Genomic DNA, 72,089 nt, shown 5'->3' with positions numbered 1-72,089 from the left:
AAAGCCAAAAATGAGACATCTGTTTCCCTTAGGAGATTGTATGGACTCCTTCTGCTGCATCATTCAATTGGGTGAAACCTAATGTAGCTTCACAGTTAACTGTTTCAGATTCAGAAACATTTACAACAGATTGCAAAAGTGTTGGTTTCCATGAGTTGTTCTTTCCTCCTGAGTGAATTGGGGAATGACATACAACTTTTGCTCAGTAGCAATTTGATGCAAAAGAGAAGGAACTAATATTTAAGGGTCAGTTTTTTGTTTGCTGAGAGCTTGTCTTTATTGTTTATTTGACATTTAAGCACTCATTTTGATCAACATTTTCTGAAGAACATTCTTAAGAATATAGGCATTTTTAGCAACAGTTAATATGACAACAAGAAAACTAAAAACAAAGGAAAATCTTGAGCATCAAGGCAGGGCTAACGCTTTGTTATCCATCTTATTCCTCTTGAGAAGATAGAAAAGGGCTTTCTTCTTGGCCTACTGCAGTCCTTGAGATGGTGGTGCTCCCAAAGTGCTTTATCCCAGGACTTTAGCCCAATAATAATGAAGAAACCATGACTATATGTCCAACGCAGAATGATGTCAGAGCTGGATGGAAACTTACAGGTAATGGTGCTCTGTATCACTTGCATCCTTTGATTTTCCAGATAGAGGTCACTGGTTTGGAAGGTCCTCCTGGCAAATGACTCCTGGTGAATTGCAGCAGTACTTTCTGTAAATGGTCTGCGCTTCTGACATGGTGGCCCGGTGGTGCCACAATCTCCAGCCAGAAGGGTTGAGTAGATGATTCATTTAAGCCTCCTCTAGAGATCATCAACATCACAATTGTCAGTCTCCAGTGAATTCACTCCATTCAGAGTCACAGAGTCATACAGCACAGAAACAGACTCTTTGGTCCAACTAACCCAAGCTGATCATAACCCCAAATGAAACTTACCCTAACTGCCAGTATTTGACCTATATTTCCTCAAACATGTCTTAAACATGGTAACTGTATCCATATCCACCACATCCTCTGGAAGTGCATTCCACACATGAACAACTCTGTATAAAAATGTTGCCCCTCATGTCTTTTTAAAATGTTTCTCCTCTCACCTTAAAAATATGCCCCTTAGTCTTGAAATCCTCTACCCCAGGGAAAAGACACCTGCCAATCACATTGTCTATGCCCTTCATGATTTTATAAATCTATAAGGTCACCCCTCATCCTCCTATGCTCCAGTGTAAAAAATCCCAGCCTATCCAACCTCTCCTTATAATTCAGACCCTCCATTCCTGGCAACATCCTTGTAAATCTCCTCTAAACGCTCTCCCGCTTAATAATATCCTTCTTATAACAGAGCTGCACACAATATTCCAGAAGAGGCCTCACCAACATCCTGTACAACCTGAACACGATATCCCACCTCCTATACTTTAAGGTCTAAGCAATGAAGGCAAATGTGCTAAATGCCCACTTAACTATCCTATCTATATGTGATGCAAACTTCAAAGAATTACGTGACTGAGCTCCTAGGTCTCTGTTACATCAGAAAATGGCTGGATACTGCAGTATTGAGTACTGACACATTCTGACAATATTGCTGAAGACATGTGCTCCAGAACTTGCTGCAGTCCAAGCCAAGGTGTTCCAATACAGTTGCAACATTGGCATCTACCCACCATGGCAAAAATAAATTGCCACAAATGTCCTGTACACAAAAAGTGGTCAAATCCAAATTGGTTCATTATATACTTAGAAACGTAGAAGATGGGAGCAGGAGGAGGCCATTCGGCCCTTCGAGCCTGCTCCGCCATTCTTCATGATCATGACTGATCATCCAACTCAACAGCCTAATCCTGCTTTCTCCCCATAAACTTTGATCCCATTCATCACAACTGCTGTATCTTGTCTCCTTTTGAATACATTCAATGTTTTGGTATCAACTGCTTCCTGGGGTGATGAATTCCACAGGCTCATCACTCTTTGGGTGAAGAAATGTCTCCTCATTTCCATCCTAAATCCTCCACCCTGAATCCTCATACGGTAAACCCTGGTTCTGGACACATCCACCATCGGGAACATCCTCCCTGTATCTATCCTGTCTAGTCCTGTTAGAATTTTATAAGTCTCTATAAGACTCCCCCTAATTCATCTGATCATCCTCTACTGTCAATCAGTCTTTCAAAGAGTTGGAAGAATTCATCAACAATACTATCAAACAGCACCTTCTCAGCACCAACCTGCTCACTGATGCTCATTTTAGGTTCTGTCATGATCACTCAGTTCCTGATCCCATTGCAGCTTTGCTTCAAACATGGTCAGAGGAGCTGTATTCTGGGATGAGGTGATGAGAGAATCACTTCCCTTGACTTCAAAGCTGATTTGACCAAATATGGCACCAAGTAGCCCCAGCAAAAATGGAATTGAAACAAAGTGAGGGAAAACTGCAGGCCGGTATCATACCTGGCACAAATGTAGCTGGTTAAAGTTGTTGGAGGTCAGTTATCTTAGCTCCAGAACATCTCTGCAGGACTTCCTCAGGGTAGTGGCCTAGGCCCAACTATCTTCAAAGCTTCATCAATGACCTTCTCTCCATCACAAAGTCTGAAGTGGGGATGATTGCTGATGATTGGGCACTATTCCACACCATTCTTAATTCCTTAGATACTGAAGCAATCCATGCCAAAATGCAGCAAGACCAAGTCAATACCCAGTTTTGGGCTGACCAGAGCCAAGTAACAGTCACAGCACATGAAAGTCAAGCAATGACAATCTTCAACAAGAGAGAAAATAGCCATCACCTCTTGACATTCAGTGGTTGTACCATCACTGAATCTGCCACAATCAACATGCTGGGGGTTACCACTGATGAAAAACTGAACTGGACTAGCCATGTCAATACTGTGGCTTCAAGGGCAGATTAAAGGCTAGGAATACTGTAACGAGTAACTCACTCCCTGACTCCCCAAACCATGTCCAGTAACCACAAGGCACAAGTCAGGACTGTGATGGAATACTCACCACTTATCTGGATGGTTGCAGCTCCAACAGCACTCAAGAAAGTTGACACCATCCAATACAAAGCAGCCTGTTTGATTGCACCATGTCCACAAATATTCATTCCCTCCAACAACGATGCTCAGTTGAAGCAAGGGACACTGCAGAAATTTTGCATGGTCCCTTAGGCAGCACCTTCCAAACTCACAACTACTTCCGTCTAGAAGGACAAGAGCAGCAGATACATGGGAACACAATCGCCAGCAAGTTCTCCTCCAAGTCACACAGTATCCTGACTGGAAAATATATCACTGTTCCTTCAATGTTTCTGGGTCAAAATCCTGAAATTCCCTCCCTTAGGGCAATGTTAAAGAGTGGCAAATGTGCTTTTTGTTAAAGTCCTCAGCATATGAGACAATGTGGTGAATTAATGGTAAGAGTTCATCTTTCTGTACACGTTATGTTGACTTAAAATACAAACTTTATTGGTGTCCACAAAATGTCATATGAACAGCAGAGATAGGCTTCTGTGATAGGCATTCAGCAAATAAAAAAATTAGAGATAACAAGGTGTAGAGCTGGATGAACACAGCAGGGCAAGCAGCATCAGAGGAGCAGGAAAGCTAACGTTTCAGGCCTAGACCCTTCTTCAGAAATGGGGGAGGGGATAGGCCCAAAACGTCAGCCTTCCTGGTCCTCTGATGCTGCTTGGCTAGCTGTGTTCATCCAGCTCTATACCTTGTTATCTCAGATTCTCCAGCATCGGCAGTTCCTACTATCTCAAATTTTTAAAATTAGTTCCGTTCCTTTTACATCACTTTCATTGAATTACTCCCAAGCTCACATCTCTACTGACTTCAGACTGATAGCTGTATTTACATAGCAGTTGCTAAGATAGCCTTGTGACTACATTACTAGCAACCCAGATCAAATTGCGTCACAGTGATTGGTGGAAATGAAATTGGGAAATAACCTTATCTGTGGGCTGACGTCTGAAAATATTGTCTGAAAACAGCTTACTCACCAATGCCTCGAAGAGAGAACCTGATGGATCCATCCATATGGTGTTCCACCTGACTTCTGCTTTCCAACTGCTGAACATGCAGGTATTGTAAAACTGTCCCACCAAGGGTTTGATCTACTGATTTCATGCAAATGCTGTGAATGGATGCGAGCCCCCAAGTAAGAACAATTGATCTATTACTACCAAGGCGTTTGGCAGACCAAACTGTAATTGAGCTTTTCTGCAATTAACAGTAATGATCAGCAGTAATCCTATTCAGCCCCCACTGGCGCTCTAACCAAAAGCAACTCCATACTGGCTCAGCCAAGTGGTCTTAGACATTGTGTTTAGGTTGCAGTGGTCTCTTGGAATTAATGATTTGGATGCTAATTCTGATAGATCCTTTTTGTTGGCGTTCCTATGTGGATTAGTTATTGTCGAATTAAATGGGCCAGCAAGCTCAAGGAGAAAAGTGGTCTTATGTTGCCCCCAAATGGTTCAGCTTTGTTTAAATATCATTTACCCTTTGGTGAAAAGTCAATAAAGAGTTATGCTTTCTGCCTCGGAGATGACACCAGTTTCTATATCTGAACAGCAGCTTTATTTCTGGTACTTTTAAAGGGTTCACTCTTGGGCTTCCAGCTTCTTTCTTCCAATTAGTTGTTCTTTCCCTCCATAACCACTCTCAGACCTGACTAGCAGCACGCAGAACAGCGAAGTGTCAATGGACACAAACATCAAACAGTTGAATGCTACATTAAAAAAAAATTGTACAGGATCATCTGCCAGGTAATTGCAAAGTTACAAAATTCCTTCAGTACGTACTGCCACGTCTCTATGACTTCTCCCGAACTTGACTGTTTGCAATGGGCTGAAATGACTATTCCTTTTCATAGAGCCTGTACAGTTCAGGTAGAGGCCAGTTGGCCCATTGAGTCTGCACTGACCCTCTGAAGTGCACCCTGCCATCTCCATAACCCTGGATTTCTCATGGCTGACCCACCTAGCCTGCACACCATGGGGCAATGTAGCATGGCTAATCCATGCAACCTGCACATCTTTAGATTGTGGGAGGAAACTGGAGCACCCAGAGGAAATCCCCACAGGCACGGACAGAGTGTACAAACTCCACATAGACAGTCACCCGAGGGTGGGATCGAACCCAAGCCCTATGAGGCAGCAGTGGCCATGCTGCCCTTCCTTTCCTCCCCTCTATTCTTGTTGTCAAGCTGGCAAGGGCTTCAGCAGGCATCGCTCAAATGATTATGTGACCAATAAGCAGAAAGCTCATCAACCATAGTGTGCATCACCTGATTACAAGTCTGCCCTTAATCAGTGCATGCACACACGCCTTTCAGCTGGTGTGCCTGGTTTTTAAACTCTGGGCTCTGGGTATTAATATCTTTTCTTACTGTCGTCTGTGGCCAAGTAGTAAAACTTGCTAAGCACGAAGCTTTAGCATGAGCTGAGAACTTCTGCAGTAATCTCAAACAATAAGAAGCTGGCTGGAACTGTTATCATCACTCAGTGCTCATTACTCAGTGGTTACAATTTGTGCTGAATGTCCTTGGAGATTATGAGACGTCCCTGTAAATAAATTTGACATTGTTTAACTTTTATCTGAGGGGGGCAGTTTCATGTTTCATGTTGGTCTGTGAACTCAGGGCAAATTGTTGGTCTACGGCTCCAACCTTCTGATATCTCAGTGAGTTTTTCATGAATGTCTGTATATTGCTGACCTTAACCTGTACTAGACAGAACGTAAAGATTGACTCCTGATCACTAATAGAAAGAGCATGGTTTTGGTAAGTCAAAACCAACAAATCAAACGTGTCTAAATTAGACAGTCAGTGTTAGGATGATACATCAACAACATTTTCCTCCTTCCTTCCCAAATCATCAGTCTATTCTGCTTTTGCCATTCACTCCTCTTCTAAACCCAGCATTTGTTTCTGTACCTGAATCACCACCATCCCCTCCTACCTTGCACCATAATCCCATCTTTCATATAATTTCTTCTGCCTTCCACTCTATCACTGACCTTTCAGTTTGGCCTTCTTCCAGGGTGGCACGGTGGCTCAGTGGTTAGCACTGCAGCCTCACAGCGCCAGGGACCCGGGTTTGATTCCAGCCTCGGGCGACTGTGAATGTGGAGTTTGCACATTCTCCCCGTGTCTGCATGGATTTCCTCCGGGTGCTGCAGTTTCCTCCCACAGTCCAAAGAGGTGCAGATTATTTGGACTGGCTGTGCTAGGATGCCCATAGTGTGTAGAATGTGCAGGCTGGAAGGGTTAGTCATGGGAAATATTGGAGTGGGGTGGGGCTCTTCAGAGGGTTGGTGTAGGTTGAATAGCCTCTATGTCCACTGTAGGCTTCTATGATTCTACCTCAGCTCAACATCCCTTTATACTTTCCTACAACCTGCTACATGTCAAACTCTTTCTAGTGCAGGTGAAAAGACAACCACCTTGTTGGCGCTCTTTCTCTCTCTCCCCATCGACGCCACCCAACCCTGCTGAATTTTAAGCGCTTTTTATTTTTATTTCTGATAAACAGGTCTTTGCTTTTATAAAGAAAAACATTTCCAGGTCAGGCTGATCAGAGCATCCAGATCATCACTAGCTGAAAAGAACTTTGTAACTTTGAAACCTATTGCAATGTCTTCCAGAACTGCTATTCTTTATTTACACAACAATGTGTTCAAACTGCATTCTCCCACAACAGTTTCCGTTCCCATTTGCCACACCAACTTTTCTGTGACTGGAGATTATTTCCTGAGGTTTTTGGTTTTTGGCCCAAGTGGAGAAGTGACATTGTATAAACGTAGTGATGTTTGAGCTCAGAAAAGCAATTTTTTCCTCTCATGTTGACTCTGCACCTTTCAGAATTCTGTGCAATACATATGATTAATGTAGAGTTGATAGGCAATGTGTGAGATTAGGACATAAGCACTTTTGGTTGGATGTGGAAATAGTTTATGATCATGTGAGCTATGTGTTGGTTCAGAGAATGTACATTGCCTATCTGTTGGTATGTTAGCTGTACATGAGGTTAGAATGTAAGTGTGTTCATTATATTTGAGTTAGTTGAGGAGTGTCAAAAATAGAGGTTCTGAGGAAGGATCACCAGACCCGAAACATTAACTCTGATTTTTTTCTTCACAGATGCTGCCAGACCTGCTGAGCTTTTCCAGCAACTTCTGTTTTTGTTCCTGAGTTACAGCATCTGCAGTTCTTTTGGCTTTTATTTAATTGGGAAGTATATTGGCTGTCCTCAAGTTTAGCATGTGTGTGCTCTCTGTGTGCACAGACAACATGTTAATATGTTACTCAAAGACTTTCTATGTCTGCATTATCTGGACTTAGATTGAGTGCATGAGTCTGTCTCCATTCCACAGACTGCACTGACACCAGCCCTGTATCTGACACATTGCAACCTATGTTTATTGTTCTCTGGCTGCTTCATCATCTTGAACAGTCAAGCTGGCTTTGTAAGTCTGCATTTTCACATCAAATCTGATATCTTTCACGTTCAAACTTTTCCTTATCTCCAATGTGACTACGAATTTGTTCTTGTGCTTGTCAAACACCATTCCTTAGTTTCACAGTATTTGCTATGGGAGCTGGAATTGAATCTATTTGTCTCAATCATTATTATATTCCTCCTCTACCATTGTCTCTTACTGCTGTAGAGGTCATAGGTGTGGTACCAGATGAATACTTTGCACTTGTCTAGATGGCACGGTGGCTCAGTGGTTAGCACTGCTGCCTTACAGCACCAGGGACCTGGTTTTGATTCCAGTCTCGGGTGACTGTCTGGACGGAATTTGTACAGTTGCTCAGTGTCTGTTTGGGTTTGCTCCAGTTTCCTCGCACAGTCCAAAGACACGCAGGTTAGGTGGATTGGCCATGCTAATTACCCATAGTGTCCAGGGATGTACATGGTTGTGGGAAAATGCGGGGTTACAAGGATAGGGTGGGGGGTTGGGTCTGGGTGGGATACTCTTCAGAGAGGCTGGCATGGGCTTGATGGGCCAAATAGCCTGCTTCCACACGATAGGGGCTCTATGAGAGTGAATGGAGAAGGTTGAGTAGAATGGACAAGATCGAACAAAGAGAATTATATTTAAGAGGTTGGCCATTCTCAACATTGTAATGTCACCTATCTCAGTTAGGTGAGCGCTTGACCAGTGATGAATGTAAGGGTGGAAAGTCGGGGTTTTCTCCAACGACGCATTTGGGTCTGGTATCATGTGCCCTGCTGGGTGTGACTTGGTCTGACGCAGAGACGTGTGATGTATGTCACACAAGTTTGGTGGCCAACCCACCCACCCCCAGCTCACTACTGTTGGCTATAGCTGGATGCCACCACTGTCAAACACCAATGCTTCACCAAATACAAATAAATAATTAAGGGTCAATTGAGTTTGTGAAAAGCACCATAAAGGATTGATGAGGGTAATCAGATAGGAATGGGCAGCATATATTTTTATTCAATCTCTTTAAAATGGCAGGAAGGAAGGAGGGTACTATCCTTAGGCCATCCCACTTCCTCATTGGGACAACTCCTCTTCCTTCCTGTCCACCATGGTACAAAACCACCCACTCCTTTCACCATGCACCACCTCCCGCCACGACAGGTACTGAACTACCTACTCCTGCCCAAAGCCCTGGTTCATAACAGCCTTTGGAATCTCTGTTGCCCGAGTCTCTGGACCTGGAGTCCTCACTCTGGTGGGGCAGTTGGTGCTGCTAGTCCATCTAGTTTGCTGGCAGCTCTGAGAGTGGCACAGAGTGATACTTTGCACTTGTCTAGATGGCACGGTGGCTCAGCGGTTAGCACTGCTGCCTCACAGCACCAGGGACCTGGGTTTGATTCCAGTCTCGGGTGACTGTCTGGATGGAGTTTGTACAGTTGCTCAGTGTCTGTTTGGGTTTGCTCCAGTTTCCTCGCACAGTCCAAAGACACGCAGGTTAGGTGGATTGGCCATGCTAATTACCCCACATTATTGGGTGGTGGTCCCATTAGGGGCTTGTTCAGCAGCTTCTAGATGGGCTCTTCCAACCGGTTTCTTCAGGGATAGTGGGTGAGCCATCTGCATCTTCCCCCCCAGGACCCTATAATTTCCAAGGGTGGAGGATGACAGCGTCATCGCAGCCTCCAGGATATATTGTGTAGACATTCCTGGTGATTACATGCTAAACATTTATGGAATGGAATTGAGAAATACTCCTGGTTGACCCCAAATCCCATGGATTGTCACATGCCAGCAGTCCACATTGCCCTGTACCTGTGGCAATCCAATCATTGCACCCAAATCTCTGTTGCAATGGGGACTCATCCATGTCCAAACACATGTGATTTGTGATCTTGACCAACGTGATCTCTGTATCCCAGGGAGGGGAGGGGTTGCTGGTGTGAGGTACACCTGTTCATAGTAGTTTGTCAAATTCTGCCAATGCCACCAACAGATGACAGGATGCATTGGGAGTCAACAAAATTTAGGGCTATGTTGACCCTTGACGGCCATCTGTAGTGAATGGCCATCGGGTCCATTGGGCACGAGGCTGGGTTCCAAAAGCTTCAGATGCCAGGAACAATCCCGTGTGAAGAAAAACCCCTGAGCCTCTTCTGGGACACATATCAAAGAAAGCGATCTTCTGTCCTCAGACCATTTGCTTCAGTCACCTCCACAATGAATCTGTAGCACTGCATCTATCCCCTCTGCCCCTCAAAGTGAAGAGTGGCTGAGAAGAAGGCAGCTCCTACAACTGTAGCTGTTTTTTTTTGATATTGACTCTTGTCTGTGCCCAACCATTAGGTTTAGGATGGAGCTGCTGAAAATGGCCCCTATGCCGGGGTGAAGGTTAACCAGCATGGGGCGTGCAGGTCTACAGCATGATGACCAGGGTCTCAGAAATGACTTTCAAACTGCTGCACAGCAGGCAAAGAACACTGACGGGCCGGTTGAGGGAGGAAAGGCCTGTCACTGATCAGCAGTTGTGCAGTGTCTGACTCAGTTTCACAACTCCATCAACCCCTATTGTCAAGAAGGAGTTGTATATAATTGTAAGGATTGAAGGATGTGGGCAGAAAGCAGGAACAGGGGACTGATCAGCCATGATCCTATTGAATGGCAGAGCAGGATGAAGGGCCAAATGGCCTACTCCTGCTCCTATTTTCTATATTTCTACACTGGGCTTGTATCCTACACACCCCAGTGCATTTCATAGACAACAGGAAAATGTCCATTGGCTGTGAAAGCCAAAATATGAGTTGAATTTTGAGTGACTTGCCTCAGTACGTATTTATATATTACACACATCCCTATTGGGGTTTCTGCATGTTACTGTTTATGGCCAGGTGAAGTTGCAATTGTTTGGATTTGTTCCATGTTTTTGGGAGATTTAGCCCACCCGTCTGCAACCAAGCCTGCTCTCTCATTATCCAATTAGAATTCTTGTCCAGGCAAGGAAGTTTCGTCAAATTATTAAAAGGAGTTTGAGTTTGGTCCCAGCTGGAATCTGATCACCAGATTCCAGGGAAAATGGCAAAGCCTTGGAAAAAATGCTGAGGTGATCTACTACATTGGTATCAGGGGTGATGAACTCCAGTAACAGGGAAACATTCATGAAGTTTGAGGCTGTTCCTTTAAGAGCACAGAACGTGCTGAGTGTCAATGTTGTCTTATTGGAGGTGTTCAAAATCATTAAAGGTTTGGGTAGGTGACTGAGGTGAAAGGACATCTAGTGGCAGAAGAGGACACAGACTTAAGGCAATGAGCAAAAGATGAGTTTGACAGATGTTGATATTTTGGTTATGGGATCAGATTTGGTCTTTATGTGCCAAACATTTGAGATACCAGCCATTGGTTTATAAAGTGTGAAGAAGGGCTTTAAGAGTGATGAGCCAAACTTTGATTTGACAAAGGCACAAATTGGAGCTTTTGTCAATATCGGGCAAGAGGTAAAGAGAGACAAATGGACAATAATGGAGAAATCAGACATCAATTTTAAGTTGTTTATATTGATAAACACACCTCTGCATTTCCTTGCCCAGTATAGCTTGTGCTGGTAACTGCATATATTGTTGCTTTAACTTTTGTGTAGAAAGTGGAAGATCAATTTTGTAATGAAAGAACAAACAGTAAATTGCACAATGCTAAGAATTTGTGTATTCACTTTGCTTTGGTGACCTCCCATGTACTTGAACTGATTGTGTAAGTTCAGGGACATGTACCCAGCTCACTGACTGGACCTGGCTGCCTGTCTGGGCTCTTAGGTCACTGTCAAAATGCTCTCACCCAGATCCTACTTGGATGCTCATAGCACCCCTGCCTTGCCTTTTTGTGCTTTTCCTCATCAGCCAGAGACTGCAGGCTCATATTGCCACCATCTTGCCTTGCCACAGGCAGGAAGCTCACCACTGTTAGCAGCAGGCCTCGGTCCTACTAAGGGGAATAGTCTTTGCCCTGGGGTTCCCAATGCAAGAACTGAAAGGCAAACTCCAATACCAGGCTTTGCAGGATTATTAGTATTTGGAGTTGGGATGGTGAGGATGATTGCAGACATCAGTGATAGTGGTAGAGCGTTGACCACCTTCCAACAGTGCTGGGCATTCCTACGGATGGCTGAGACTGCTGTAACTTGGGGGAAAACCTTGGACCAGGCTGGAATGGTTTGTTGTCACTGCCACCACTAGTCCCAGTGGGAGAAGGAAGTCCTGCCTATGCACTAGCCATAAAATCATAAGTAGGTCATTTAGCCCATCTGCCCCACCATTTAATGAAATCATGATTGATCTGATAATCCTCAACCCTACTTCCCTACCTTATCCCAATAACCCATGATTCCTTTACTGATTAAAAATCTGCGCATCTCAGCTTTGAATTCACCAAATGACCCAATCTTGACCCTCTGTGGTAAAGGATTCCACTGGTTTATCACTGTCTGACAGAAGAAATTCCTCCTTGTCACTATGCATGACCCCTTAATTCTGAGATTGTGTTCTCTGGTCCTAGACTCTCCCACAACCTTTCTGCATCTACTTTATTGAGCCCCCTAAATATCGTGTACATTTCATTACGGTTAGCCCTATTTCTTCTAAAGCCCAGCAGAACCATACCCTCAAAGTGTGATGCTTGGGGGCAAATAGCAGGATTTGTCTGTGGCATCTCCAGACTGACAGAGCTTGGCTCGGTGCACAGTAGCATTCTAAATGTGGCACTGGTGGCAGTCAATTCCAGGATCTACGATGGGTGGTGAGTTGCGTCGGGAATGGCATGTGGCAATATGGGGTGGAAATCAGATGGGATTGTCACTGGGAGGATTCAAACTACGAATTAACGCAGCAGGTTCAGTAACATAAAATGAGAAAACTCGCTCTGCATCGTGGCGTGTATCACTCCAGAAAATTGACCCAGCTCCTGCTTAGCCAGAAAAATGTCAAGGCTCACTGTATGGATTTGCTGTGCATTTACAATCCAATTCGCAAAGGTTAAGTGACGTATAACTGCTACATGATAAAAGAGGAAAATAAAGAATTTACTTGTTGTGACTGATAGAAACTTAAAAATTGAGGGAAGCTGTGACTCTTTAGAGGTTTATTAAATCATGAGGGACACGGATAGGATGAATAGTCAAGGTCGTTTTCCTAGGGTAGGGGAGTCCAAAACTAGAGGTTTAAAGTGAGAGGGGAAAGATTTAAATGGGTCCTAAGGGGCAATCTTTGGTGCGTGTATGGCATGAGCTGCCAGAGGAAGCGGTGGAGGCTGGTACAATTACAGCATTTAAAAGCATCTGGATGGGTACATGAACAAGAAGGGTTTAGACAGATACAGACCAAATGCTGACAAATGGGATTAGATTAATTTAAGATCTCTTATTTCACAGAAAAGTTTTGTTTTTTTTAAAAAATCCTCTACTGGATGATTAGAAGATCATTACATTTAATATTACTATTGACATCTCTTACAATGTTTGCCATCCCTATTCCCCTTACCTGTCCAAGCTCAATGGATACCAAGCTCACGACAACTATTTCCACCATTTCTTTCAGCTGTTTCATGGATGCTTCGGTTTAAGCATCTTTAAAATGGAGACCAATTAATGACAGAATCCTTACAGTGTGGAAGCTAGCCATTCCGCCCATTGAGTTGACACCAAGCATCCAAAGGGCATCCCAACCAGATCTCCGCCAACCACCCCACCCCACACACACACCACCGCTCTATTCTTGTAAACCTGCATTTTCTCATGGCAAATCCATCTAGACTGCACATCCCTGGACACTATGGGCAATTTAGCCATAGCCAATCCAACTGGCCTGCACATCTTTGGACTCTGAGAGGAAACCGGAGCACTCGGAGGAAACCCACACAGTAACAGAGAGAACGTGTAAACTCCGCACAGACAGTCACGCAAAACATGGAATCAAACCCAGGTCACTGGCTCTGTGAGGCAGCAGTGCTGACAACTGAGCCACCATACCACCCAGAAAAAAAAATGATTTCAGAATTTAAAAAAAAATTTAACAAATTAGTAACAATGCAAAGGTAAAGTACTTTGAATAACCAACCCAAAGTAGTTATCAGAGGCCATCAGTCATCTGTCTTGGATGAGAGTATGGCCCTTTGGGGCCAAGACAACTTCTGCTTTTCATGGTCATCATCCAACTTTCTCCATTCTGGCTGGCAAATGGCAGGAGCTAATAGTGACTGGACTCTGCCCTAAGTGCTGCTATAAAGGGTGAGATGTGCCTGCAAAGTTGTTAAGTATCAAAAGTAGATCTTGCCACTTAAATGATCTGCCAACTTGCATTTCGAGTGGCTATGTATAATAACTTGCCAGGATTCAATTGACAGAAAACATCCAAATGAGGTTGCCCTGAGGCAACATATAGAAATACTGTGACCTAGAATATGTCAAATAGTTAAGGATTCAGGACAAGCATCAGTTAGCTTTGTGAAGCTGAACAATGCAATGTTGGTCCATGATCTACAATGTTGAGTAAAAACATTCAAAGACAACAGTCTGCATTCAACCAAGTACCTGAGTCAAGTGGCTTGCAAACACTGGGTGAATTTGTGGGGCACTTTAAAACATGCCACATTTTCTATGGCTAGTAAAGCCATTCGTGGTACATGGGGAGCTGATGACTAGCTGAGCACCAGTTTTGAACTACTGACAAAGGGAAGATCCCAAATTCGAGACTGGTACTAGTTTTTTTTTTAACATGTGTTTGTCACAGCCACAATAATTCATTGAGAAAAATCACAGTGAAAAGTACTTGATCTCTTAAACAACTTTATTCCCTCCTTAGACATTTATTTAAAAGCACAGTTAGTTGACAATTTAATATAAATCTAGGAAAATTCTTTTCAAAAATCATGGTTCTTAGATTTTAATTAAAAACAATCTTTTGCTTTCTTAAAATGTTTGACTTAAAAATTGGCAATACTCTGACTTTCTCTTTACACATGGTAATGAAGTTCTTTCTCAAGCATTTGATTCTTTGTCTGGGTCACTGTTGGCTGTTTTGACTGTGAGGTCTCCATTATCAGACTTTTGGTCCTTGTCCTGTTCAGGTATCATTTCAGTACCACACTTAGTCTCTGGGTTCGGGATCTTAGCCAGAAAATGTTTTTTCAATTGCATTAAGATAATAAAAAACACCAGCATGCCAACTCCACGCATTGACACTTGTAAGCCCAGAAAGATATGCCTGTATAGAATGGAACAATACGAAACAAGGCATTAAATCACTTAGGGACAGAATCTTAACCCACACGGGGAGGTGGGTTTGGGTGTGAGCAGGGTGCTAAATCTCCAGAAAGTGAAATTGGTTAATATCTAATATCATCCATCATTACCAGTATCTATAACATGCAGAGAAATGTCTTTTGGTTGTGTCAAGCCATAAGAGGGTTTGAGCGAGATGAAGAGTCAAAATAGGATGGGGCATTGTTTTCCCTGGAGTGTCAGAGGCTGAGGGGTCACCTTATAGAGGTTTATAAAATATGAGGGGCATGGATATGGTGAATAACGAAGGTCTTTTTTCCAGGGAAGGGGTGTCCAAAACTGGAGGAAATAAGTTCAAGGTGAGAGGAGAAAGATTGAAAAGGGATCCGAGGGGCACCTTTTTCACCCAGAATTTGAGCGTGTAACGAGCTGCTAGAGGAAGTGGAGAAGGTGGGTACAATTACAACTTGAAAGGCACTTGGACAGGTACATAAACAGGAAGGGTTTAGAAAAATATGGGCAAAATGCTGGCAAATGGAACTAGCTCAGTTTAGTTCATCTGGTCGGCCTGGACGAGCTAGACTGAAGGCTCTGTTTCCTTGCTAAATAACTCTGACAGATGGCAAAGGAATGATGTTCTGAAGCTATCAAAGCACAGACCTTAACTAATACTCTAGAGTTGCAGTTTCAAGCAGTACCATGGCAATTGAGGGAACTTAAATGCAATCAATTAATAATTTGGAATAAAGTGCTAGTCTCATTAATACTAATAATGAAATGTTTGGATTCACATAAAAACTCAACTCATCAACATCCTTAAGAAAGAACGCTGCCAATCTCACCCATTCTGGACTCCATATGACTCCTCAGATACTGCAGCAGTCCATGCTCAAATTCAACAAGATAAGGACAATGTCCAGGCTTAGGCTGACAAGTGGCAAGGAACACTTTTTTTTCTTTATTTATTAATGGGATGAGGGTGTTGCTGGCCAGGCAGCATTTATTGCCCATCCCTAATTGCCCAGAGGGCAGTTCAGAGTCAACCACATTGCTGTGGATCTGGAGTCACATGTTGTCCAGACCTGGTAAGGAAGGTAGTTTCTTTTCAAAAAGGACATTAGTGAACCAGATGGGCTTTTCCGACAATCACCAATGAATTCATGGTCATCATTAGATTCTTAATTCTAGATACTTTTATTGAATTCAAATTCCACCATCCCCAGAATGTTATCTGGGTCACTGGATTAACAGTCCAGCAATAATACCACGAGGCCATTCCCTCCCCCATACCACACAAATGCCAAGCAATGGCCATTGCCAATAAGAGACAATCCAATCACTGCCCTTTGACATTCTGAGTGTTACCATCACTGTATTCCCCACTGTCAACATCCTGGGGGCTATCATTAACCAGAAACTGAAGTGGACTTGTCACATAAACATGGTGCCTTCGAAAGGAGGTCAGAGAACTCGGAATACTGTGGTGAATAACTCACCTCCTGACTCCCCAAAGCCTGTCCATTATCTACAAGGCACCAGTCAGCAGACTGATAGAATAATCTCCACTTGACTGGATGAGTGCAGCTTCAACAACACACAAGAAGCTTGATGCCATCCAGGAGAAAGCAACCCACTTAACTGGCACCACATCCACTCCCTCCACACTGATGCTCAATGGAGACCTCTCCCCTTGCCTGAAGTATGGTGGCTCTCGGGTTAAATCACCACCAGTCATCTCTCTGTAATGAGAGAGCAGCCCTACGGTCTGGTGCAACTATGGTGACTATGGTTGGAAGAGAAAATCAGGAAAAGACACAAAGATGCAGTTGTGTGTGTACTATGGGATACCAACTGTTCAGGGAGGGATCGAGAATCAAATTTCAGAGAAATATAACAATAATAAAGATAGGAGGGTATCTTTACTTACCAAATATTAATTGTAAGAGTTTGTGGCCTAGGGTGGGAAACAACTTTTTAACGTGCACATACTTATTTTTCAGTCAGTACACAGAAAGTGAAAAAAGGGAGGGAGCTAATAGTCAGAAATGAACCCAGGAAGGTGGAAGCATAGCAATAGGGGATCCTTCTGGAGATCAAGACCATAACTCAGTTAGAAAAAGTGAAGAGAGAAAGAGTGTTACAGTGGCAGAGAGAGAGAGATGGACTGTTTCAGAGGCTTGTTGCACTCTTCCTCAGGGTAAAGTGATTTCCAATACCCTGTCAGCCACTTTTCCCTGACTTCATCTTCATGCACCTTGTGCTGTGCTTCCCTGCTGTCGTGGCAGCAGATGGTGCAGAGTAACACCATCAGCAGTGACCTTTTCCTCAGTCACATTCCACACCAAATAACAGAAAGATGGACACAAATCCGGCTGGGAGAAAAGGAGATCCCCAACGCACAGCCAAAATAAAAAAGAAATCGATGATTGGCTCCCTCAAGATGTGAATCAGGAGCTGTGGGTTGTTAAGGAAGGTCACTGCTGACATCGGGTGTCTCCCTGAAATGAGGACTCCTTCCTGACAGATCACATGGCCAGGCACCGTCGAAGGCTCTCAAGATGCTCACCACCTGTCCCCAGCCGGGCACTCTGACTCTCCTGAATAATATGCACCCTCTTCTCCTTTAAGGCAACAAAAACCAGTGTTGTGAACGTATGGAGAAGAGGGAAGCTAAACTTTTGTGAAGAGAGGACGGCGTGGAAAGGGTGTGATAGGGCAATAGAATTTACTATTATAGAATAGTATAGTCCAGTGTTGCAGTCTCACTGTGCGTTGGTCTTCCAGTGGGACAGTCTTGTTGTGGCTGTGAGGTCTTCTCTCAATGTAGTGGTCTTCCTTGTCTTTGGCATCCAGGTACACTGACCTTCATGGAGTATTGCAGACATAATGGGCTGAATGCACTCCTTCTGTGCTGTGAACATCTACTAGTCCATGCTTCTTCAGTGAAAGTGAAAAGTGACCTTAAATCAGCATTGCAGAGAAATAGACAGGGAAGACTGCCCTGCATTAATTATCACAGTGAAATAGTCCAGGATGAGTGCCCTACAGACAGCATCATGGTGAAATAGTCCTTGCAGAGTGCCCTACAGTCAGCATCGTGGTGAAATAGACCGGGATGAGTGCCCTACAGTCAGCATCATGGTGAAATAGTCCAGGATGAGTGCCCTACAGTCAGCATCATGGTGAAATAGTCCGGGATTCATGCCCTACAGTCAGCATCATGGTGAAATATTCCTTGAGGAGTGCCCTACAGTCAGCATTATGGTGAAATAGTCTGGGATGAGTGCTCTACAGTCAGCATCATGGTGAAATAGTCCTTGCAGAGTGCCCTACAGTCAGCATCGTGGTGAAATAGTCCGGGATGAGTGCCCTACAGTCAGCATCATGGTGAAATAGTCCAGGATGAGTGCCCTACAGTCAGCATCATGGTGAAATAGTCCGGAATTCATGCCCTATAGTCAGCATCATGGTGAAATATTCCTTGAGGAGTGCCCTACAGTCAGCATTATGGTGAAATAGTCTGGGATGAGTGCTCTACAGTCAGCATCATGGTGAAATAGTCCAGGATGAGTGCACTACAGTCAACATCATGGTGAAATAGTCATTGAAGAGCGTGCTACAGTCAGCATCATGATGAAATAGTCCAGGAAGGGTTCCCTACTGTTAGCATCATGGTGAAAGTCCGGGAAGGGTTCCCTACAGTCAGCGTCATGGTGAAATAGTCAGGGATTTGTGCCCTACAGTCAGCACCATGGTGAAATAGTCCAGGATGAGTGCCCTACAGTCAGCATCATGGTGAAATAGTCCAGAATGAGTGCCCTACAGTCAGCATCATGGTGAAATATTCTGGGATGAGTGCCCTACAGTCAGCATCCTGGTGAAATAGTCCAACAAAGTTTCCTTACAGTCAGCATCATGGTGAAATAATCCAGGATGAGTGTGCTACAGTCGGCATCATGGCGAAATAGTCCTTGAAGACTACCCTACAGTCAGCATCATGGTGAAATAGTCAGGGAAGGGGTCCCTACAGTTAGCATCAAAGTGAAATTGTCCAGGATGAGTGCCCTACGGTCAGCATCATGGTGGAACAGTCCTGCATGAGTGCCCTACAGTCAGCATCATGGTGAAAGTCTGGGAAGGTTCCCTACAGTCAGCATCATGGTGAAATAGTCCAGGATGAATGCCCTACAGTCAGCATCATGGTGAAATAGTCCGGGATGGGTTCCCTACAGTCAGCATCATGGTGAAATATTCCGGGATGAGTGCCCTACAGTCAGCATCATTGTGAAATAGTCCGGGATGAGTGCCCTACAGTCAGCATCATGGTGAAATAGTCCGGGATGAGTGCCCTACAGTCAGCATCATGGTGAAATAGTCCGGGATGGAAGCCCTACAGTCAGCATCATGGTGAAATAGTCCGGGATGGGTGCCCTACAGTCAGCATCATGGTGAAATAGTCCGGGAAGGGTGTCCTACAGTCAGCATCATGGTGAAATAGTCCGGGATGGATGCCCTACAGTCAGCATCATGGTGAAATAGTCCGGGATGGGTGCCCTACAGTCAGCATCGTGGTGAAATAGTCCGGGAAGGGTGCCCTACAATCAGCATCGTGGTGAAATAGTCCGGGTTGGGTGTCTTACAGTCAGCATCGTGGTGAAACGGAGACCAAGAAGCCTTTTAACACTGAAACTAAAAAGCTGCAGCCGTCGCTGGGTAGAGATTATGACTGGTTGCACTCTTCCTCTGGACAAGGTGGTCACACCCAGGAGTGGCAGTCATGTTCTGGCCTGGCAGTCGTCCTCAGTGGAGGCTTCCGGCCTACCATTGAGCGGCCTGGCATTGTCGTCTTGTCCCCACTACATCTTCAGGTTATTTCAGTCATTCTTAAATCAGCTTTCACCGAACCCAGGTTCACTGAACTGTGATGAACTTTGTCTTAATTTTACTTTTTAAAATTATTATATGTGACTTTTATCATTGATGAAGGCACTGTAGTGGAGCAACTTTAAACATTTTTCATGTCAAAGTCCATATGATAATAAATTTCTATTCTGTTTCGTTGCAGTATTGAGAGTGTGAGCGTTGAGGCTGTTCAGATGGGGATGCGCAATGCCTGGGGAGAGGGAGGGAAATGAGTTCAGAGGCAAGGGTGTATTGTCCCGAGGAGTGCTGTGCAGGAGCATACGATTCTTACCTGAAAGTATCAGAGTTGTAGATCCTACAGGCCCCTCGTCCCCCACATCTGCTGATTCCCCATTTCAGGCAGGTTTTGTCAATCAAAGCTCCAAAGTAGATAGGAGCAGGAATTCCAGCTGGAACAGGAAGAAGAGATTACTCTCGATCATTATTCCCAGTCATATCCCATTTCCATAATAATGCCAAACAGAAAATTGTTCTGCGATCAGCACTGCAGTGAAGTAGTCAGGGAAGACTGCCCTGCATTAATTATCACAGTGAAATAGTCCAGGAAGAGTGCCCTGCAGTCAGTATAATAGAGAAATAGTCCAGGAAGACTGCCCTGCGATCAGCATCATGGAGAAATAGTCCTGGAAAAGTGCCCTGTGGTCATCATTGTGATGAAATCGTCCAGGAAGAGTGCCCTCCAGTCAGCATTGTGGTGAAATAGTCTAGGAAGAGTGCCCTGCAGTCAGCATCATGGTAAAATAGTCTAGAAAAGTGCCCTCCAGTCAGCATGGTGGTGAAATAGTCCAGGAAGAGTGCCCTACAGTCAGTTCTTGTTGAGCAAAGCAAGAGCAACATTACAAAAAATTTGTATGCTGAGTGGTTGAAGTCTTGAAGTTATGGAGTTGGAGAGATTTTATAGCAGGATTCAGAGAGGCACAGGACTCGTGAGGGAGTACTTGGGCCCCAGCTATTGTGATCTAAAAAAAGGGTCAAATATAACATTTCCGCATTTGTTGACAACAGGAAACATAGTAGGATTGATGGAAGATGCAAGGAGACTTCAAGGTAATTTTGATAAGTTGAATGAGTTGGTAAATGTGTGACAGATCCAATATAACGTTGCTGAATGGGAAGTGTACACTTCAGTGCGAAAACAGAAAGGCATGATTGAAATGGTGATATATTAGGAAGTGTGAATGTGCAGAGGGATCTGGGTATCCTAGTACACCAGTCAATGAAAATAGACGGACAGATGTTGCAAGCAATTAGGAAGGTATGGTGTTGTGACCTTCATTGCAAAAGGAATTGAGTTCAGAGGTGGGGATATCTGACTGCATTTAGAAGGGGCCTTGGTGAGACCACATATGGAGAATTGTGTGTAGCTTTTGTTTCCCTACCTGAGAATGGGTATACTTGTTACAGCGAGTGTGCAAGGGAAGTTCGCTAGACAGTTACCAGCAATGGCAAAACTGTTACAAGAGGAGAGGTTGGTTTCATTGGGCCTGTATTCAGTAGAGTTTACAAGGATGAGAGGGAGCCCTGATTGAAATGTATAAAATTCCAACAGGGCTGGACAAAGTAGAGGCAGTGAGGATGTTACCCTGGCTGGGTGAGTCTTGAACCCAGGTTCACCATCTCAGGATACAGGGTAGGCCATTTAGGGCTGAGATGAGGAAACATTTCTTCACCTGAAGGGGAGTGAACTGGTGGAATTCTCTACCACAGAGGCTGTGAAGGTCACATCACTGAAAATATTCAAGAAAAAGATTGACAAGTTTTTTTTAGATTTTAAAGGCATCAAGGGAAATGTGGAGATAGTAGGAATATGGCATTGAGATCGACAATCAGCCACGATCATGTGGCATGGTCGGGAAGATTTGAGTGGCCTACTCCTCCTCTCCATATTTTTAAACAGGTTCATTTTCACAATCACAGATTTTGACTTCCCCATCTCACATCTCTGTGCAGTCCTGCCATGGGCTATTTTTAGAAGCTCATTTTAAATGTATTATGCATGCATGTGTGGAGCCTCATAACCTCTCTCGCGCGGCTGAATTTTTCTGGACCTAATGGAATAGCTGATTTGTTTATCACCTGGAGGAAAACGGGAACATTCAGCCTCATCAATTTCAGACAATGCCTTTCTCCTTCTCCAACTTAGATGATCATAAGTATAATTCACAAATTTAATCTTCCCCTTTGTTGCTCTCATGTTATTTTGTTTACAATTAATGTTAGCTAAGCTTCAGGACTGTTTAGTATCTTAAAAGCTATACATGGGCGGTGAATAGGTAAATGAAATTCTGCTGATAGTCATACATTTAAAGCCAACGTGGGCTGACTGGCCATTTCCTAAGTTTTAAGTTCCACAAAGCAGCACTGAGCTATACTGTTGATTGCATATCGTTTGGATCAAAAGGAGTCAGAGTTCAAGTGATGCAGGTGACCATCATAAGTAGATATTTGGTCATGAGGCCCTATCTCTGAACAATGAGGTGTGAGTTCAAGTCTCATCTGTTCCAGAGGTGTGTAATAACATCTCCGAGCAGGTTGATGAGAAAATATCGACACCTGGTCACAAGCATTTAGTTTGGAAAAGTAAGAACTGCACATGCTATAAATCAGAAATAAAAACAGAAATTGCTGGGAAAGCTCAGCAGGTCTGGCAGCACCTGTGGACAGAAATCTGAGTTAAAGTTTCAGGTCGAGTGACCTTTCCTCAGAACTCTGGGGAATAATCACCGGGCCTGAAACTTTAACACTGATTTCTCTCCACAGGTGCTGCCAGACCTGCTGAGCTTTCCCAGCAATTTCTGTTTTTGTCACCATTCAATTTGGAATGGGAAACTGGAACTTTGCTGAAGTTACAAAGGAACAGCTTACCTATATAAGGGAAAGTTCCTTAGGGGCTGCTGGGAACAATTTCAACGTTGAATGCCTCTGAAAAAAGAAATGGGTGGCTGACACTTTTCATTTTGGATTCAGCACGACAACCACAAGAATACCAAATTTTAAATGATCACAACAGTTTATACAACAGGGCGATAAAGGGAGGTTTGAGGGAGCTTTCAATTCCAGGTTGCTTCACCACAGTAATGCCTTGGCCAATCAAAGTTGCCTTGCAATCCATTTGGAACCATTTTCTGCTGTAGGGTAAATTGTAGTTATTTGAAATATGGCATTCTTGTATTTGTCTTGATGAACACAAGATGAAAGAAGTTCACTGACATCTCCCTCTTCTTATCCAATATGTATCGGATATAATTGCACTGAGATCAACACAGTGTGGCAGAGTACATTGCATCGCTACCTCTGGCAAGTGAAATGGAGCCAGGCTGCTTTACAAACTCAGGTTGAATCAATACGCATTTGTTACTATTTATGAATTTATAAACCTCACGCCAATTCATCTGACATTGCCATGTGAAACTACTGAGTAGAACACACACTCCAATCTCACTGAACTACAGCTCATCACAGAAGGTAAAAGTGTGCATATGGCACTGGGTCCAGCCTCCCCTTAAATTCACTCGTTGCCTGTTAGCAGGCGCATAGACATTCTGTGTGTTGTGGCTGGCACTGGCAGCGAAATGAGGAGACACAATAAACCAGTCTTTGCCCCCTGCATGATGCTGAGGACTGACATCACTACCTGTTAAATTTCTGATAGCCTGGTTGCTGAAGGAGGAGACCAGAAGCCAATCTATACTCAGAATTTGGACTTATTAACATGCTGAAACATTACTTATCTATAGCTCCTAACTCTACACATCAGTGGGTTGCAGTGAGTGTTTGACAACTTAATGTTGATCATTATAATTGTAAATACTTGAGCACGTGTAGCTGTGCATTCAGCTGCCTAGGCCACAGTTCCCTCCCCAGATATCTCTACCTCCTTAAATGTTACAATCTTTGATCACGGACACTTATCATAATATCTCCTTATTTGTCTCACTGTCAAATATTACCTACTAACACTCCCGAGAATCAGTGTGGGATGTTTCAATTTTATACATTCTACATAAATGCACATTGTTGCTAATCTATACAGCTATTCGAAGCGGTTGAACCAGATGATTATCCTACAGGTCATTTTGGGATGAAGAAATTCCGTTAGTTGCTTTGTCATAATTGTGGGGATGACAAGAATGATAGAGATAATGGCATTAAGGCATTGAGGCTAAAGTCACTAAAATAAATTGTGCGATAGCTCAGCGAAGGTGACGGTGATCTGCTGTCTTGAGCCACTGCAATCCGTGTGCAGTAGGTACACCCACACTGCTGTTCGGGAGCGAGCTCTAAGATTTTGACCCAATGACAGTGAAGGAGAGTGTATCTGGTTCTATGTCAGGATGGGGTGTGGCTTAAATTGGAAATTTTGGCGATCCCAGATATTTGCTGCCTTTTTTTTGTTTAGGTGGTAGAGGTCACAAGTTTGGAATGTGCTGTTTAAGAGCCTTGATGAGTGTTACAGTGCATCATGTCAATGGCACACACTGCGTGGACTGCTTTATCCTGGATGGTGTTGAACCTCAAGTGTGGTTAAAAGTGTAATCATCCAGGCAAGTAGTGAATATTCCATTACACTCCCAATTTCAGCCGCAAGAATTATTGATGAGCTTTGAGGAGTCAGGAAGAGAGTTACTTGCAGCAGAATTCCCAGCTTCTAATCTGACCTTGTATTTGTAGTTATCTTTGGTCCAGTTCCGTTTTTGGTCAATGATATTGCTAGTGCGGAGTACAGTGAAGGTAAGGTAATATCATTGTAATGGGGTGATGGCTGGATTGTCTTTTATTGGAGATAGTCATTGCCTGGCATTTATGCAGTACAAATATTACTTGCCATTTCTTAGTCCAACCCTGAATATTGTTCAGGTCTTGCTATAGTTGGACACAGACTGCTTCTGTATCTAAGAAGTCACAAATGGTGCTGAACATTGTGCAGTCAGTGTACATCTCAGATTCTGACCGTATGATGGAGGGACGTTCATTGCTGAAGCAACTGAAGATCTAGGACACCACCCTGAGGAACTCCTGCAGCGATGTCCTGGAGCTGAGATGATTTATCTCCACCAACCACGACTGTCTTCCTTTGTCCCCAGTATGAATCCATCTCGTGGAGAGTTTACCTGCTGATTCACATTGCTTCCAGTTTTGCTAGGGCTCTTTGAGAAAGTTGTTACACCTTCCAGACCATTGAGCTCATTAGAAAGAGACAACTGTGTAATCTGAAGGTCACCACACCTCAGGGGAGGGAGATGTTGAGAAAGATAACCTCAGTCAGTGCAGTAATTGAACCTACATTCTTGGTGTTACTCTGTATTGCAAACCAGCTGTCGAGTCAACTCAATTAATTGACCCCCATGTCCTTGGTAACATACAGTCAAATGCTGCTCTGATGTATTCACCCTCATCTTCTGTCTTCAATTCAGCTTTTAGTGCCCAACTATGGGCCACGGTTGTAAAGAGGTCAGGAACAGAGTGATCCTGGCAGACACCACACTGAGCATCAGTCAGCAGTTTATTGTTGAGTAAATGCACCTAATAGGGTGACCAACCATTCCTGCATCAAGAGGTTGGTTTGATTTGTCCTACTTTTTGTGGATGTCCTTTTCTTCGGATATATGGGCAACTTTCCACATTGCCATGTAGATGGCATTGCTGCATTGTTGCTGAAATAGTTTGGTTGGGGGCACAGCTACTTCTGGAGGTCAAATCATTGTCTTTGCAATATTAAATGTCTTCAACCATCTCATCATCTCATGTTGAGTGAATTGAATCAGCTCAAGACTAACATCTATGATGCTGGGGACCTCAGGAAGAGGCTAAGATGGATTATCCACTCGATTCTTGTGACTGAAGAGGTTACTTCAGCCTCACCTTTTGCATTAACATGCCTGGCTTTTACATTTTTGTGGAACTGTCTTCTCCAGTGAAATGTCTAATCACTAACCCCCATTTACAACTGGGTATGGCAGGTCTGCAAAGTATAGATCTGACACCCCATCCCATTACTGCATGCTGCTTCTAGTGTTTGGCATACAGATAGTCCTGTTTGTAGCTTCATCAAGTTGCCATCTCATTTTTACGTTACGTCTGATGCTCTTGGCATGTCCTCTTGCACTCTTCATTGAACCAGGAATGATCTGCTGGCTTGACGGTCTTGGTAGAGCAGTGTTATGATAGCCCATGGGTTAATAATCTGAGGTTACAGATTGTGTTTGAGTACAGTTCTGCTGCTGATAGCCCACAGCGTGGTTTGCTGGATAGCCCTCGTCTTGGGGTGCTAGGTCTTTTTGAAATCTCTCTCATTTAACACTAGTCCTGCCACAGAGCATGATGGGGTATCCTCAACTTTGTCTCCACAAGGACTGCAGGATCCCTTAGAACTTGGTCAGCTCAGTCTAACTGATGCTGCTCAGCCATCTGTAGGCAATTGAAATCCCCCACCCAGGGGACATTTGGTGCTCTTGCCACCTTCAGTGCATCTCCATGTAGCATTCAACATGGAAAGTATGGATTCATCAGTTGGAAGGAGATGGGCACAGCTGAGGGTATAGTAATCAGCAGAAGATTTCATTGCCCATATTTGACTTGATGCCATAAGACTTTGTGGGGTCTGGAGATGAGTTGAATGACTTCCAGGGTAACTTTTCCCAACTGTATGCCACCATTCCACCGCTGCTACTAGTATGTCCTGTCAGTGGGACAGGGCAGATCCACACGCTTGTAATAGCGGTGTCTGGGACCACGTGCAAAGTATGATTCAACATCCTGGGGTTACCACTGACCAGAAACTGAACTGGACCAGCCATGTAAATACTACGGTTATGAGAGCAGTTCAGAGGCTAGATATCGTGGGGCAAGTAACAGACCCTCTGACTCCCCAAAGCCTGTCCACAAGGTACAAGACAACAGTGTGATGGAATACTCCACAGTTGCCTGGATGAGTGCAGCTCTACCGACACTCAGGAAATTTGACACCATCCAGAACAATGCAACCTGCTTGATTGGCATTGCATCAATGAAATTACTAGCCCTCCACCAGCACTGTGTACCATCTACAAGATGCACTGCAGAAATTCACCAAGACTCTTTAGACAGCATTTTCAAAACACATGACCACTTCCATCTAAAAAGGGCAATGGCAACAAATACATGGGAACACCACCATCGTCAAGTACCCCTCCAATCCACTCACCATCCTGATTTGAAAACATATCACCATTCCTTCACTGTCGCTGGGTTGAAATCCTGGAATTCCCTCCTTAACAGCTTTGTGGGTCTACCCGCACCTTGGGAACTGCAATGGTCCAACAGGCAGCTCACCTTCACCTTCTCAAGGGCAACCAGGGATGGACAGTGGTTGCTACCAATCCTATCCAGATCCCATGAGTAAAACATTCCGCAAGTAGATTATGTCAGGATGTTGCTTGACTAGTCTGTGGGGCAACTCTCCAGTATTGGCACAAGCCTCCGGAGTTTAGTAAGCAGAGCTTACTAAATACTCTTGTTATTTTGAGTACCTTGGTCAATGCTGGACAATCTATTCACTTTCATTTCTTTCTTTAGACGTTGTGACTGTATGTCACATCTGAATGCCTTCCTGGGCCATTTCAGAGGGCATTTAAGAGTCAACTGCATCTGCATTATTTCCCAACGTGACAGTGCACCAGATGGGTTTTCAGGAACATGAACAATAATTTTATGGTGACTGTTAGGTTAGCTTCATTTACTAATTCTCGTGCATGTCTCTGTTTAGCTTGTCCTAGGATGGGGACTTTGATTGGGACAACACATCCATCCTAGGACAAGCCAAACAGAGACACGCATGAGAATTCCTAGAAGCATGGCATTCCAACCGGAATTCCATCAACAAACACATTGATTTGGAGCCAATCTACCATCCCCTGAGAAAAAGAACAGGAAATGACATCACCAACACAGGAAATGACATCACCAACCCAAGGAAACCTAACCAGATAAATAGAAAGCGGGACATAACACCAGCGCTTCGTCGGAGGCTCACTGATGATGTTACCTAGCATGGTGACGAAACGTTTGAAAACTAACCTTCCAGATCAGTGAGCAAACTCACATCCACAACAATGTCTCCCTATTGCCCAAGGTTTTCAGTCAAACCACTGATTTATGGAAAAGTAATGGAAGTGAAGAAGTGACTCACCAAGTGTTCTTGCTATCAGGGTGTGTACACCTATTGCCAATGATTTCAGCTCCGGCTTGTTGCACCTAATAATAAAGGAGGAAAGCATTGCTCTCAATGTCTAGGCAAATGCTCGCAAGAAATATACACAAGAGTATTTTACTGGGTTAAAAAAAGTGCACAATATTCAGAAGGATGGGGTGAGTAGAATGCAAGAACATTATTTGGACAACACTTTAAAGAGATTTTATTCGGCTCACTTTAAGGCAACAAATATGTAATAATCAGCAAATCATCACAATAAATTACAGAGGATACGCAAAAAGGAAAACTCCACTAAAAATAACAGATTAGAAATAATGAAGATCATACAAGTTCTCAATCTCTAGTTATTAAAAACATTGTACAATGAATTAGTTCAACAAAATATCAACATGAGGCTTTCTTGTCTGTCACCCACAGGCAAAGTGTTCAGAGATACATTGGTTGTAATTTTGCCTGTAATGCAAGCTTGTTAGATAGCAGCATGTATCAAAAAATTGACTTCACAATATTAAAGCACTGAATCTAATGACCTCTATCTGATGAAAACGCAAAATCTCTCAAAATTCCTTTGAGAATGTAGATCGTGACCATCAGAAGTTGCTACAAGATGAATTTAAATAGTGTAAGGATCAGGGTTCACAATGGATGGCCTTAATAATAGAACACTTGTCAAATTGAAATTCATGGGCTCTTTTCAAGTTCCTTGTTTTTTTTCCCCCCACCCCTCCAGACTAGTGAGTCAGGGAGCTTTGGTGAACATTTAACACTGTGACTCAATACAAAGAGAAAGTTAAACTATCTTTTTCCCAATTTCTCATCAGGAGCTGCATAAATTCCACAGAGGCCAAGTACAAGTACCACTTGTGGGATTAGGTTTACAGTCATATTTAGAATGACAGATCACTCTATGTACCCTCTACAAATGACAAACCTGTTCTGAACAATGATGAAATATACTGATTTCATCTGTAGCCACCACACCCCCCACCCCCACCCCGCGGCTGTGTACAAGGCACAAGTCAGGAGTGTGATGGAATATACCTCATTTGCCTGGATGAGTGTCGTTCCAACAAACACTAAGAAACTTGACATTATCCAGGTTAAAGAGGCTTGCTTGATTGGCACCACATCCAATCCCTCTGTCACTGATGCTCAGTAGCAGCAGTGTGTACCATCAACAAGGTGCACTTAGACAGTACCTTCCAAACCCATGACCACCACAAGAGGACAAGGGCAGCAGAAACATGGGAACATCACCACCTGAAATTTCCCCTTCAAGCCACTCACCATCCCGACTTGGAAATATATCGCCATTCCTTCACTGTGGGTCTAAATCCTAGAATTCTCTCCCGAAGGACATTGAGGGTTTATCTACATCATGTAGGTTCAAGAAGGCAGCTCACCACCATCTTCTCAAGGGCAACTAGAGATGGGCAATGAAAAGTACTGGCCAGCCAATGACGCTCAGACCCCACAAGTAAATTGAAAAAAATACTACCCTCTTGTGCTTCCTAAGAACATGCTTTGCTAGCCACTATTAATTGTCGTGCCAATAGCCACTTAGGCTTCCAAGCTCTGCACTGCATCTCTAAACATCAACTGAAGACTCTTTATAAAGACCATCTCTTTGATCAAGTTTTTATTGTCCCCTCAAATATCTTCTTCAGATAAAATGTAGCATACCCTGGAAAGATTTTTCCATTTGAAGGTGTTGTATAAACATGAGTAACTGCGATTGTGGGGACAGTGATTTAATAAGAGCTCAAATTAAGAGATTACAAGAAATGCATTTTCTTTTAATAGGTGGAAAGAACATGATCCAGGCAGCACCATTTCTGCATGTGGAGCTGAGTGTAACATTCGTGAAAACAATTAAAAAATGCAAATGATATGTTGGCCTTTATCACAAGGAGATTAAATGCAGAAATAAAGATATTTTGCTTCCATTGTATGGAAGCTTGGTAAAACTGCACTTGGAGTACTTGAATCTCTGAGGTAAGAGAGGCGATAGTTACCATTAAGCAAATGCAGTGGAGATTCACCAGACTAATCCCTGGGATGGCAGAATGATCCTGAGAAGAAATTGAGGAGACTGGGTCTGTTTCTCCAGTGATTAGAGGAGAGTGAAAATTAATCACAGAAACCAACAAAACATTTGAGGGTTGATGCAGAAAGGCAGCTCCCCTGACTGAGGGAGTCTAGAACCAAGGGATAGGGTCTTGGAATAAGATGCAGGCTATTCAGGATGGAAATGAGCTGGAATTTCTTCACTTAGAATTTTCTTCCTCAGAGGGCCATGAAAGCTGTTGATTATATGCAAGATAGAAATGGATAGATTTCTAGATATTAATGCCATCAAAGGTATGGGGATAGTGCAGGAAAGTAGCATTGAGGTTGACCACCATCCATGGTCTATAATGGTGGAACAAGCCAGGGGATCAACTCTGGTTCAATGAAGAGTGTAGGCAAGAAGGACTTGTAAAGATGAGGAGTTAATCTGGTGAAGCTACAACACAAGACAATGCCACACAGCATAAGCAGCAAGTGATAGAGAGAGCAATGCAATTTCACAACCAGCAGATCATATCCAAGCTCAGCAGTCCTGCCATATCCAGCTGTGAATGGTGGTGAACAATTGAACAAGTCACAGGAGAAGGAGGCTCTACAAATATCCTTTGCTTCAATAATGGTGGGGGGTGTAATGCAAAATCGGTGCAAAAACTTTTGCAACAACCTTCAGATAGAAGTGTCAAGTGGATAATCCATCTCGGCCTCTTGTGGACACCCCCAATGTCATACAGCCTGGTCTTTAGCCAATTCAACTCATTCCATGTGACACCAAAAAATTATGCAAGGCACTGATACGACTAAGGCTACAGACCCTGACAACATCCTGGCAGCAGTATTGAAGACATGTGCTTCAAACTTGTCATGCTCCTAGTCATGTTCCTCCAGTACAGCAAGACACAGGTGTCTGACCAACAATGTGAAAAGTTGCCCAGATACACCCTGTGCAAAAAAGTAAGTTAAATTCAACCTGGTCAATTCCCCTAACCCAGTCTACTCTTGATCATCAGTAATAAAGGGGTGATTAACAGTGCTATCAAACAGGATTTACTAAGCAATAAACTGCTAAGTAATGCTTAGTCTGGGTTCACACAAGGCCCCTGGCCTCATTACAGCCTTAGTTCATACATGGAGCTGCATACCACTGATGAGGGAAGAGCAACTGCCTTTGATACCAAGACAGTATTTTACAAAGTCTGGCATCATGTCAGGTAATTCCTATCTCTAAGAGAATCTAACCGTCACCCCTTCAAATCCTTGATAGTCAATGGCATTACCGTTGCTGAGTACCTCACTATCAACGAGTGAGGGTTACTACTGACCAAAAAATAAAGTGGACTAGCCATATAAATGTAGTGGCTACAAGAGCAGGACACAGGCTAGGAATCTTGCAGCATGTAACTCACCTCCTGACTCCACAAAGCTTGTCCACAAACTACAAGCCAGAAGTCAGGAGTGTGATGGAATACTCCCCACTTGCCTGGATGAGTGCAGCTCCAACAACACTTGAGAAACTTGACATCATCCAGGACAAAGCAGCCCGCTTGATTGGCACTACCTCCACAAGCACCCACTCCCTCCACCATTTAGTAGTGCACACTGCTGCTATCTACAAGATTCACTGCAGAAATTCACCAAAGCTCCATAGAAGCACCTTCCAAACTCAAGACTTCTTCCATCTAGGAGGAAAAAGGCAGCAGATAAACGGAACACCAACGCCTGCAAGTTCCCCTTCAAATCACTCACCATTCTGCCATGACTGTTCCTTTAGCAATGCGAGGTTAAAATCCTAGAATTCCCTATAGAACAGTATTGTGGGTCTATCTACACGAAATGGACTGCAGCAGTTCAAGAAGGCAGCTCACCACCACTTTTTCCAAGGGCAATCGAGAATGAGCAATAAAAGCCACCATAGCCAGCAACATCCACATCCTATGAATGAATAAGAATATATCTGAGGGGGCTGAAGGGCCACTGCTGCTATGTCACTTTGAAAAATGTGGACTAACTCTGACTGAGATAGCCCAGAAATAGTGGTCACTTTTGGGAAAAATGGTCCTTTTTTGAGTATTTGGCATAATTCAAAGACAACTGCTGAACAATTAGGACATTGAAACGTCAGGGTTTCTGATTCCAACACATAATGACTAATTGTGAAAATAAACCCATTAAAAATGAGATGGGTTTTCAAGGGATACCTCCAAAAAATGATGAACTGCAACTGAGTTAGTGTGAAATCCAACTAGTCAGGTAAGGCCAGAGAAGCTCACCTGCCTCTTTTATCCAGTCTGGCTCAGAGATGGGCAAATACTGCTACCTCAGGTAGTGCTAACAGTAACAAAACATAGCAAACTTGGATTTAGACTGCAAAGTCACAAGAAGAAAAGATTATAATCAGCCAGCAATGACCTTCTAGACCGGAAACCATATACAGTCCCCACTTATTAGATGTGATTATTCAGTCGACAGTGGAAGTGTGAGTGTCAATGAAGGCAATGTCAGCAAACAGTGCAGTTTTTAGCTCTATCTGAATTGGAAGAGGGGTTCGATACTTTGTTAAGCAGACAGAAACACAATGGTATCTTGCAAATTCAGCATTTTCCAGCTCTTAACAGCGCAATCTCATCATTAAAGCATCATTTCACTACGTTCTCCACACAAACCATGTCAATGCATTACTGGGACTGATCTCCCCTGTGGTGGAGAGCTCTCTGCTCAAAGCAAAGCATAATTAAATATTTCCATTTCCAAATTTTGGTGGAACTTTGAAAATGCGGTCAGGAAAATAAGTGCTGACAGTGCTCGGCAGATCAGGCAAAATTTGAGGGTGGGGTGGGACAAGCAAAGGCGTGAAGAGGGGTGGGGGTAGAGCAGGCAGAGTGGGGGGGGGAAGTGGGGGTGAGGGGAGAGAGAGGGGGAGCAGAGAGTGGGGGGAGAGGGGGGGAGACAGGGGATGGAGCAAGAGAGAGAGAGGTGAGACACAGAGGGCTGAGAGAGGAGGCAAACGGGTGTGGGGTATGATGGGTTGGTGCAAGTGAGGGTGGTGAGGGTTTGCGGGGGGTGTGAAGGGGCAAAAGGGAGTGGGGCGAGAGAGAGTAGGTAGGGAGAGACAGAGGGAGCGAGTGTGCGAGAGTTAACTTCACAATTCAATGATAAATCAAACATGCTAATGAATGGTCATCATCACAGAATCATAAAATCCCTACAGTGTGGAAACAGGCCATTTGGCCCATCATGTCCAGGTGGTCCACCGAACAGCATCCCACTCAGACCCACCCCCAACCCTATCCTTGTAACCCTGCATTTCCCATGGCTAATCCCTGGAGACTATGGGCAATATAGCATGGCCAATCCACCCTAACCTGCACATCTTTTGACTGTGGGAGAAAACCAGAGCATCTGGAGAAAACCCATGCAGATATGGGGTGAACGTGCAAACTCCACACTGAGAATTAGCCTGAATTTTGTCCTTCTCTCTGCACATAAGCTTCCACTGTTCAGAGTTTTGGTTTTGATTTCAATTTCAGCATCTGCAGTATTCTGTCGATTGTAAAATGGCATGAAGAATTTTTTGAATTGCTTGGAAAAAGTGCGACTTCTAACACACTATAAACAGCCTTTGTAATTGACTTCCAGGGTGCTTGCAAATGGTTAGTATTGGGTTGAAAGAATACATGGCTGTCTGTCTTAACCATGGTAACAGTTGTGGCGACTGTACAGAAGCTAGAGAAAGTTGCAGAGAAATTTTACCTGAGTAATATCATGAAACCAGGAACTGCTCCAAAACTAAAAATTAAAGCTGTGAGCACAGTGACAGCCATGAAGTAGCGGAAAGATTTTTCACAATCATCTCCCCTTGCGCACTGCCCCAGGTGGCTAGAGGAATTCCCAGCAGTCAATGGAGAAATGCAGCTGCAGTTGTGGAAAACCTGCACGAGTGGGAAAAGAGACAAAGCCCCATAGAGTCAGTCTGGATTCACAAGGAGCTTTCTATCTGTCATATTGTGAACGTTTGAAGGATTAAAGGCAAAATCTTCTTCAAGAAAGCATTGGGGTCCAAGGCAAATGAGGAAATATTTTCTGTTCTACTAACATTCATCAGGTTCCATGAATTAGGGTCAGTTTAGTTTTGTACAATGGCAACACTTTGCAAATTGATGAATTTGCAAATTCACCAAAGATCCTCAACAGTGCCTTCCGAACCCACGGCCACTTTCATCTGGAAGGACAAGGGCAGCAGATACATAAGAACATCACCGCATTCAACTTCCTCTCCAAGTCAGTCATCATCCTGACTTGGAACTGTATCGCCATTGCATCACTTTCGCTGGGACAAAGTCCTGGAATTCCCTCCTGAAAGGCATTGCAGGTCAACCCACAGCACATGGAATGCAGCAGTTCAAGAAGGTTGCTCACTACCACCTTCTCAAGGACAACTAGGAATGTACAGTAAATGTTGGCCAGCCAGCAATGCCCTTATTCCACAAATGAACAAAAAAAATTAACTGATACCTACAGATACCCTACCTCAGTGCAGTGGGTTCAAAACGGGCTGGTCAAGGAGGAGGCAGAGTCAATGTTGCTTCAGGCGTTGAGTCCAAAGTTACAAAATTTGTTATACTTTAATTCTAAGTACTGCTGTACATGGTAATCATAGATATAACAATCTCTGGGAATAAGATAGCATACGGATGTGAATGTATGAAGAAGACAGATTAACTTTTAATGCAACTCTAAGATCAAAGTGCTACTTATGCCCGGTGAAGTTCAGCTGTGTGACATCATCAAAAGGTTGCTCCAGGTCCCTGAAGGCCTTACACAATGAGTATCAGATACTTTTGCATATTCTTATTGGCAAGGAAGCTTGAAAAATACATTTATAAATTTACTTGTTGGGGCTGAGCTCAGCCCTGAACTATCACTCCCTCTCTGGTTTCAACTTGAAATTTGCTTTAAAGGTATAATAACATTGTCAAACAAAACCTACATATTTAAGAATATGACCTTGGTACAGGAAATCCACAAGAAAGGATCAAAGGGCAACTTCATTTAACAGTATGAAGGAAGCAGGGCTGGCAAGATGAGGTGGGTTTGGAGGCACAGGTAAGGCAAGGGTAAAGCTACCACTCATCTTGTTTATTGTCCTGTGCCCAGTTTTGACCCGTTACTTGAACTGGACTCCTTGTCTCTGAAAGTTTTTTTGAACTTATCATACTTGCAGAACAGCCTATGCCCTCTAGTTTCTTACTCTTCTGGACAAAATAAAAAGAAAATTGGTCATAGTTCCAATCATTCCTTTAGAAATTCTAGAAACAGCAGTCATATCACCTTCTTTGTACTGCTGAGGCCATATAAAATTTTGGCCAGACAGCATTTGGAAAATTGTGAGCAGTTTTGGGCCCCGTATCTAAGGAAGGATGCGCTGGTGTTAGAGGGAGTCTACAGGAATTTGACAAGAATTATCCTGGGGATGAAAGGCAAATCATATGAAGAGCAACTGAGGGCTCTGCGTATGCAGAAGAATTTGGGGGTGGGGGGTGGTGGTCATTGGCAGTGGGATCTGATTGCAACTTACAGCTTACTGAGAGGCACGGATTGCATGGATGTGGAGAAGTTTCCACGAGTAGGAGAGACTAGGGCTCGAAGGCACAGCCTCAGAGTGAAGGGATGACCTTTTAGAACCGAGATGAGGAGGAATTTCTTCAGTCAAAGGATAATGAACCTGTGGAATTCATTGCTGCAGAGGGCTGTGGAGGCCAAGTCATTGAATGTATTTAAGAGAGATGGATAGCTTCTTGATTGATTGGAATCAAAGACTGTGAAGAGAAGGCTGAAGAATGGGGTTTAGAACAGCCATGATCAAATGGGCTGAATGGCCTTAATTCTGCTCCTATATCATATGGCCTTATGGTACACTGCTGCAGTGTTCAGTTGTTCATTGTTTCACAATGCGTGCCTGGCAAGAGCGGGGAGAGTGTGACTTGAGCACCCGGAGATGGACAGCCAGCATTACCTAGAAGAACGGGAGATGTGAGTGCCTCTGGCCAAGTGGTTAATTTCTGCTCCTATTTCATATGTTTGCATGTTCACTGTACGAGAATAGCCTGGGTATGATTACTGAATAGGATGTGAAATTGTGAGCAAACAGTTGAAAATTTGACAGTAAACACTTGAAGCATGCAATAAGACTCTTGTGTAGGCAATTAACGTGGGCTGTGTAATCCCTGCATATCTCCAAGGCATAAAACACACCAGGAATGAGAAATACCCAAATTATAAAAATAGCACGTAATTCAATGTATAGATTCAATAATATTTGACCTAATTATTGTGGATACAAAGTGGAGTATCAAGTACTAGTTCTGAAATTTGGACCATGGTAACTGAACTACAAATCATTGCATGTTACAATGATTCACTGTAATGTTAGTGTTCACTCTGCTATCATTGCACAACTTGAAATATCAGCACGTGACACCCTCTGAACCGACCGGAAATATTTGGTTAAGGCAACGCAGATCATAAGAGAGTGGGACAGAGTGAACAAAAGCAGCCTGTTTCAATTGCCATGGAATCAAGCAGAAGGGGACAAAGGACTAAAACAGAAGGAGAAATCTGTTTGCAAAGAGATTTGGGAAGCACTTGAATTTAATTGCAAGGGTTACAACTGAGGCATCAGTATCAAAGATGAGAATGTACAAACAGTTGAAAGAGAGCATATAAAAGTGAAAATAACAGATAAGTGTGGTTGGAATAGGTTTTTTGTGTTTGGGGTGCAAATGTTGACACAATTAATGCTGAGGTGCTGTTGTTGGACTGGGGTGGACAAGGTCAAAAATCACATGACACCAAGCTATCATCCAACAGGAACAAAAACAGAAGTTGCTGGAAAAGCTCAGCAGGTCTGGATGCATCTGTGAAGATAAAATCGGAGTTAATGTTTCGGGTCCGGTAAGATTTATTTGAAAACACTAGCTAATGGACCCCTACTCCTTCCTCGGGTGTAATGGGGAAGAGGAGGTATACCGACACAGAATTTATAAGCAGAAAGGTAACAGCCCTAAATATGGCTCGCCAACAGCCTCCTGTTGAGTCTTTAATCAGGCAGAAAGGAGATGCAGGTTTCTATTGATTAAAATGCAAATCCCAGAATTTCTTTCAACTTAGCCCTGAGATAATTGGAAGTTTTATCAGTGTATACAAAATGTGACATCTCACGTCAGACAATGCATTTTAGGTGTGAGGCCTTGTTTCGAATCTGTGTGTGTTTTAACCTGGAGTCAGACTGGTTTTAATTTTTTTTGAACAAAATAGAATGTATCAGCAAATACACAAACATCTTAGATGAAATACTTCACTCTGTGTGTGTGTGTTGGACTGGAACTTTGTGTGTGTGATTTTTGACCTTGATACAAGTGGTTTGCCCGAATGGCGTGTTTCTGTTTTGTAATTGTAGTGTGGAAATCAAAGGCTCTTACTGTATTCTTCCCTGTTCCGGTAGATGTTTTGCAACCAGCAAGGCAGGGTGAAACAAACGTGACACCATTTCCAGCACAAACGGGCTCCCACTGTGTCAGTGAGCAGAAGCAGCCAGTATTACAGTCATGGTTCAGGCCACTTCCCTCGTAGGAGACCTGTGCAGAGCTGAGAAAACAAGGTTCATACAATCACACAGCAGAGGTGGTACTTAGCAGGCCTATTGTACCAGTGGCACTCTCACTCACTGTTGCTCTTTCCCCATGATCTTACAAATTCTTTCCCCTTCAAGTATTTTTCCAGTTATCTTCTGGAAGTTCCCACTAAATGCACTTTCAGCACTCTTTCAGGGAGTGCAGAACAGACTACTTGCTCTACTTAATATCTTCTCATCTCACCTCTAATTCTTTTGCCAATTTACATTAATCATACAAAAACTACAGTGCGGAAGCAGGTCTTTTGGCTCACCGAGTCCACACCCACCCTCCAAAGAGCATCCCGTTCTGACTCAACCCCCTATTTTATCCCTGTAATCCCGCACTTCCCATAGTTTACCCACCTCGCCTGCACATCCCTGGACACTGTGGACAATTTAGCACAGCCAATCCACCCTAACCTGCACATCTTTGGATGGCGGGAGGAAACCCAGAGGTAGAATGTGCAAACTCCACACAGACAGTCGTCCAAGGTTGGAATCAAACCAGGATCCCTGGTGCTGTGAGGCAGAGTGGCTACCCACCTGAGGCACCGTGCCACCCTGATATCAAAGATGGTTAGAAATAGTTTCTCCCTATTTTCTATCAAAGCCCCTCAATTTTCACAAGATTGCAGTGAGAGGCATCCTGGATTAGTTAAGCAATTTTATGCAGCATACTGCCTCAGCCTTTTTTTTAAAAGGGGAGGAAATTCCACTTGAGGCACCCTCAGAAATGCCCAGATGGACTTCATTTTGGCTGTTCTTTGATTGTACAGAGGTATAAGAGGAATGTAGATCACACCCTGTTTTGCACAGCAGTCAGTTTCCGCAAGTTAAAAGTCCAGGCAATCACTTTGACAACTGCTGCCAAAACATACATACATGAGGGAAGTGTGATGTGAGGGTATTGAGAGGGTTCTGTGCCAGATTGGTTGGTGCCAGGTAAGGATGTTGGGGGGGGAGGTGGGGGGGTGGCGAGGTTATATTTGGGGGTTGGGTCCAGCAGAAGGATTGGCTACCTGGGGAGTTTGCGAGATGTACGTACACAAGGGATCTGGTTATTAGTTACTCAGGACTTACATGACGCATTTAATAGGCCAACATCTTCGTTAATTATTATTTTACTGATTTTGTTGGAGCCCTCCATTTAAAATTGGAGACACTCCAGGTGCTTGGAAATTGCCCAGTGCGAAATTCAATTTCCTTGGGCAGTTCCTTCAGAATATGCTCCATTGGGAATTCCACAGGGTCCCCCTGTGCCACTCCTATCTGCGTTGGAATAACAACTGTCTGGCCAGCAGAAAATCCAAGCCTTTGTTTCCTAACCATCTTAAACAGGGAGCTACGAACACAAATTAACGAAGGTTACACCCGCAGAGACAGAGATAAAACAGACAGATAAATGTTAGGAAGCTCACAACAAGAGGGCAGATTTTGTTCTTTGAGTTTGAGGTTGTGATCCAACTCCTAGGGAACCATGAGATAGAAGCTATGGTAGAGGTACAAGCTGGAAAGCAAGAGATCTTGAAGACCTCAAAGCCAAGAATACCATTTCTATGACGTTTGTTTGGATTGCTGTTTTTTCTTCCATTTTAAGCCACCTTTAAGATCCTTGCAGAACCTCCAGATCCACGGGGACCCTGGTCAAAAGCCTTCTAATCAAGGAGGAGGAAAACCAAGCATGCTGTCTCCTGCCTACTGAAAGCTCAGTCCCACTGAGCATAGTCCAAGTTGGGCTGGGAGAAGGGAAAAGTGAAGGGAAGGAACGAGTCCCTCTGTGTCCAGTTCTGGTCATCCAGTTGTAGGAAGGATAATAAGCTGGAGAGGGTTCAGAAGAGATTTACCAGGACGTTGCCAGGCATGGGAGGTTTGAGTTACAAAGAAAGGCTGGATCAGCTGGGACACTTTTCACTGGAGCGCAGAAGGTTGGAGAGGAGACCTTACAGAAGTTTATAAAGTAATGAGCGGCAAGATAGAGTTAATGTTAGGATAACGGTTGGGACTTTTCCCTCGGCTGGGAGATTTTCAAGACGAGGCGACACATTTTTAAGGTGAGAGGAGTGACATTTAAAAAAGACATGAGCAGCAATTTTGTTTTTACACAGAGAGTGGTTTGTGTGTGGAACGAACTTTGTGAGGAAGTGATGGATGTGGGCACAGTTACAATGTTTAAAAGAAACTTAGACAAGTACATGAATAGGAAAGGTTTGGAGGGATATGGGCCAGGAGCAGGAAGACAGGACTAGTTTAGTTTGGGATTATGTTCAGCATGGACTGGTTGGACCGAAGAGTCTATTTCTGTGAAGTACGACTCTATGATTCTGAATGATTAACAACATCCAGTAAAATAGCTACTTACCCCTCATAAGAGACAGTTAAACCAGCCACTCGAGAGTTCTCACAGCCCATTGCAAAAAACAAAAGTGTTAATAACCAGCCCAGAAGACCAGTTCCAAGGACTAACTTCGCTGCTTGAACAATATTCAATTTGAACTTTTTCATCACAAATCCTCCCAAGAAAAATCCAAGGCACACTGCAGGGATATTTATGAGACCTGGATGAGTAAAGAGAGTGAATCGTCAATGCATTTCAGGTTGAATGAGTAAAATATACAGTCTTGTCCTATATTTCAAAAATAACAGGTTGCCTGTTTATAGAGGTTTATAAAATCATGAGGGGCTTTGATAAGATGAGTTGCCAAGGTCTTTTCCCCAGGGTAGGGGAGTCCAAAGCAAGAGGACAAAGGGTTAAGGTCACAGGGGAATGATTCAAAAGGGACCTGAGAGGTAAGTTTTTCCACACAGAGGCTGGTGCATGTATGAAGTGAGCTGCCACAGGAAGTGGTGGTAATTACAATTAAAAGGCATCTGGGCAGGTACACGAATAGGAAAGGTTGAGAGGAATATCGGCCAAGAGGGACTAGTTCAGTTTAGGAAACTTGGTCAGTATGGACAAATTGGACTAAAGAGTCTGCCTCCATGCTGTGTGTCTCTATGGTTCAATTTAACACTGACACAGAAGGAACTTCTTCACTTAGCACATTGCCATTTCAATGCTAACATTTCTGTCCTAGTTTCAGATTTCCAGTATCTGCAGTAGTGTGCCTTTACATGGGATATGAGGATTCAGCAGATGGATACAAGCGATGAACAAGCATGATGGACTGAACAAAGAGGTTCCATTCTCTGTAGCAGCCAACAGTTTCACAGAAACTTTAGCTTTGAAGCAAATTCAAGGAACAGTGTATTTTTATTTAAGATTTTCTCTCTGACCTTATTACAAAATCCTTCTCTCTTCTCGTGTCTTATTGCTGCCCTGTCTCCACTTTATTTGCACCATTTTCAGTATTTTAGCTCACTTTTCACCCCTCTGTCTCTCCAGAGTTCACTAAACATCCTGCTGCTATTTCATACCACACTTCTCTCACAGCTCATTGCAAAAGCCATTTCTTTTCTTTGCCTTAAATCGCAATGGAGTTCAGTTGCCCTGATTGCTATATGGTGCCTATGGGAATGCTGCTTTCAAATCCAGATCTCTTTCCTCCTCCAATCTGTCCCTTCATTCTGCATCTCCTCCGTCCCCATCCCTCAATTTATCTTACAACACAAGTGCCCCTCAAACCGTGCAACCCTGGATCTAGGAGATTCTTACTGTGGAAGGAGAAGAGGGGTGGGGGGAAGACAGTGTGAGTGAGTGAGTGAGAGAGAGAGAGAGAGAGAGAGAGAGAGAGAGAGAGAGAATGAGAGAGGGAAGAGAGAGTGTGAGTGAGAGGGAGAGAAGGTATAAATCCATCAAGGCAAGACTAAAAGTCCCCAGTCACCAATTCCGGTATTCCTTATATCATGCTCAGGCTGTTCCCTGCTATTTTTCAATACACACATTTTCCCCTCAATTTTTCAATGGCTCTTTACATTTCCAAGTGTGATTGAGGCTATACATGATTTCTCACATAGGTATTACCGTACTGTCACCTAGTGTCTAACTATGATGCTGCTATTCACTGTTTAAACCTGGCTGTGAATGCCTGTGATGCTTTAGTGATGCAAAGGACTATGAATGGATGTAGGGGAGGGCATAAAGTAAAATAATATTGCAACCATTCATAACTTAAGGAGAAACTCCAAGATCCCATTTAAAGATGCATTTTCCCCCACCATTGCTACATGCAAATAAGGCTGTGTTCTTTTTAAAAATGTCTCTCTGTGTTCATAAACATGGGGCCACTTTAATATTCATCATTCTGCAGGTCAGCACTGGAGTGATTACGACCCTCTGCTTTATCTTGGTCATGTGTCACGCCTAACATCTGCACAATATTAAGCACACACCTCCTCCGAAAGGGTGGAACCATGTTTACGTACCTGAGGGGCCTGGACTGCACTTTTGTGGGGCAAGTGAAGGAAATAGGGAAAGCTTTCAAACTGTCCATCCCACAGCTGAACCAGCAAGTCCAGGAGTGCGATGCCTTCCCTACCCATAAGCCACACCAGGGGGAAGGTTGCTGAAAATGGGCATGGGCGCAAACTTCCTTGAACCAGCAATTTTTTTTGAAAGAAATGCTCATGAGTCACCCGTCTTGGCAGAAACACAAGACTTTGTCCCTAAAAATCCATGTCATGCAACCGGCAACCCAATGTCTTCCTGCGATGAATGTGAACAATTTGTGCCGTGCAGACGGTGTCATTGAGAAGAGGGAGAAAAATAAAAAAAACCAGTCACAGCGAGAAAAAGAAGAGCTGGAACAAGTTTCAGTTCCCCAAATCTAATGCACAATAATTCCATTGACCATTCATTCCATCATCGCTATACTGACAAATGTCTTCTGCCACCTGGTTTAGCTATTGTCTCAAAGAAATCATGGACACTGGCCTTATGACATGCCACAATAAAAGGAATGGAATACGGGACATTGTTTGGCGTGGATATGTAGGCAACAGAAGTACAAACCGATGAGGAAGTTGGATCTGGATGCCGACTGGCCATACTGCTGCTCGATGAACTTGGGTTTAAAGGTCAACATCCCAATTAGAGAATTCATTTGTATGACCATTGACACTAAGTACAGGACGTAGCAGCTGTTTGAGAACAGTGCTTTCAATGATGAAAAGAAGCCTGGAAATGCAACATAAATATTGTCAGTGTTATTTTGGGTCAGCTGGTGAATAGACTGTCAGCAAAGAACACATTAAATCAATCATTCACACTTTAGGAACTTATTTCAATTATTTTGCAGCTCATTGTCGTGTCGTTTTGTGCTTCCTGAGAAGTCACAGTCACAAGTATACCACTAAGCCCCGCAGGTTCGTCCCATAATTCAACCAGAACACAGCTGACCTTTAATATGCATGACCAACAAAAGTAAATCCGCCTTGCTCTTAAAAAATTCCAATCAACACGCAATTCAGAGTCTTTTCAGTGAGGGAGTTCCACATTTCCACTACTCTTCGGATAAAAATGATCTACTGACTTCACACCAAGGGGAGGCAATGGCCAAGCAGTATTATCACTGGACTGTTCATCCAGACTCCCAGTTAATGTTCTGGGGGCCTGGGTTTGAATCACAGAGCCTGTATGGTGGAATGTGAATTCAATTTTTTTTAAAATCTGGAATTAAGAGTCTAATGATGACCATGAACCCATTGTCAATTGTCAGAAGAAAAACCCCATCTGGTTCACTAACATCCTTTACGGAAGGAAACGGCCATCCTTACCTAGTCAGGCCTGCATGTGACTCCAGACCCACAGCAATGTGGTTGAATCTTAACTGCCCTCTGAGCAATTGGGGATGGACAAGAAATGCTGCCCTAGTTAGTGACGTCCTTATCTGAGGAATGAATAAACAAAAACGAAACACCAAAATGATCTAATTCAAATCCTGTTTCTCTATCTACCCTATGAAGTCTTTATATAACTTGAAGCAACTCTACTATATTGCCTCTCAAACTTCTCAATTCAGGAGAATACCAGGCACAACACCCTTCATTTCAAACTTTATATCATCCTCGTGAATATTCCAGATGGGGTCTGACTTAACCTAATGCAACCAAATAATGACTTCCTCCCTTTTCTAATCCATCCCCACTTTAAAATAAGGACAAAGTTCCAACTGAATCTATGATTATCAACTACTTTTAAACAAACTGAGCCACCCTTCACAGACAAAAGCTAAAGCTGTCTACAACTCAACAACTGAAACTGTCGCTCCCCCTCAACTAATCAATAACTCAAGCATTCCTCTCCCAGCCCCCATTCTGCCCAAACTCAAGTAACTAACACAGTTCCGAGGAAGGGTTACTGGACCCAAAACGTTAACTCTGTTTTCTCCTCCACAGATGCTGCCAGACCTGTTCAGCTTTTCCAGCAACTTTGTTTTTGTTCCCGATTTACAGCACCCGCAGTTCTTTTGGTTTTTATAAAATAATTAACACTTTTGCCTGCACAATGACTGAAATCTCTCCCCTCTGCTCAACAGCTCTTGCTGAAATTTTTCACCTGAGGATCACCCACAAAGTCCAAAACATGAAAATGGGATCATGCCAAGAAATGGTTTCTGAATCACAACTCTAAACTTCAGCTCAATGCTTCAGACCATTGTTCAAGAATGTGAGCAGAGCAAAATCTGTCTGAAAATATGATTACAAAGTAGCACAAGTACTGGCCTTGGGAATCTTGTCAACAATGTCAGAAAATTAAATATGATTTTCCTCTTTGCTATCTCACATTGACTGCCCTTACCCAAGCTTGATATCCGCTCCCTCCTCCACCAAATTTAACAAGAAAAATATGAAATCCTGGAAACTGTAACATGACAGTCGTCACTCATCAAGGTAATTCATTGATACATTAAAGTATGTAATCCTCAATCAGCTCTGATGGAAGTGTTGCCATTAACGTCATTAATACGTAAATACTCTGATTAAATGTTAATTGATCTGCTGTGAATTTCTATGACATTTCAAAACCGACATTTCTAAACATTTCAATAATTGAGGTTAAAACTGAAGTAGGCAAAACATGCCTCTTCCCCAGATTTTGAATTGTTAAATTTTGCCATGACAAAATGACAATGAATGACGTCAGTAAGGAATTCCAAAGGGAAAAAAAGACATGAGCTCACTGTAATGAGTCTTCCTCAGCACCAGGGGAATTCTGATCTTAACATGTCACTACAGGTCAGTGGAAACCCAAGTAATGGGGGCAATATGCCACATTAGTGAGACATCAGTTCTGCAAGAGAGATGCTGATTCTTCTGGGGTTCCCCTCATAGCAACTGCCATGTTGATGAGTGCTCACAATACTAAGCAAGACCAGAATTTTAATCCTGACCTATCTCCCCTCAACTCACACCTCACAGCCTTCCCTGTCCCCAAGTGGGCTTCCAAGAGCAGGTGAGGTTTAAAGTCAGGTGGCATGGAAGAACTACACACATTTGCCTCCACTGGAATTTTAACAGTGAACTAGTCAGTGGGCAGCCTATTTGTTAATGGTCACTTAAAGGCCTCATCCCATCACATTTTCGTCTCAGTCTCACCATAGTGTTAAAAGCTTGTGAGTCAAACCCCACCCCCTCACAGCAATTAACTAAAGCTGTTAGTCTCATGCAGTTTCCAGAAAGTGAACTAGGCAGAAGCACTACCTTTTGGATGTCATGTTAAATCAAAGCCCCATTTGACTCATACTGAGACAGTGTAGTTGAGTTCTTCAGTTATCATAGCTGACATATCTCCCTCAAACAATGCTTTAAATAAATGATCTGGTCATTTATCTAATTGTAGTTTATGGGATAAAGCTACATGAAAATGGGCCATTGGCTTGAGATGTAAAATACTCAATTGATTATAGACGTTTGAAACTATTCAAAGACAATTCTTAAATACATATTTGATTAATAGGAAAACACACATCATAATGAAAAAAAATCCCAAAGATAGCTTATTGATTGAAGCAACTGATAGATATGGTTGTAAAAATTAGTCGAATTTTTGAGACTCGCCATGGTCCACTTGTGAAATTTTTGGAATGTTCCTTGCAGGTTCACTTTGATCCAGTTTGAGGAAATCGATCTTTTCAGAGGCTTTGCCAAGTTCCTTTTTACTTGTCTCTCTGGTTATAGATTTTGGAAAGAACCAGAATGGTATGGAAAAAAGGAGCGAAAATGCACCAGCAATTAGAAACCCAAGCCACCAGGCACCAACCCATCTTGCATCCTTTGGCGTGATTGTAACTCTCTCTGGAAAACAGATGTTCAAGGGCATGTTATTCTGGAGATACTGTTACATTGTTCTATTATTCAAGGAAAATAAGGAACTGTTTGTTATGCATGTACATTCTTGTATAGTCAGAATGCTATATTATTCACTGTTACAACACAGTCAGTGTATCAAAGCAACAAGTGTTTTTTCCATAGTATATAGCATAAAAACAGACCCTTTGGTCCAATACATTTGTGCCAACCAGTCACCCCAATCTGACCTAATCCCATTTGCAAGCATTTGGTCCATATCCCTCTAAAACCTTCCTATGCATGTACCCAACCAGACGCCTTTTAAGTGTCATAATTATACCAGCCTCCAACACTTCCTCTGGCAGCTCACTCCATACACACATCATACTCTGCGTGAACAATTTGCCCTCTCAGGTCATTTTTAAATCTTTCCCCCCTCACTTTAAACCTATGCCATCTAGTTTTGGACACCCCGCCCTAGGAAAAAGACCTTGGCTATTTACCCTATCCATGCCCCAATGATTTTATGAACCTCTATAATGTCAACCGTCAGTTTCTGACACTCCGGGGAAAAAAGCCCCAGCCTCTCCCTATAGCTCAAACCGTCCAGTTCCGGCAACACTGTAAATCTTTTCTGCACACTCTCAAGTTGAAGAACATCTTTCCTATAGCAGAGAGAACAGAATTGCACACAGTATTCGGAAAATGGCCTCACTATTGTCCTGTACAGCCACAACATGCATCATAGCTCCTATACTCAATGTTCTGACCAATGAAGGCAAGCGTGCCAAATGTCTTCTGCACCACCCTGTCGACCTGCAACCCCACTTTCAAGGAACTACGTACCTGCACCCCATGTCTCTTTGTTCAACAATATTCCCCAGGGCCCTACCATTAACTGTATAAGTCCTACCCTGATTTGCCTTGCCAGAATACAACATTTCACATTTATCAAAACTAAACTCCATCTGCCCCTCCTTGGCCCATCTGATGAAGGTCCCATTATACTCTGAGATAATCTTCTTCACTGCCCACTACACCAACCCTATATTTCTCATGGCTAATCCACCTAACATACACATCCCTGGACACTATGGGCAATTTAGCACGCCCAATCCACCTAACAAGCACATCTTTGGACTGTGGGAGGAAACCAGGCCATGAGCAGAGACCCACGCAAACACAGGGAGAACATACAAAATCCACACAGTCACCCAAGCCTGGAATTGGACCTGTGTCCCTGGCACTATGAGGCTGCAGTGCTAACCACTGAGCCACATGCCACCCAAGATGGGGCATATTAAAAACCTTAATTATTTACATTGTTATAATATCACAGATTTGTGCATAGTCCAGGTTTGATGCTTACTGAAGTCACTGGAAACTGCGTACATACAATTGCCAGAACACACACGAATTAAAACAAAACACTACAGATGCTGGAGGTTAGAAATAAAAACAGAAATTTCTGGAGAAATTCAGCAGATCTGTCAGTATTTGTCCAGAGAGAAAATTAATTTTTCAGCCCAAAGACTCTTCTATGGAACTGAAGGTGACTGGAAAATAATCATTCTTGAGCTGTTAAAGGGGAAGGAGGTATCAATGGAATAGACAATGTGTATGTCCAGAGCAAAAGACAAAAGGGAGTGCTAATAGTGGTAAAGAGAGATTGAGATCCAAAATAGGTGCTAATTGTTGTTTGAATGGGGAAAAAGAATTGGTCAGATCTGCGAAGAGCAAGCAAAGATGAAAACAAGATGCAGGGGCTGGGGCGTAGATGGTATGGTAATTAAAAGGGAGTACAGTTTCACGCTCTGGAGTTGTTGAACTCAGTGCTGAAGTTTATTCTCACTTATTTACGCTCAAATGATTACATTCCTTAATGCGAAGGTGCTAGCATTGGACGGGGTGGAAAAAGTCAGAAGTTATACGATAGCAGGTTATAGTCCAACAGGTTTATCTGAAATCACAAGCTTTCAGAGCTCTGGCCCTTCATGTGAAATGACTTCGAAGCAGAACTCCGAAAGCTTGTGATTTCAAATAAACTTGTGGGTTTATAAACTGGTGTCGTGAGACTTCTGACAAAAGTCCCTAAATCATCCCCCTTGTGAGCAGATTACTTTGCCCTTCATAGCTACTCTTAAAGCCAGCTTCAATATGGCCTGTGAGCTGGCTTGCATTATACATGGACAGCAAATACGACGCAGGAATATGAGGCTTTATATAATAATGGTCAGTAATGCACCACCGCCATTTTACATGACAAACACCCAAATACGACAATGAGAAGGAAAAATCTCTTTAAAATTTCCTTACCTAAGTCAATAAATCCAATGTCAACAAACAGCTTGGCACACATCGATCCCAATAAATATCCAAACAATGGGCCTATCAGGGCCACCGTATACAAAATTCCTAGAACACAACAAAAAAAAATTCTCAAAATGCTGTCTGAAAACTCACAATATTTGAGTTATTCATATCAACTTCACATTACCTATATAGAAGGAAGCATTTTCCTGTGTGGCAAAATCATCGAGATATGATATGCCCAGTGGTCCAGTCGGTGTTTCACCAATCCCCCGCAAAAGATTTCCTAAGAATATATATATCCACATGGAGGAGCCTGCTGCTTTCTCACAACCTGAAACAAAATGTCAGGCATGCCAGAAAACATCCTGTTTGTAACATGATTCATCGTAGATCAATGATGTTCAATGTAATCCATTGGTGTATATATCGGGAAGGAGCTTACCTGAGGAGCTTTCCTCAGGTGCTGTGGTTGTTGGATCTGTTGATGTGTTTGAGCACTGAGAGGTGATCATGGTCAAATTGTTTGAAAATGTGACTGCAGTTTCATAGTTGTATCTGGAACAAGCAGAAGTGTTATTGGCTTCACGCATATGGCATGGATGATATGCATTAAGCGCAAACGTAGTGACAGCAGACTGATATTAGGAGTAATGTTTATGCTCCGAGAAAAGTTGCATTTAAAGGGAGCAGAAACTTCACATAAATGTAACACTCACTTATTATGCCATACACACCCAAATAGAGCATGCATGCGTTATATTACTATCTTTGTTGAAATATTAGAGAGATTAGATGATGGCAGTTCAATTGACATATATGCAGAATTTAAAAGAAAACAATAAGCTACGGCCTAATATACTGATTAGCTAAAATAATATCTGTAGAATTAAAGGGAGAGTGACTGCATGAATACAAAATTGGCTGAGGGACAGAAATTAGGCAGCATTGTTTTTTTAGGAAGTATAGAGTGAGGACTACTCCTTTTGCTACATAATAATGTTTTGGCTTTGGATGTACACAGCATAATTTCAAAGCTTGTATTTGATATAAACTCAGAAAACTTGAGGAAAGTCTTAAGCCCCAGGATGACAGGCACAGGCTGGGGAGATGGGCAGATACTCAGAAAAAAATGAATTCAGTGAACTGATACATTTTAGTAGGAAAAAGAGATGTAGCATAATAGAAAGAAAATGAAACAGAAGAAGAAATTGGAGCCTGTATGTGCACAGGTGTTCGAAGAAGATTGGTCACTTTGTAAATGTTGTGGAAAAATGTCATGATGATGGATCAGAACTCTGAAATGCTGCAGACATTTTTCATACTTTTAATTTCAAAATGTATTTTTCTTTCAGAGAAAAAAAAAGCTCGCTACAGGCAAAAATGAGCTGCAGGAGTAAATTCAATGCCAGCAGGCAAAATCCTGTATGGAATTCACTGAAAGTCACACTTGTAGTGTCAGAGTCATGCAAAACAGAAACAGACCCTTCGGTCCAACCAGTCTATGCTGACCATAATCTCAAATTAAACTAGTCCCATGTGCCTGCACTTGACCTACATCACTCCAAACATTTCTTATTCATATGCTCATTCAAATGTCTTTTAAACATTGTAACTATACCCACATCCAACACTTCCTCTGGAAGTTCATTCCAAACGTGAACTATTCTCCAAGTAAAAAAAAATTGCACCTCATGTCTTTATATCTTTGTCCTCTCATCTTAAAAATAAGTCCCTAGTCTTGAAATCTGCCACCCTAAGGAAAAAAATACCTACCATTCATGTTATCTACACCCCTCATAATTTTATAAACCTTTATAAGGTCACCCCTCAACCTCCTACGCTCCAGGGAAAAAGGTCCCGGCTATCCAGCCTCTGCTTATAACTCAAACTCTCCATTCTGGGCAACATCCTGCTAAATCTTTTCTTTAACCCTCTCTAGCTTAATGATATCTTTCCTGTAACAGAGCATCTAGAACTGAACACAGTACTCCAGAACAGGCCTCACCAATATCCTGTACAACCTCACCGTGACGTCCCAAATCCTACACGCATAGGATTGAGCGATGAAGGTAAGGTTAACTTAAAGCAGCAAGAGAGAGATTTAACAGGAAGGTTTAACATGCGAGCTGACTATTGTCTCCTTACTAACAAAAACAACTTCTCGCAGATATGTCTTGCTTTGCCCTTCCAAGAACATACAAAAAAACAGGTTAAGAGCCAACTGCAACTTTGACTTCTGTTTAAAAAAAAGCAAAAGAACTGTGGATGCTAGAAATCAGAAGCAAGAACAGAAATTGCTAGAAAAGCTCAGGAGATATGGGAGCATCTGTGGATAGAAATCAGAGTTAGCATTTTGGGTCTCATAAACCTTTTAAAGAATTGATGGTGGCTAGGAAACCGTTGTTTTTATGCAGAAGATATAGGGGGGTAAAGTGCAAAGGATAGGTAGAGATAGTGCCCAAACAGAGAGAAGAACAGTTGAACAGACCAAGGAGTGGGTAACAGTAAGCCTAGGAGAATGAATAGCTGCTAATGGGGATTGTTAGTGGTTAACAATGGGCTGTGTGTAATAGCAGACTATGTGATAACAAGGCCTGTTGTGTGGGGGTTGGGTTGAGGACATACGAGAAGGTGCCTCAAGGCCTAAAATTGTTGAACTCAATATTGAGTCCAGAAGGCTTTGAAGTGAAGTGCAGAAAATGAAGTGCTATTCTTTCAGGATAACAAAGTGTGTAGCTGGATGAACACAGCAGGCCAAGCAGCATCTCAGGAGCACAAAAGCTGATGTTTTGGGCCTAGACGCTTCATCACAGAGGGGGCTGGGGAGAGGGTTCTCAAATAAATAGGGAGAGAGGGGAGGCGGACCAAAGATGGATAGAGGAGAAGATAGGTGGAGAGGAGAGTATAGGTGGGGAGGTGCGGAGGGGATAGGTCAGTCCGGGGAGGACGGACAGGTCAAGGAGGCGGGATGAGGTTGGTAGGTGGGAAATGGAGGTGCGGCTTGAGGTGGGAGGAGGGGATAGGTGAGAGGAAGAACAGGTTAGGGAGGTGGGGATGAGCTGGGCTGGTTTGGTGATGCAGTGGGGTGAGGGGTCGAGCTGGGCTGGTTTTGGGATGCAGTGGGGGAGGGGGAGATTTTGAAGCTAGTGAAGTCCACATTGATACCATTGGGCTGCAGGGTTCCCAAGCGGAATATGAGTTGCTGTTCCTGCAACCTTCGGTTGGCATCCTTGTGGCACTGAAGGAGGCCCATGATGGGCACGTCATCTAAGGAATGGGAGGGGGAGTTAAAATGGTTCGCGACTGGGAGGTGCAGTTGTTTACTGCGAACCAAGTGGAGGTGTTCTGCAAAGCAGTCCCCAAGCTTCCGCTTGGTCTCCCCAATGTCGAGGAAGCCACACCGGGTACAGTGGATGCAGTATGCCACATTGACAGATGTGCAGGTTAACCTCTGCTTAATATGCAAAGTCATCTTGGGGCCTAGGATAGGGGTGAGGGAGGAGGTGTGGGGGCAAGTGTAGCACTTCCTGCGGTTGCAGGGGAAGGCGCCGGGTGTGGTGGTGTTGGAGGGGAGTATGGAGCGGACAAAGGAGTCGCGGAGACAGTGGTCTCTCCGGAAGGCAGACAAGGGTGGGGATGGAAAAATGTCTTTAGTGGTGGGGTCGGATTGTAGATGGTGGAAGTGTGGGAGGATGATGCATTGTATCCGGAGGTTGGTGGGGTGGTATGTGAGAATGCGGGGGATCCGCTTGGGGTGGTTATTGCGGGGGGGGCGGGGTGTGAGGGATGTGTTGCGGGAAATGCGGGAGACACGGGTGAGGGTGTTCTCGACCACTGCGGCGGGGGAGGGAGTTGCGGTCCTTGAAGAACGCGGACATCTGGGATGTGTGGGAGTGGAATGCCTCATCCTGGGAGCAGATGCGGCGGAGGCAAAGGAATTGGGAATAGGGGATGGAATTTTTGCCGGGGCCTGTGTGGGAAGAGGTGTATTCTAGGTAGCTGTGGAAGTCGGTGGGCTTGAAGTGGACATCAGTTTCTAGCTGGTTGCCTGAGATGGAGACAGAGAGGTCCAGGAAGGTGAGGGATGTGCTGGTGATGGTCCAGGTGAACTTGAGGGTGGGGTGCAAAGTGTCGATGAAGTGGATGAACTGTTCGAGCTCCTCTTGGACGAGGCGGCGCTGATACAGTCATCAATGTAACGGAGAAAGAGGTGGGGTTTGGGGCCAGTGTAGGTGCAGAAGAGGGACTGTTCCACATAACCTACAAAGAGGCAGGCATAGCTTGGACCCATGCGGGTACCCATGGTCACCCCCTTTGTCTGTAGGAAGTGGCTATTCCTTCAGCTTGAGTTTCGCTTCATTGAAGCCCTGCAGCAAACCTGCAACAGAAATGTTGGCCAAGGAACAGGGTGATGTGTTGAAATGGCAGGTAACTGGAACCTCAGGGTCTTTACATTCTGGATAGAATGTACGTATTCTGTAAATTGGTCACCCCAGTCCACGCTTTGTTTCCCCAAAGTAGAGGAGACCACATTGTGAGCAGTGAATGCAGCAGGCTAGATTCTGGGAAGTGCATGTGAAGTGCTGCTTCACTTGGAAGGTATGTTTGGGTCCTTGGATACTGAGAATGGAGAAATAAATGGGCAAGGGTTACACTTTTTGTTACTGCAGGGGAAGGTGCCATGCGGCTGTGGGGTTTGTTGGTCGTGGAGGAGGAACAGAATACGATGGCCCAGAACGAACGATGCTTGGAGGAGTCTCATGAGGGAGGGGATGGGAATGTGTGTCTGGTCGTGGCATCCTGCTGAAACTGGCAAAAATGGCATCTCATGATCCTCTGGATATGAATGTTGGTGGGATGGTAGGTGAGGACAAGGTGAACCTATCGCTGTTGAGGGAGGAAGAGAACAGGTGGGGGCTGAAAAGCAGGAAATGGGTTGAACCTGTCTGAGGACCCTGTCAACTGTGGTGCTGGGGAATCCTCAGTTGAGGAAGAAAGTGGATATTTCAGAAGCCCCTCTCTCGAAGCTGGCATCATCAGAACAGATGTGATTGAGATAGAGGAACTGGTAGAATGAAATAGAGTATTGACAGGAAGTGTGGTGTGTCGATGTAGAGTCAGTGAGTTTATAGGGGATATTAGTGGCCAGCCTTTCCCCAGAAATGGAAACAGAGATGTCAAGGAAGGGAAGAGAGGAGTCAGGGATGGACAAGGTGGAAGTGAGAATGTGGTGGAAATTGGAAGCAAAATTGATACACTCTTCCAATTCTGGACAAGAGAGAGAAGCAGCACCAATGATATCATCAATACACTGGAAAAAGAGTTATAGGTGGGGACTGGAATAGGACTGGATTTGATCTGTGTTTGTCGGTGAAGAAAGCGTGCTTGTGTTTACTAATAAGTTCTGGTATACCGTAAAGCTCACAGTCAAAGATCCACCAACTCGTCACCCCTGCATTGCAGTTAAAAGGACTCTCTCGCTCCAAGCTTGAGAAGTCAACTAACCAGCAAGCCAGTCAAAAAGGAACAGGATAAGAAGGGTCTAGGCCCAAAAAGTCAACCTTCCTGCTCCTCTAATGCTGCTTGGCCTGCTGTGTTCATCAGTTCTACACCTTGTTGTCTTAGGACAAGAAAAACTCTCTTGTTGAGTGTTAACAAGTGTTACTGACCAGTCGAAAGGAGAAATAACTGTAAAGCCAACAATCCTAAAATCAACTGTTCGACTAGTAACATGGCACTTTCTACTCTTTGTAAACATAACCGAACAGTACAGCATTAGAACAGGCCCTTCAGCCAACAAATGTGATCTGTACCACTTATATCTTTGCATGGATTATCTTATTTCTAACCTGGGTGTGCATGTTGTATTATTATTTCGTTTTTGAGTTTTGTAATGTGTAACTCAGTCTTCTGCTAACTCACGAGTGCCTGGTTGAATTAGTTCCTCGTAAAACAAAATTAATTTGGTTTCAGAAAAAGGTATCCACAAAACGTGGGGAGGACGGGGTGGCAAGCGGGTGATTAAAGAGGAGGTAATTCATCCCTTCTCATCTGGGATCTTAAACATTTGAGGCAGTTCATCTGGAACAGTCATAACTTGGGGAACACTGCCTAGGGTCTGATTGCAACAAAAAGGCATATTGACAGAGGCAGACTGTATCTCAGAATAAAAAGAAAGTTGGGTTAAATGATTATAATACATCACAGCTGCAAATTCCATTTATGTAGTCCAGAATCACAAGACAATTCAAAACAGTCTAATCCAAATATTTGGCAGTATGTGGATTGCTGCAGCCAATTCTCGGCATTAAGTTATAGGAAGGATCACAAAAGTACTGGAGAGTGTGAAAATGAGGATTACTTGAATGTTGCTGTGATTATTTTGTACAAAATAACGACTGAAATTGAGCATTAATGTACTCTGCTCCAAGGGGAACAATGTTCAAATTCAGTGCATGAGGAAAGACTGTCAGAGTGATCCCTAACTAAAGGACACAGATTCAATTAACTTGATAATGAACCAGAGACAATAAGAGGGGAAGAAAAGATTATCCAGCAAGTTACAATCTGGAATGCACTGAAGAGGAGATGGAAGCAGATTCTATAGTAATTTTCAACAGCAAATTGGATAAATAATTTAACTGGTAACGATTGTGAGGCTTTGGTGAAAAATAGGAGGAACATCGTTGTTCAGAAATGTAGAGCTGACAGTTATGACAGCTTAAATAGGCTGCTTCAGAGCTCTATCATTCTACATAATTAAACATACACAAGATGTATGCGTTGTAAATGTATGCCTGCATGTGACCATGTATTTATAACACATTGTATAATTTAAAAACTCACCGTCCCATGAAGAAATGAGGTGAAGCTGTTAAAAAAGTTCCAATAGCCATTACCACACTTCCAATTGCAATGAGCCTGGGCCTGTGAAACTTTGCTCCGAAGTAGCTCACAAATACAATCACCAACAGGTTCCCTTAGTCAAAAAGAGATAAACAAAGTAGACCATCTTGTTAATAACATGCAAGTTTGGTTTCTGTTCCATTTGAGAATTTTCGGACCAGTACTCACCGATTTCAAAACTTCCATCAACAACACCAATGAGTGAACTTGGAATATCGAAGCGTCTCTCTATCTGCGTGATTGTACTCTTCATATAGCTCCCTGATAACGTTTTTGCAAAGTACAAGCAGGACAAAGCTGCAAGAAATAACTACGAAAATTTGAGATAGTTGTTAATGAATGCTCATTGGTTTTGTTAATTTTAATCGGAAATCATCAAAACATACTTCTATGTTAAAAAGAATAGCTCCTTCTGCTTTGTCAGGATAAATAATGCTACAGCAATGAAGAGTCATGTTCCAAATCAGGCTCAAAGTAGGGAAAAGAAGCTGATACACACCTCATCTGATATTTGCCCATTTAGTGCACTATTTAATTTCTTGTTGCTTGTTCTGCGGCAGTGCTCTAGGCAAAGATCTACACATATAAACACAGAACATAGAACAATACAGCGCAGAACAGGCCCTTCGGCGTTGCGCCGACCCCTGAACTAATCTAAGCCCCTCTCCCTACACTATCCCATCATCATCCATCTGCTTATCCGAGGAAATGGATAAACAGGTGTTCCCAGGGCTGACTGGATTGTACAAATGCATTTCCACAGAAGTAAGATTTGCAAATAGGATTTTGAGAATACTTCTCAATCTTTTCTCTTGTCTTTCAATCCCCACACATTTCTGTTTTCAGTTGGGTTCTTGCACATGTTTTATGACTGTTTGATCCATCAGCAGTAGTGGGCAACATTTCTGGCCTGGTAACATTAGCGCCACACAAATGTCAATTACCATTATGGAGCCCTAGTGAAACTAGAATGATTGGAAATCAGGGAATATACTCTGCATTGGTTGGAGCACAAAGGAAGATGGTTGTGGTTGCTGAAGTTCAGTCCTTTCACCTCCAGAATATATCTGCCAGAGATTCTCAGGGTAGTGTCCTAAGCTCAACCATCTTCAACTGCTTCAATGAACTTCCTTCCTTCCACCATGAAGGTAAAAATGGGGATGTTTGCTGATGGATGCACATTATCCAACACCATTCATGGCTCCTTCATTGACAGAGATTTGGAGTCTCTGTCCAAATGCAGCAAGGCCTGAACAATGCCCAGGCCTGGGTTGATAAGTGGCAGGTATCACTCGCACCACACAAGTACTAGGCAAAGACTACCTCTGATAAGATAGAATCTAACCATCCCCTCTGACATTTAATAGCTTTACCATAGTTGAATTCCCCAAACTCTAGTCCTTGGGGTTACCATTGACCAGAAACTGGATTGGAATAGCCATATAAATACAATGGTTACAAGAGCAGGTCACAGGCTAGTTATCCTGAAGCTGAACTCCTTATTCCCCAAAGCTTGTTCATCACCTACAAGGCACAAGTCAGGAGTGTGATGGAATATTCTCCACTTGCCTGGATGGGTGAAGCTCCAACAGTACTCAAGAAGCTTGACGCCATTCGGGACAAGTCAGTTTGCTGGAATTGCACCACATTCACAAACATCCACCCCCACCATCACCAAAGCTGAACTGCATTAGTGTATACCCTCTGGCCACCTACCAAACTCACAACCAGTCATCCAATAAATCAGGACTGGCAGATACACAGGCGCATCACGACCGGGAATTTCCTTTCCAAGCCATTCACCATCAGAATTGAAAATATGTCACTATTCCTTCAGTGTTGCAGGGTTAAAATCCTGAATCTCTTCCCTAACAACATCGTGGGTCAAATTACACTAAATGGAATGCAGCAGATCAAGAAGTCCACTTGCCTCCATGGGGAACTAGGGCTGACCCAGCCAGCAATGAGTAAATGAATGAACAAACATCGCATTTAACTTCTCTTTCTTGGAGGATGAGGGAAGTAATGACGGTTCGGACTGTGACAGTAATTAGTGTGCACTCACATTTTTAAGTTCCATTACATCTAAGAAATATTTTCTACTTAGACGTATTGTCAAATGCAGTTTTTTTCTAAAATTTTCACAAGTCTCTTTATCCTCTATAAGTTGAGCCTCAGTAGTGAGAATACAGAGTAGAATTCAAGGTCTGCCCTCAGTATTGCCTTATTCAAGTATGATGGCCTTAAACTTATACTCTAACCCAATTTGACAATATAGGGATATATTTTATCTTCTCTACATAAGTTATAAGGAGGGGCTGGATAGACTGAGCCTTTTTTCACTAGAGCTTAGGAGGTTGGGAGGTGACCTTATAGAAATTTATAAAATAATAAGGGGTATAGATAAGGTGAGTGACAGGTATCTTTTTCCCAGGGTGGAGGATTTCAGAACTAGGATTTATATTTTTAAGGTGAGAGATTTGAAAAAGACATAAAGGGACATTTTCTTTGCACAGAAACTGGCTCCTGTGTGAAATGAACTTCAGAGGAAGTGGTGGATGCCATTACAGTTACAACGACTAAAAGACATTTGGATAAGTATATGAATAAAAAATGTTTGGAGGGATTTGGGACAGGCAGGTGGGACTAGTTTAGTTTGAGATTATGTTTCACATGGACTGTTTGGAGCAGAGGATCTGTTTCTATGCTATATGACTCTATGACTGTGACTCTACATGATTGGCCATCGTGGACCCAATCACAGGCTGATATACAAAAGGTACCCAGATTCTCTAAAACATTGGCAAAAAGGCTGGAAACTCACATGGTGCACCCTTGGAGAGTGACGAGTGAAAAGAGGGATGGGTGGAAAACCTACCCTTTACTCTTGATCTGAAATTATCCATCCCAAAATATTCTTCAAAGACAGACTCTAAGTTTTAAATAAATTGAATGGCATGCATGCAGCCTTCTGCATCCAAAAATTTGCTTGCCAAAGTTTGGACTGAATTTCTTTGGTTACTGATGCACACTATTGATAAGCTACTGTTGTCTGCCCACTAAAACAGCAGGAATCATACAATGAACAGTTAACCAAATTTGATGAATCTTCTGCTGTAGCCTGAGCAGATTTGCATACTCTCAGAAAGTGATCCTGGGCGTATGTTGAAATCCTAGAGATAGGGGATGCAATATTGAGAAAGAATCATTGGCCCAAGCTTAGTAAGATGCAAAAGCCTTGAAAGAAGGTGGAACTAAGCTACTCAGACTAAAGCTCTGACATTCAGGTTTATGAAAAATTTGCAAAGGATATGTACTGGGAAGATTCCAATTTATGAATGACCAACTTATAAATGCTTGTACTTATGAACATAACCCCAAAGAGGGGTATAGGTTTAAAGATCCAACATGCAACTTTTCCTGTGCTTGTGAACAGTTACTTTCTATTGTCCTCCATGGTGCTCCAACTTGGTAACAAACTGACTTGCAAATTAATTCTAGAACAGAACCTGTTGATGACCCAGGTATTGCCTGTATTTAGATATTTTCTAATCAACCTGTTTACTTTGGAGCAGGTGGGAATTTAACAGGGCTCTCCTGCTCCAAAGGTTGGAACACTCTCACTTTGTCACAAGAAACCTTACAATGGGAACTTAGAAAAACTGTTGGTTGATTTAGTGCAACTGGTTACAACAGGTGGTGGAATTCAGCTAAAGCTCTTGTGATGCAGTAATTGTGACCCCCACCTCTGGATAAGGGGGTCTGGGCTCAAGTTCCATTTGCTCCAGATTCATCATAACATCTCGAACAAGTTGATTAAAAACAGCTACTCAGAGCTAGAGTTATCTGATATTGTGGCCAATACAGTTTCAAATTGTTTCTCATTTTTTCACGGATTCAATACTATGAAGCAAAAACCAAGTCAGAGTAGTCCCATTAATTAGATGGTTGGCCCAGTTCAGTTTCTGGTCAACAGGAAGACATCTTGGAGATTGAATTAAGACACTATCAAGGTTTATTTTGTGCCGTCAAGTTTGAACCTCGAGTGGACGCAGTCAAGCACTAACACAATTGACCAAATGACCTCTTTTTGTGTATATAATTGTCCCCTGGTTGACACTGGAGAGAGTTGGAAGCAGTTCAATGGAGTTTGTGTTGCCACATTCAAATTCAATCACCCTTAATGTCAGATTTATTCTGGCACAAGAAGGGCTCTCAAAGCAAACACATTTTGCTTTTGCTTGTGCAAGCGCTGAACTTTAACATTGAACAAACTACAAGGGGGGATGTGGTAACTTATTTAGCAAAACACCGTAACACAAATATAAACTACAGGTTATAAAAACAAACTATGGACAAGCAGACATGTTTTACATATTATACATACAAATAACATCGCTTGCAGCATTATATAAAAATCTATAGACACGACGGTGCCTGATGCTAAGTGGACAAAGGTCTATATGTTGGGTTTGGGACTTGAAGAGTCCATTTACCAAAGGGGGTTCAAAGGGTTTGACAAGAGCATCCAATATTTCCATACCTTCAGATTATTAAGTCTGGAGTGTTTCTCATTTGTGGGTGGGAACTCAATCTTTGAAGCAACTTTTCCTTTGAGTGGAGCTTCCATTGTGAAGCTGTAGGGCGACAGAAAATGGACAATTCCTCACAGTGTGGGAACAGCTCTAGCGGTCGGTGAAGAAGCAATTTCTATAAATGTAAATAAATCAAGGTACATATCAACACATGGGTAGGCAAAATACAGTGAAACTATTAAATCTAACCAGTGAGCACTTGAGACCTCACCTTGCTGGAAGTCCTGGTCAAAAAGAGAGATTGACATCTCCTTGTGCTGACCCAACTCCCTCAGTTAACCCAACCCACTACCATTAATGATCAACACACTGACATCCCACATTGCCGAAATCCACATCCTGACATTAACCCTTGCCAATACCTTTTGTGATCAAGATCAAAAATCACACACACCAGGTTACAGTCCAACTGCTTTATTTGAAAACACAAGCTTTCGCAGCTCGCCCCTTCCTTAGGTGCAGCGAGAGAGACAGAGTATAAAGACACAGAATTTATAAGCAGAGAGGCAACGATCCCAAAACTGGCCACCTCTTGCTGAATCTTTAATCAGTTAGGACGGAGACTCCTGATTAAAATCCAAAATAAACCACACGCACCCAATGCGGGCGTTAAATGCATTTGGGAAGCTTCTGGGACTGGAGAAGGACAAATAATTACCGAGCGCCTCCTTAAACTCAATCAGAAATCTTCCCGCACACCATTAGACGATCATTTTTTAAAAAATACAATTGCTACTCGGACTCGAAATGTTAACTGTTTCTCTCTCCCAAGAGACCGCTAGCGCTGCTATTTCCAGCACGTTCTGTTTTGTTTTTTTTTATTTTACATTTTCTAACTTGCCTGCAACGTCTGTATAAGTTCCTTACACAAGCTGCTGTGTCCGTTTCACAAGGAGCTGCTGCAGTTGTTAGTAATCCAATCAGGGGTAAAGTCTTGGGGCTGTTCAAACTGTACAGTTTCCGCTTGGAAGCATGTGATTAAAAAAAAACACATTCTGGTATAAGTTGTGAAAACGAGAGAGGTTGAGACTGACAGCCCTTGGGCATTCAAGCCACTTTCGACCCAGTGTGGCATCAAGGAGCCCGAGCAAATCTAGAATAAATAGAAATCGGGGAGGGGAAGGAATCTCTCTGCATATTGGGTCGTACCTGACGCAGAGGGGGATGGAAGGTCAATCATGTGGGCTCCAGGATATCTCTGCAGAAGTTCCTCAAGTTTGTGCCCTTGGCCGAACTGTCTTCAACAGCAGTACTGAGGAAGGGTCACCAGACCCGAAACATTAACTCTTGTTTTCTCCATCACAGATGTTACCAGACCTGCTGAGCTTTGTTCTTGTTCCCAACTATCTTCAGTTGCTTTGCAGAAGCCCTACAGTGTGGAAGCAGGCTGTTCAACCCATCAAATCCACAACAAGCCTCCAAAAAGCATCTCACCCAACATCAACGCCTACCCTATCCCAATAAAAGCCAAAAGAACTGCGGATGCTGTAAATCAGGAATGAAAACAAAGTCGCTGGAAAAGCTCAGCAGGTTTGGCAGCATCTGTGGAGAAGAAAACAGAGTTAATGTTTCAGGTCCAGTGACCCTTCCTCAGAACTGATGGTGGCTGGGAAAATATCAGTTTATATACAGAAAATAGGGTGGTCGGTGGGGTAGGGAGTAAATGATCGGATAGAGCCCAAAGAGAGAGAAAGGCAGTTGGACAGACATAGGAGTTGCTAATGATCAGGCTGGGAGAGTGAATAGTTGTTACTGGGGACTGTTGGTGACTAACAACAGGGGGCGTATGGTGGCAGGCTACGTGGTAACAAGGCATGGTGTGTGGGGTGGGGGCTGGGACATTGCCTTCCCTGTCCCTGTAACTTTGTATTCCCATGGCTAATCCACCTTGCCTGCACGTCCCTGGACACTGGGAAATTTAGCACAGCCAACCTACCTAACCTGTGGGTGGAAACCGGAGCACCTGGAGGAAACCCATACATACACAGGGAGAATGTGCAAACTCTGCACAGACAGTCGCCCAAGGCTGTAATTGAACCGGAGTCCCTGGCATTGAGGCAGCAGTGCTAACCACTGAGCCATGGTGCTACCCATTCATCAGTGACATTCTCTCCATCATAAGGTCAGAAGTCAGGGTGTTCACTGATGGCACAATGTTCAGCACCATTCACAACTCCTCATATATTGAAGCAGTCCATGTTCAAATGCAGCAAGATCAGGACAATATCCATTCAGAGACAGTAGGAACTGCCGATGCTGGAGAATCTGAGATAACAAGGTGTAGAGCTGGATGAACACAGAAATGGCCATTTCTGAAAAAGGGTCTAGACCCGAAACGTCACCTTTCCTGCTCGTCTGATGTTGCTTGGCCTGCTGTGTTCATCCAGCTCTACACCTTGTTGTCTCAGGACAATATCCAGACTTGGACTAAGATGTGGCAATTACACCATTCAAATGCCAGGCAATGACCATCTCCAATAGGAGGTAATCTAACCACTGTTCCTCGACATTCAATTATTTTACCATCACTGAATCCCCTGCTGTCAACATCCTGGGGCTACAGTTGACCAGAAACTCAACTGGACTTGCTACATAAACACAGTGGTACAAGAGCAGGTCAGAGGCTGAGGAATACTGTGGCGAGTAACACACCTGCTGACTCCTCAAAACATATCTACCACCTCCAAAGGGCAGGGTGTGGACTTGTTGGGCTGAAGGGCCTGTTTCCACACTGTAAGGATTCTATGAATTCTATGAATCTACAAGGCAGCAGTAAGTTGGAATACTCCCTAGGGAGGCAATGGCCTAGTGGTATTCTTGCTTGACTGTTCAGAGACCCAGGTCATGTCCCAGGGACCTGGGTTTGAATCCTGCCTTGTGATTTATTGAATTTGAATTACAATAAAAAATTTCTGGAAATAAGAGTCAAATGATGACCTTGAATCATTGTTGATTGTGGGGAAAAACCTATCTGGTTCACTAATGTCCTTTAGGGAGGGAAACTGCCATCCTTACCTGGTCTGGCCTACATGTCACTCCAGACCCACAGCATTGTGATTGACTCATAACTGCAATTAGGGCAATAAATGCTGGCCAGGCCAGTTATACCCACTCCCCATGAATGAATTTAAACAAAATCCCCTCAATTGCCTGGGTGAGTGCAGCCCCAACGACACTGAAGAAGCTTGATGCAATCCAGGAAAAGCAGCCCGACGATTGGCCCCACATCCGCAAACATCCACTCCCTCCACCGCCGACGCTCAGTAGCAGCAGTGTGTACTATCCACAAGATGTGCTGCAGAAACTCATCAAAGATCCTGAGTCAGCACCTTCCAAACCCATGACCACTTCCATCTAAAAGGGCAAAGGCAGCAGATGCATGGGAACAACATCACTTGCACATGCTCTTCCAAGACTCTCAACATCCTGACTTGAAAATATATCACTGTTCCTTAATTGTCGCTGGTCAAAATCCTGGAATTCCTTCCCTAAGGGTTTTTTGGTCAACCTAAAGCTTGTGGACAGCAGCAGTTTCAGAAGGCAGCTCACCACCTGAAAGGCGACTAGGGACTGGCAATGCCAAGCCAGCAACGCCCGTCTCCCATGTGTGAATAAAAAAAATTGAGATCCTAGATAAAATTTGCCATTGTGACTGGCAGAAATAAGTTGTGTAATTGTTGAAAATTAACTCAACATTAAATAGGGTGATAGAGGGCTACAACGCAGAGAAAGGCCCTTCAGTCCATTGAGTCAGACAAGCACCTAACTATTTTAATCCCACGTTTCAATAGCAACAAAAGGAATTGATGAGATTTCTTTCCTATAAAATGATTGGTCAGCAAACCTTGTGTTGAAGATGGAGTCATGATTGTCCATTCCAATTTGTCTTTGAAAAGGTAATGCTAGGAAAGTAAGCATTGTATCTCATGTGGTGGTGAAGCATTCACAGTTATAGAAATTTGATCTAGCTACAGGGTTGGGCAGAAACTCTTCTGTAGTTGTGCATCATCAAACTAATCAGAGCGAGCTGGATAACAATCTGGCATATAAAGCTAGTTTCAGCGACAGTAACTATAATAACTGGAGATTTGTAAAGCCTATATGATTCACTAATGTTATAGAATTCTTACAGTGTGGAAGCAGGTCATTCAGCCCATCAAGTACAGACTGATCACTGAAAGTGCATCCCACTCAAACCCATCCCCTACCCTCATAATGCTGCCCTTCCCAGGAACCTACACGTTCCTAGATACAATTTAGCATGGCCAAGCCACCTAATCTGCACATGTTTGGACAGTGGGAGGAAACCCATGCAGACATGGGGAGAACTTGCAAACTCCACAAAGGCAGTCACCTGAGGCTAGTCCTTAGCACTGTGAGGCAGCAATGCTAACCATTGAGCCACCATGTCCTTTCAGGAAGAAACTTGTCAATGTTACTGGGTTTGCATGTAATGTATTCGATTCTTCATCTCTCCTCTGAAATTGACACTTAGTTCAAGGCCATTAAGGATTGGCAATTAATGCTAGCCCTTTCAGTTAATGCCATCATCCCATTAAAGAGGGAAAAAAAGAGCTGAAAAGAATGGCAGGTATATATTTATGTCAGGTTGGCATGTGAATTTTGAAGTGAAGGTGATGGTGTTTCTATGTAACTTTTGCACATGTCTAGTGAAGACCACAGGTTTGGAAGAGGCTATTGAAGAAACCTTAGTGAGCTGATGCAGTGCAACCTGTAGATATTAGATCCTTTAAGTACGCTGATGATTGTAGGTGTACATGTTACATCCTGGTGTCCAAAGTACAATCAAAATGTGCTCCATGCGATGTTAAGAAATAGCAGAGGGCACTAATTAAAATAAAAATTATGAGACTTTGTAAAATCTGATTCGAGGGCCAGATCTAGTTGGTCCATACTGTTTCAGTACATTCACTGCACACCTACTTGACAATGTACAGGTTTGTCCAGTTGTGAAGACAGATCCAATCCACTGCGTTAACATACTCTGAATCATTAGAAGTGTGATGAAGGATCAACCACCAGTCACTCTTCAGTCATTTGTCAATCACTGCTTAGTTGGATTCTACAACAACAGTTCAGCTCCATATCTCATTACAGCCTTAAAACAATCACGAGAAAACCAGAAATGAATTGCAGGGATGAGGTGAAACGAAAGTCAGTGGGAATCAGGAGGGAACTCTCCACTGTTTGGAGTTATAGTGACTGTCAGGGTCAATCATTTCAACCAAGACACTGCTACAGAATTATGCTAGGATAGTGCCCAAGGCTCAATGTCTTTTAGCTTTCCCATCAATCATCTTCCTTCTGCAATAAGGTCAGAATTGGGAATGTTTGTTGACGATCACACAATGATACATCCATAATTTTTCAGTTAGTAAAGCAGCCCATGTCTACTTAAAGGAAGATCTTTGTAAGACTTGATTTGATACATGGTAAGTAGCAGGTACACTATAAAAATACTGTAAATGCCACAAACACTAATCCTATGGCAATGATCATCTTAGAAAAGATGAAGTTTAATTAGCTCCAGCATCAAAGTCCTGTGGGTCAGAACCCAGCAAATATCTATTTGCACCAACAATGGAAATACTCCTGTGATGAGAAAAATTGGAAATTCTGTACGGAGTGACTCATCTCTCGAAGCCTTCCTACCATTAACAAAGCACAACTCAGCAGTGTGATGGAATATTTTCCACTTGTTTGGATGAATGCACCTTCAAAAACACTCAAGAAGTTTAATGCTACCAATTAAAACTGCTTGCATGACTGGCACCCCATCCACTACCAAAAACATTCACTTCCTGTATTACCGGTGCACCATGGCTATGGTGTACTCTCAATATAACACACTTCAGCAATTAATCAAGGCTCTTTGATAGTACCACACACACTCACTCTCTCCCTCTCTCACACACATGCACACACGCATGCACACACACACACACATACGCGCGCATGCACGCATGCATGCACGCACGCACAAACACACACGTGCACATAACTTCTACCACCTAGAAGGGCAAGGTTAACAAATGCATTGCCAAACAATAATCTGCAAATTTCCCTCTTGTGAATAGTTGGAGCGGCATAACAAAGGCAAAGGGAGCATAGAAAACTTGTGTAAGGCGAAAACAACTTTATTGGCCTGGGATTGTGGTGGACATAGGCAGATAGGTTTCCAGCAGGTGGTGTGGTTAATGATTATTAGAAGCAATTTGGAGAATTTTCTCATTTTTTATTAAACATTCCACACTTGAATTAATCTGAAGTAATGCCAAGCCTTAGAGACATCTGTTGTGCTCATTCCTAACACCAGAAACAATGACACCTATATGGATAGACATTTTTATTTACAGCTGCCAATGAGTCGAGGTTTGGTAAAAATAAATAAAATGATTCAGTTGAACATATGCATTTTGAGGATTTTAGTTGTTGTAATCTTATTGGACTTTGTAGACCAACAGCAGATGATTTTATGTAAACATCAATTAGGCTAATCATTAAAAATAAAGGCACCTTTGAACCATAAAAGGAAACATATCATCTTCAATACTGAAGTTGGATTTAAACTCTTCAATTGCAAGAAAATTGGACATGAGAAACAAACACAAAGTAATAATCATAGCGTTTTCAACTATCCTGATTTTAACTGGCCAATGGAGAGAAGGACATAAAGATTTCCTACAATATATTTGCAGTCCTTTCTAATGTTGCATATAAGAAACCCAACAAAAGAAAATTTTCTGGGATGAAGTGAACATAGGCCATGAAAAAATGAATCTGTGGAGACAATTATGGAGACCAAGGAAATGACAAAGAGGTTAAAAAGATACTTCACTTCAGACTACACAGTGGAAGAGACTTCGAACTTCCCAATAAGACTGAAGAGGATTTAAGTACCATCACCAACACTAGAGAAATAGTATTACAGAAACTAATGGGGCTAAAAGCAGATGAGATCCCCTGGCATTGATGGCTTGCATCCCAGGATCCGGATGACAATAGAGCTATTGGTTTCCATTTTCCAAAAATCCTTGAACTCTGGAGAAGAATGGGAGAATCAGGAAATTGCCAATGTGACATCCCTATTCAAAAAGTGATGGGGACAAAAAGCAAGTAACTACAGGCGATTATCCTAACATCTATTGCTGGAAAAATGTTGGGATCTGATATTATTTGGAAAATCATAATCTAATCAATCATGGCTTCTCAAAAAGGAAATCAAGTCTGACTAATGTATTAGAGTTTTTTGTGGAAAGCTCAACAAGGGTGGATAGAGGGGGATAAGTAAATGTGTTGCATTTGGACTTCCAAAAGGCATTCAACAAAGTACCTCACAGAATGTTGTCTAAGAGCCCATGCAGTTAGAGGCAGACTATTGGTGTGGATAGGGAATTGGTGAATGCGTAGGAAAGTGTGAGTAGGGTTAAAAGGTTCTTTATCAGATTGATGGCTTGTGACCTGACAGAGATCAGTGCTGGGGCAACAACTGTTTACAATCTTTATTAATGGCTTGGAGGAAGGAAATGAATGTGCTGTAGCCAAATTTTCAGGCATCATAAAAAAAGGTGAAAAGGCAAGTTGTGAGAGATTTATAAAGTTCACGAAGTGATATTGATAGGTTCATTAAGTGGATAAAAAATTGGCAAATGGAATATAATATAGGAATATGTGAAGTTGTTCATTTTGGTTGGGCAAAAATTATTTAAATGGAGAAAAACTGCAGAAAGCTGCCACACATAGGGACTTGGGGGATGGAAATTTGAGCAAGAAACACAGAAAGCTAGCACATAGGTGCAGGAGGTAATCAGGAAGGCTAATGGAATGTCAGAACTTGTTTCAAGAGGGTAGGAGTAGGAGTAGGGAAATCAAACTGCAACCATACAAGGTGCTGGTGAGACCACATCTAGAGTACCATGAATAGTTTTGCTCCCCTTATTTGAGGAAATATATCATTTCATTAGAGGCAGTTTGGTGAAGGCTCACTAGGATGACCCCTAGTGTGGAGGGGTTGTCTTATGGGCAAAGGTTAAACAGATTGCAACTGCACTCATTGGAGTTTAAAAAACTGAGAAGTGATCTCATTGAAACTTATAGGATTCTTAAGGGGCATAACAAGGTAAATGCTGAGAGGATGTTTCTCCTCATGGGAGAACCAAAGGCCAGAGGGTATTGTCTCAGACTAAAGGGTCAGCAATATAAGGCCGAGATGAGAAGGAATTTCTTCTTTCAGAAGGTTGTGGGTCTTTAGTACTCCTTGCCAATAAGACCTCTTATTGCTGCACTGTTAATCCAGACACCCAGATAATGTTCTCGGCACCCTAGTTTGTGACCCACCAAGGCAGATGGTGGAATTTGAATTCAATAAGAAAAGAAGTTTGGAATTAAGAATCTAATGATGACTATGAATCCATTGCCAATTGTTGGAAAAGCCAATTTGGGTTTTGCCCTTTAGGGAGGAAAACTGCCATCCTTTCCTGGTCTGGCCTACATGTGACTCCAGTCCGACAGCAATGTGGTTGACCCCGAACTACCTTCTGGGCAATTGGGAGGGCAATAAATACTGGCCTTGCCAGGGATGCCCCAGTACTGTGAATGAATTTTTTTATAAAAGGCTAAACTAGGTATTGTATTGGGACCAACATCAACAATAATCCTTTAAGAAGATGAGATGTTAGCTCACCATGGTCCTGAGCTGCCAGACATCATCCAATAACCTCGAATCCCTTGCTAAAAAGGACCCACCTGCATCTGTCTTAAAAAAAACTCAATAACCCGCGACTCCACTCACTCTGATGAAGAAAGTTCCACAGTCTCACAACCTCAAATGGAAAAATAGAGCCTCTCATCTCTGACTTAAAAGGGCGAACCCCAATTTTGAAACAGTCTCCCCTACTTTTGGGATCACCACAGGAGAAAAACCAAAGTTTGTTATACACTAAACAAATCACTAACATGTCAAAGAGCCAATGATTAAGATTGAGGCTGACAGAATATAACACTCTTACTAGGTGCAGTAGGTGAAGTATCAATCTATTATTAATATGTTATCAAAAATTACTATTGATTACAAGTACCAGGAAGACATAAAGTTTTTAAATCTTTAACCTTAAATACTAAATACATACCAGAAAAGCAGTAAGGCAAAAAATTAACTCCAAGGCGTCCGAAACTAGCATCCCAAGGAAGAAGGGGGAAAGATCAATGGAAAGAAACCGCAGTGCCCTTCCGACTGAATATGAATTCTGAGCACCTAAACTGTCATCAGCATCACAAAGAACTTTGGACCAAATTGGATAAAAGTTGGTGAATCCACCAATATTGAAGACTGTAGAGCAGCAATGGCTTCAACTTCATGCTGAGTTGTACTGAATAGAGTTGGCATGGTGTAAATAATTGCTTTAAAAAAGATTCTTGAGTCTAGCTATATCTGTATCTCATAGTGCACCCCAAATATTGTCTAGAACCCCACCCCAGAACAACAGATTCTACAACAGTGATTCCAGGAGAAAAAGGAATACACCTGCCATGACTGGAAAGCATCAGTGAGAACCAAATAACTGGATGCACATTTTTAAGGTGTCTTTTTCATACACCAGGCAGTTAGAGTTTGGAACACGCTGCCTGTAATTGTGCTGGAAACCAGTCCAGTTGAAGCACTGGATAATCAATTTAAGAGAAACTTGTGCAGAGTTATGTTAAAAAGACAGGAGATCAAGTTAGTATGGTCAGAAAACCAATATAATTACAATAGACTAACTGGTCTCCTTCTGTATCATAAGAATTCTGCGAATCTGGTTCAATCAGGACATCATATTGACTTTTTTAACCAAGTTCAACTTGCGATACTCTGTAAAATTACATTTGTTTTATTACATGTTTGTGGACTGCATGTGAGCAGGAAGTAGAGAATATTTGTACATTTTTAATATTTTTACCCAGATGGATTACTCGTCCAGAGGGAATAGCACGATGTCATGCCTCCCCCTAATAAAAGTTAATGAAAAGGTGTGAAGGATGTGGAACAATCTGGAAAACTATGGACAGTTAGTAGCAGTAGGAAAAAATAATTGAGTCCCCACTAAAAGAAGAAATGGAAAACCATCAAGAGCAAAATTGTGTGGGCCCTTGCCAATGAGTTTGCTGAAGATAATAGATCATCAAACTTCTGATGACTGTGCCACCATCCTACCCACTAGTCTTTTGGGGAACGGGCAAGTCATGGGGCAACCTGGTCATCCTTACCCCACATGAGGGCCTGGCCATGTAGAGGCTACTTCCCACTTGGCCACAATTCTGAGACTGCTGGAAGGAATCAGGGATACAGTGAAACCGTGGCAGGTTGCATTGCTCTGACCTCTGTCAAGACAGAGTGAACACATCCTTCACAGCCCATTTCTGGAAATTTGATGCTTTCTCTGGCCCCGGTATTGTCTACCTTCCTGACTTTCCGACATGACACGCACATTCCTCTCCATCTTCACACCATCCCCCAACTGACCCCTCAAATAGGGTGCTCGCCTCCCATCCCCAACAGTAGAATCCCGCGCCTCCCTGATCCTGAGGCCCCCAGTGCTTAAACTGGCAGGACTGCCAGTAGCACTAGCAGTGGGCACCATTCGCAATTGAATGGCCACAAGGTTTCTGAAGCAGAACCTCCTCCCATGTACAAGGTGGATGTCTTATTATATCTGGCCCAATAATGGGTCACAGAACTTTAAATGGCTGTGACACTGCCTCAAGTGGCAAGCTTCCAGTCTACATCCACTTTTAGAGTGGTGTACTGGGAAACCCTGCTAACCAAATGTTATTAGCCTAAAAATATAACAATGAGTAGTCAGCATACATTTCAAAAGGGAAAGTCTTACCCGACCAACCTCCTTGAATTTCTGAAGAGTGACAGAGACAGTCCCCAATGACTATGCAGTGCTGTAGATGTGTAATACATAGTGGTAGAGGAATTACACTCAAAAGATACTTTCCTGTGAGAAAGAAACACCCTGAGGGAAGGATGTGCAATTGAATAAAATTGAAAGGAAAATGGATAGCTTCACAAAGATGAGTGGCAGGTCATAACATTGAATAGAATACAAAGAGCTGCAAAGAATGACTCAAAGATTGACATGGGGGGAGAAATTGGAGTATGAATGAAAGTTGCTAGAGATATGACAGTGAGAGTTTGCACAGGAGAAAGTAAAGTGAGCGTTGATCCTCTGGAGAGAAAATCAATAATGGAAAATTTAGAATAAATGTGCATAAATTGAACAAATATATCGTATCTGCCTTCACCATGAGAGGATACAAACTATCATGAATCAGGAGGTGAAAGAGTGAGAGACATTTAAATCAAGTACAATGGTATTATCAGTCTGGTGAGTGTTCAGAAGAGATTTACCAGGATGTTGCTGGGTATGGAAGGTGTGAGTTATGAAGCAAGGCTGGATAGGCTGGCACTTCTTTCACTGGAATGTAAAAGGTTGAGAGATGACCTGGCCGAAATTTGTAAAATAATGAGAGGTTAATGGCAGTTGTCTTTTCCCTAGGGTAAGGGATTTCAAGTCTGGGGGATGTGTTTTTAAGGTGAGGGGAGAGACATTTAAAAAAGACATAAGAGGCTATTTTTTTACACAGAAGTTGATTTGTGTATAGAGTGTACTTCCTGTGGAAGTGATGGATGTGGGTACAATTACAATGTTTAAAAGGTACTTGGATAAATAAATGAATAGGAAAGGTTTGGAGGGATATGGACTAGGAGCAGGCACGTGGGATTAGCTTAGTTTGGAGTTATGTTGTTCGGCATGGACTGAGAGGACTGAAGGGTCTGTTTCTGTGCTGTATGACTTTATGACACTAAGGACATCACTAAAACTTAATACTGACAAGATCCTAGGTCGTGATGGACTTGATGTCTTTAAAAAAGTGAGTCCTGAGGCAGCAAAGGCTTCATTCTTGTATTTTCCAAAATTCCATAGTTTCTAGATATGTCCCTTTGGATTGGAAAGTAGCAAACGTGTTCCCTGTATTTGAGAAAGGTGGGAGATGAAAAGCAGAAAAACTCAACAGGTCAGCTAGCTTAATGTCTGCTGCAGAGAAATTGCTGAAATCTACTATTAAGGAGGTTGGAGCAGGGCATTTAGAAAATTTTAATGCAATCAGGTAGAGACAACACAGTTTTGCGAATTCAAAAACATTTTTGACTAGTTTATTGGAGTTATTCAAGGAAGTAACAAGCACTGTGGATAGATGGAAACCTACAGATGTTCTATAGTTAGATTTCCCGAAAACATTTGACAAGGTGACGCATTAAAGATTATTACATGAAATAGGATATGATGGCATTGGGAGTGACATATTAGCCTGAATGGAGGATAGGCTTGCCAGTGGGAAACAGAGGCACAAATGAGCTGATGTTAATAATTGCAAAGAGAATGAAACATAAAAGTTGGGATG

At 42.9% G+C, this 72,089-nt stretch overlaps 1 protein-coding gene across 1 annotated transcript; it reads right to left on the bottom strand.

Moving 5' to 3' along the window:
- Window positions 1-14,273: 14,273 nt before the first annotated feature.
- LOC125463302 (solute carrier organic anion transporter family member 1C1-like) lies at window positions 14,274-60,683 on the bottom strand. The gene is made up of 15 exons (XM_048554425.1): window positions 60,460-60,683; window positions 59,567-59,733; window positions 55,192-55,333; window positions 54,964-55,096; window positions 48,560-48,672; window positions 48,302-48,448; window positions 48,121-48,219; window positions 45,574-45,810; window positions 42,527-42,691; window positions 39,938-40,133; window positions 37,385-37,550; window positions 33,657-33,835; window positions 27,816-27,880; window positions 19,920-20,037; window positions 14,274-14,708 (listed from the first exon to the last, which is right to left on the bottom strand). The coding sequence occupies exons 2-15, from the start codon at window positions 59,651-59,653 to the stop codon at window positions 14,483-14,485; spliced, it is 2,073 nt and encodes a 690-aa protein (XP_048410382.1). The 5' UTR covers window positions 59,654-59,733; window positions 60,460-60,683; the 3' UTR covers window positions 14,274-14,482.
- Between the last annotated feature and the right edge of the window lie 11,406 nt (window positions 60,684-72,089).

The sequence above is a fragment of the Stegostoma tigrinum genome, chromosome 25 (genome assembly GCF_030684315.1).
Source record: "Stegostoma tigrinum isolate sSteTig4 chromosome 25, sSteTig4.hap1, whole genome shotgun sequence".
In the NCBI taxonomy this organism is placed as follows: Eukaryota; Metazoa; Chordata; class Chondrichthyes; order Orectolobiformes; family Stegostomatidae; genus Stegostoma; species Stegostoma tigrinum.
This window is presented reverse-complemented; position numbering and strand designations above follow the sequence as displayed.

What these genes read in the sequence shown, in the direction of transcription:
- LOC125463302 (XM_048554425.1), bottom strand. Translation starts at nt 59,653, where the DNA reads ATGGAAGCTCCACTCAAAGGAAAAGTTGCTTCAAAGATTGAGTTCCCA. An exon ending in ACCTGAGGAAAGCTCCTCAG is followed by an intron (nt 48,449 to 48,559) that starts GTAAGCTCCTTC and finishes ATTTTGTTTCAG; the next exon opens with GTTGTGAGAAAGCAGCAGGC. An exon ending in TACAACTCTGATACTTTCAG is followed by an intron (nt 14,709 to 19,919) that starts GTAAGAATCGTA and finishes CATTCTATACAG; the next exon opens with GCATATCTTTCTGGGCTTAC.